The sequence below is a fragment of the Nicotiana sylvestris genome, chromosome 4, assembly GCF_000393655.2.
Source record: "Nicotiana sylvestris chromosome 4, ASM39365v2, whole genome shotgun sequence".
Classification (NCBI taxonomy): Eukaryota; Viridiplantae; Streptophyta; class Magnoliopsida; order Solanales; family Solanaceae; genus Nicotiana; species Nicotiana sylvestris.
Genome location: NC_091060.1, coordinates 13,896,630 through 13,968,023, shown reverse-complemented (window position 1 = coordinate 13,968,023; position 71,394 = coordinate 13,896,630). Strand labels below are relative to the sequence as shown.

General features: G+C 37.8%; 4 protein-coding genes across 8 annotated transcripts; 3 read left to right on the top strand and 1 right to left on the bottom strand.

The window, feature by feature from the left end:
- Positions 1 to 11,839: 11,839 nt before the first annotated feature.
- LOC104249870 (putative lysine-specific demethylase JMJ16) lies at positions 11,840 to 21,201 on the bottom strand. Of its 4 annotated transcripts, none has more exons than XM_009806381.2 (13): positions 21,076 to 21,201; positions 19,821 to 19,859; positions 18,709 to 19,007; positions 18,566 to 18,637; positions 18,150 to 18,227; positions 17,512 to 17,997; positions 17,188 to 17,409; positions 16,233 to 16,394; positions 15,487 to 15,855; positions 13,698 to 15,192; positions 13,508 to 13,611; positions 12,599 to 12,796; positions 11,840 to 12,386 (listed from the first exon to the last, which is right to left on the bottom strand). In XM_009806381.2, the coding sequence occupies exons 3-13, from the start codon at positions 18,997 to 18,999 to the stop codon at positions 12,099 to 12,101; spliced, it is 3,765 nt and encodes a 1,254-aa protein (XP_009804683.1). In that variant the 5' UTR covers positions 19,000 to 19,007; positions 19,821 to 19,859; positions 21,076 to 21,201; the 3' UTR covers positions 11,840 to 12,098. The 4 variants fall into 4 exon arrangements, with proteins under 4 accessions (XP_009804683.1, XP_070027862.1, XP_009804682.1 ...); XM_070171761.1 differs by lacking the exon at positions 21,076 to 21,201 and adding an exon at positions 20,554 to 20,572; XM_009806380.2 differs by lacking the exon at positions 21,076 to 21,201 and adding an exon at positions 20,466 to 20,555.
- A 6,725-nt stretch (positions 21,202 to 27,926) lies between these two features.
- LOC138889269 (uncharacterized) lies at positions 27,927 to 28,355 on the top strand. The gene has a single exon (XM_070172552.1). It carries the CDS (start codon positions 27,927 to 27,929, stop codon positions 28,353 to 28,355), a length of 429 nt encoding a protein of 142 aa, XP_070028653.1.
- Positions 28,356 to 53,325: 24,970 nt separating this feature from the next.
- LOC138889268 (uncharacterized) lies at positions 53,326 to 54,331 on the top strand. The gene is made up of 3 exons (XM_070172551.1): positions 53,326 to 53,352; positions 53,440 to 54,030; positions 54,134 to 54,331. The coding sequence occupies exons 1-3, from the start codon at positions 53,326 to 53,328 to the stop codon at positions 54,329 to 54,331; spliced, it is 816 nt and encodes a 271-aa protein (XP_070028652.1).
- A 2,049-nt stretch (positions 54,332 to 56,380) lies between these two features.
- LOC104213956 (uncharacterized) lies at positions 56,381 to 61,522 on the top strand. Of its 2 annotated transcripts, none has more exons than XM_009763530.2 (6): positions 56,381 to 56,743; positions 57,657 to 57,834; positions 58,990 to 59,087; positions 60,131 to 60,227; positions 60,864 to 60,949; positions 61,077 to 61,522. In XM_009763530.2, the coding sequence occupies exons 1-6, from the start codon at positions 56,522 to 56,524 to the stop codon at positions 61,128 to 61,130; spliced, it is 735 nt and encodes a 244-aa protein (XP_009761832.1). In that variant the 5' UTR covers positions 56,381 to 56,521; the 3' UTR covers positions 61,131 to 61,522. The 2 variants fall into 2 exon arrangements, with proteins under 2 accessions (XP_009761832.1, XP_009761834.1); XM_009763532.2 differs by lacking the exon at positions 61,077 to 61,522 and adding an exon at positions 60,345 to 60,386 and having other exon boundaries at positions 56,394 to 56,743.
- Positions 61,523 to 71,394: the final 9,872 nt, after the last annotated feature.

The window sequence follows — 71,394 nt, the reverse complement described above, 5'->3', positions numbered from 1 at the left end:
TGTTGGGGGGGTAAAATGTTATCAGCTGGGGATAACGCTGTCGAGGATAACACTGTTGGGGGATTCTGATTCTTTCAGAACTAGTGCTTCACTGAGCTCAAGTTTCATCCCTTTGCTGGGGAACAACTTCCTCCATAGAACTTATTATGTTGGGGGCAACACTGGTTCTAAGACCACTTCCCTTGAGACTGGCGTTATCTTTATTCTTTCCCGCATGGGTACCTGACTTCCAGAAAATTTTCTAAGCGGAAGGAAAATTTTCTGCCCCAGTTTGATAATATCCCTTGCGGCATGCATTTCTGGCATCAATGCCATTTCCTTTACCTGTTTCAAATCAAACAAAATTTGTTAGTTTAAAACATGGTGGTTGGTTGTGATACCCCTACTGGGATGGCTTTTCCCTTTCTCCTTCCTTGCTCTGCGTTCCACAGCTTGTTGGGGATGATATTATGTGCTGGGGATAATCCCTTCCTGCTGGGGATATCCGTCTTCTTTTGTGACATAGCTCGGAAGCTGGCATTTCCCCGACCTTTTAGTCCTAGTATGAATTTCCCAAATCATGCTCATTGCTCTCCTGCTTAATTAATACTTAATTGTGCGTTAATTGTTATTGGGAGTTAATTTGCACTTTTATAACTTAATTTAATTCTTAATAATAGTTTAAGTATTTTTATAATTTAGTTTTAGAGAAATAAAAGAAGAAAAGAAAGCAAAAATATAAAGAAAGTCGGAATTAGGCCTCTTCTTCAATTTCAAGCCACAGGCCCAAAAATTGGCCCAATCTTCCCTACGACCCAGTCCATTTCGAACTGGGTCGACCCAGTCCATAACCCAAAAGACTCAAACCCCATTTGTCTTTCATTTTTACAAAACAAAAACAAACAAAAAAAATAAGAGAAGAAAACCCTAAAAATCTAAACCATCCCCCCCCTCTCCTATCTTCTTCTTCTTCCTCAAGCTTACATCCCTTCCAACCATGGCTGCCCCTCTCCCATTCCCTTCATCCCCACATCACACTCACACACACACTCACCAAACACATCCAAGCTGACCTCCCATGAATGACCTAAAGAACCTAAGCGACCAAAGCTTCATCGAGCTGCTTCATCTTCCAGTCCAAACGTGTTGCGGACTGCTGCTGCCATGGTTGCCATTAACGCTGCTTCAAGCTCGAGTTTTCTGCTTGCTGCGTCGACCACCTTCCTTCTCCTCGACGAACAGCTGCTACTGCCCGTCGAACCCACGCGAACGCCACCCAAACTAGTCCGGCAGTCCCCCGAGCTACTACTGTCCGCCATAGCTTTCCTCCTCGTCGAGCAGCTGCTCGACGTCCAGTCGTCCCCAGCTGCGGACTGCTGCTCCTTCCTCTCCATCTTCTTCGTTTATTCGTCGTTGTTTCGAATCGGTTAGTTGGTTTATGTTTTCAAATTTCGTCCATATTTTTTTGTTGTTCGTTGTTTTTCGGATTCAAAATCGATAAATGATTCAATGTTTGTTTTGTTTGTCCGTAGTTGAAATAATTTTAGTTTGTTCATATGTTTCGTTAAATTAATTTTCAGATTTCAAAATAGAAGTTTAATTAGTTGTTTTCATGTTTATTTCATGTTTGTATTATTGTTTAAGTAAGTATTTGTTAGTTTGATGTTTGTTAGATTCAAATTGAAATTTAATCAACTATTTCTTCAATTTGTTTCATGTGTTTATGTATTGTTAGAAATTGTTAATATTGTTAAGTTCAAGTTTAAGTTCATAATTGTTTCTTCGTCGATCTTGTTATTTGTTTAAAGAATTTAGTTGTATTAAAGGAATATATTGTTTTAATCGTTTAATCCGTCATGTTTGTTGTCTTAAAATAGATTCATTCATGTTCATACTTTGTTTGGATGATCTTGAATCCGAATTTTGTATAGTTTGATTTCTTGTTTACCATTTATGATTATTGCTTGAATTGTTCTCATAATCTTGTTTAAAGTTTAATATAAGAATTGTTTGTTGTAATGTTGTTAGAGTTGATTTTAAGTTCAATATGATTGAATTTAGAAATCTTCATACTTTGTTTGTTGTTGTTGTTGAATCCGAAAATAGGATTGTTTGTTGCTAAAATATTGTTCAATCAAATTTTAGTTGTTCTTGGTTGTTCAATTTGTGTTCATGTGATTTGTTGTTGAAATGTTGTTAAAATCATATTCATGTGATATTGTTGTTATGATGTTCATCCGTGTTCATATTGTTGTTTGAACATTGTTAGAAATTGATCATATTGTCTATATTTTGGTTAAGTTTGATTAATTGATGTGTTATAGTTGATGGGTAGTTTGGTAAATTTGTAATACGTTCAGGGGTAGTTTGGTAATTTTCAGTAAGGTCGGAAGGGGTAGTTTAGGAATTGTACATTTTGTAATTGTTTATTTGAAGCATGGGGGACAAAATGAAATGGGGTGGGTTGTGATATGATTATTTAATATAAAGGGGGGACAAGATTTAATTTAAAGGGGAATCTTGCATTATTTTAAATAAAGCATGGGGGACAAAATGAAATGGGGTGGTGTGATATGTTATTTAATGTAATGGGAATGAGTGGGAAGATAATGGGTTTGGTAGAGAAAATGGGTTGATTTTAATTAATGGAAAGATTTTATGAGAGGGGTTATAAGAAGTCTTGAAATGAGAATAAAAAGGGAGGAGACAAGAGAAAAACACACAGAGACAGATACGAGAGGAGAAATACACAGACAGAAAAAAAACGGGAGAGAGAAACAAATCTGAAAATAAGAGAGAGAAAAGGGCTGAACATTTAAGAGATAGAAAATTCCGAAAAATATTTAAGCTTTCAAATATAAAAAAAAAACTAAAAAAAAATATTCTGTTTTCTTTTGTTGTTTGAAATCAGAATTAATTGTTGTTTCATGTTTTTTTTTGGATTACTACTCCACCGGTCTGTTACTGGGTTGTTACTGTTGCTGGGCTATTGTTGCTGTGTTGTACTGATTTTACTGCTGTTGCTGATTCTCATATTCATTTTCTTTTGCTTCCAATATCAGGTACACAACTGAAAAGCTGTTTATTGTAATCCGAAATATGAAGCGTGAATACATATGAAGAATGAAAATTTGAAGTTTTAATTTCGTTTTTATTTCTTTGTTCCTTTTGTTGATTGTATTTAAGCTATTTCATGAATTACTAAATAATAACTGGAATAAGAAAATAATATCATAAGTTAGTCTGTAATAAATCAGTTCGGCAAAATAGGTTAATTCACTAGTTATGAAGGCTTCAAGATTATAGGTTGATCATGAACAAGTAGCTAAATTTAGCTAAGACACGAATTTAAATTAAACATCGTAAATTAGGCATTAAGGCATGACTTGAGCTTAAGCAAGATTAAGAGAACGTTTAAGTCTAATAAACTTTCTAATAAGCTTTAGTAATTATGGTTAAATCTAGTTTCAAATGATTGTGAATAATTAATCTCAATAAATTTTTTTTTAAAAAAATAACAATGCTGAGTTTTAATCTAGCTATATTTGTTTATTTTGAATATTAGTTGTTGAATTTTTATTTTATTTATAATTTCGAAATTAAGAGTGAAATTCCTTTTTCATCAATATTTGTATTAATCAAGCAATTAGCATGTCATGTCTTCTTAAAATAATAAAAGCTAGTAATAAATTAGGATTTTCTTTCTTTATTTTAGAGACTCATTTTTATAGAAAAATGTAGTCGTTTTAAGATTTGTCCAAATAAATGAGATGAGCCTCGCTTAATGAAATGTATAGATTGCGGGGCCCTCAATAAATGTACATTTAATCGCTTAGAATTAGGGAGGAGCCGTTTTAGCAAATTTCACGGCCCTACCCAAAATAATGATACGCTAGACTCTTTAGGCGCGATTTAATTAATTTTACCTTCTTAAACTCGGATGCGCATTTCATGCGACCCAAATCTAAATCCTAAAACATTGAATAAAAATGTGTTCCGGATTGCGGGTGCATTTCATGTGACGTAATCCAAAGACATGTTTTAAACGATGTTCACAATTTTTTTTAAAAAAAATAATAATAATAATAAAGTGGTAAAGAGTTAAAATTGGCACATCGGTTCATAATTGTATTAAAATCAGATAAATAAGCCAAATATGACAATTGAGCGACCGTGCTAGAACCACGGAACTCGGGAATGCCTAACACCTTCTCCCGGGTTAACAGAATTCCTTATCCGGATTTCTGGTTCGCGGACTGTAATATGGAGTCATTCTTTTCCTCGATTCGGGATTAAACTGGTGACTTGGGACACCCTAAATCTCCCAAGTGGCGACTCTGAAATAAATAAACAAATCCCGTTTCGACTGTCCTTTAATTGGAAAAAACTCCTTGTACCCTCGCGGGGCGGAAAAAGGAGGTGTGACAGATACAGCTCGACTCTTCTTCTCGCACATTGTCAAACATTGGGGCCTGCCCAAAGACATTGTTAGTAGGCGCGACTCACGCTTCACTAGCAACTTTTGGACCCATCTCTTCAGGTGTTTTGGGTCAACATTAAGTCACAACTCAGACATCCATCCACCATCGGATGGCCAGACAAATCAGTTCGACGACATGCTGGAGGAATATCTCTGCAACTTTGCAACCGGATCACAGAAGCATTGGGTGAAGCTCTTGGATGCTGCTCAACTGTGTTTCAATTCTCAAAAGAGCCATCATACAAACAAAAGCCCTTTTGAAATTATTATCGGACAGCAACTGCTTCCCCCGCAAACGGTGAATGCCTCAACCATGCCGAAATCTCCTCGAGTTGACAACTTCTCGAGCGAATGGGAGCGCAACATGGTGATAGTGCGGAGCTATCTCGTCAAAGCCCAAGAGCGGGCAAAAAGGTTCACCGAACAAAATCTGTGCTTTGCCCAACATCAAGCAGGGGACAAAGTAATGCTATGCATCCCAAAGCGATACTTGTTTGCAGAGAGGACCCATGACCCTCGCCTGCAACAAAAATACATCGGGCTCCTACCCATCGAAAAATGCATTGGGAAGTTTACATACCAAGTGAAAACTCCATCCTAGTGGAAGATCCATCCAGTCTTCCATGTCAGCCGCATGAAATCATTGTGTCGCTACAACAGCAAGCTCACAGAACAGAGGGCAGCAGACCTCCCATCCAACAAAAGCCAGAAGCATCATCATCATTATCATCATCATCATAAGGCTCCAAGGACGGCGCCAACTCAAATGGGGGAGAATGACATGGGCCGCTTTCCAGACATGCCCCATGACCCCTTGGTCGCGCCCCATGGCGACCTAGCAAGCCTCACAATGCCTAGCGCCATGGTCGGCCCCGTGGTCTTGGCTGCGCCAACTGACAAGCGTGCATGCGCCTCTGTCACCCCCACCGATGCCTCTCGTCAGCGCCCAATGGCTGGCCAATGACAACAGCATCGCGCGCCCTGACAATGCCGCGTGTGCAGATCCTGATGCCTCGCCAGCGCCCAGCTGCAGGCCCATTCCAATAGCGCCTCGTGCACAGACCCTGATGCCAAGCACCAGCGCCTAGCCTCAGGTAAATACAACAAGTGTTGCGCGCGCCCACAGCATCATGCGCGCAGACCCTGACCCCCAAGACAAAGTTGCTGCCATCAGACTTAGTTCTACATTGTAATAAACTAAGTCCTTTTCATTGTAATTATAGGCTAGTTTACGTCATTTTCATTCAGTGTGCTTTTACAGCTTTATTAGGACTAGTCATGTAACTTTGGTTTATTTTTTTTAAGTATTATTAGGGGGGATCAAGCAATCAAACATTTTCAAGCAAGCAATTTTCTGTACTGGTGTCTCTCCCCCTCGACATCGCATCTTTTGTAATCAGCATTTCATTCATCAATAAAATCATCATCATCATTCAAAACTCAATTCTCTCTCAGCTTCCGCAATTGCTCGTGACATTGGTTTTCCCACACGGCACTGACAATCTAGTCTAGCGTGCGAAGGGGATCTCATTAGCGGACAGCAGCCGCACTGACATCGATTGCTTAGCCTTACGTTGCCCTTCCAAAGAACATCAGGAAAGCGTTGCGTAACAGTTCTAATGGTTTTTGGTATGTGCTAAAAAGCTTTTTGGTTTTCTAAACTTTGTGTTCAGTCAAATTCTATCATATGATATGAAATGAAATGGATGCAGTATTTTCTAAATATGATTCGTGTTTTACTTTTTGTTCTTCAAGGTTAGATTAAGTTTAATGTATAATGGTCCTATTTGCAGAGATGCAGTACTGATTTTTAACAGATGCGATCAATGCAATTCAGCAACTAATGGCATAAATCATAATTGCTAATTTTGGACAACTCATACGTACTACGTACAAATAATTGTAGTCCAAGTTATTGACCCTCATTTCCTAATGCTAGTTTTCTTAGCATTTTTATTTTCCTTAAGGAATAGAATGTAATTCTGTTTAATCCAAGAATGTCTTATTATTAATTTCTTATTATTCCTTCATTATGTATGCAATACTGTCTAAAGATTTCAGCCATCATTCAACAACTTAGTCCTCTAATGATTTTATGCATATAAATGCATGAAAACTTGAACATTGATCTTGCTTTTAGCTTGTTCACTTTAATTTTGTTTCTTTACTCTAGAGAATCGAATTAATGCATGAGCTTCGCATATTATGTTTAAGTATATGACCATCTCATCTAAAAGTTTGAACGATTAGAGAGAGCATACTTTTATTTACTTAATTATGTCTTTAACACACCACCACCTCATTTTTGGCGCAAGTAGAAGATCAAGTTCCACTACTAAAGAATAGCTCTTTCTAACCCAAAAAAAACAGACAGAAGCTGTCGATTTTGAATGATTACTGACCAAAAATCGACCGAAATAGGCCGATTTCCTGTATTATACAACAACCCAGTAAAATTCTATTAGTGGGGTCTGAGGAAGATAGTATGTACGCAGACCTTACCCCTACTCGAGGGAGTAGAGAGATTTCCTGTATTATGCCAAAAAAAACGATGGAATTCGATTGCTTTCATAAATTAAAAAAAGTTGTATATATATATATACACGTTCCAGATTGCGAAAGCTAGCTTACGTTATCAGTGGATGGCATAATATCTTAAGGCCTTGCCATATTTAGGAAAATGAGTTGTTCTTTTTCTAATTTTGTTTTCCGTTGAATCCATTTCATCACCTACGGAAAAATACTTGTAAATGGCAAAGGGAGTTTAAAAATTGCTACTCCGTCCGAGCCACAATAAGTGACCAATTTGCCTTAGGCACACCCATTAAGGAAATACTAAATTCTAGACAAAAATTGTTAGTATGACTAAATTATCCTTAATTAAATGTTGCAGTATAATTTAATGTGAGGAGTAAAAGACTTTTTAGGGATACGTACATAAGGGTAATTTTAGAAAAACAAATTGAATTTATTTTTATTACATAAATAGACATTTATTTTGGACCAAAATAAAAAGGCAAATTAGTCATTTATTATAGACCGGAGGGAGTATAGGTTATATGTTCGAATGTCAGAAGTGTAACATTAATCTAGTAATTTTATTGAATCTCCTTGTATAGTTTCCAACTACTTGTAGGAAATTGATTTAATCATGTCTGCTGTCCTGAATAATGTGATTATTGAGTTACAGAAATATATATATATATATATATGTTGAGTACCTTGCAGTTGCAGGATTTATAATTTTATATGCAGTCTTCTTACTTTTAATTAACTAGTGTTATATCAAGAAAAAATTGTTCTTTTTATCTTTCTTAATTATACATTATCAAGTCTAGCTACTTCGTTTATGTGAATGAATTTGGTAACTAGAATTTATGATCGATTTTTTCACTAGTCGTATCAATATAAAATAAGACAATATAACATTTTCTCAATTGTTATATAACCTTCATCATCCCTCAGAATCGAAACCGAAAGAGGGAAAAACAATGTCAAAATTGCAAGGGTTTAGGTTATTTGGTTTTGTAAAAGAAATCGATGTTAACGTATGTATATTGATAGTGCAAAGAAATACTACACTTTCATATTTGTAGCAGGTCTGCAGTATTTTCAGTATAAAATTACTTATAAATATCTTTCGGACGAACTAATAGCATAATTTATTTATTTTTGAAGGTCTATATAAATTAAACACGTTTCAATTTTCCAATAAAACATCATTGCCAAAGGTACTATAGGATTTTGATGCAATTTTCAAACCCTAAATTTGTCTGTTAAAGGGTGGCACGCTTAACCAAATTTCCCACAAATTTATCAACCTCCAATAAGGAAAATCCCTCAATATGCGGAAGTGTGACATGCCTTTCGAAGCTGACACGTGTCAACTGTGGGGCCCACCAATCAAAAATTTCCCACATTATGTACTGCTTGTCGGGTAACAACAGCTTCTTCCCCCCTCCTCGTACTTCGATCCTAAAATCAACGGTTCTTCTAATGCCACGTCATCACGTATAATGCATGTCGTCCGTCGGATTTTCCTACGTCCCTCGTTAACCCTTTTGTCCGTACAAACACTCGCATATTTCCTTCTTTGGCTTTATCGCATGTTTGCTATTTTAGGGTACTGATAATTATAAGCATGTTAGCAACTTACAAACGACATTTTTTTTTTCTTTTTTATACTCTATCCGTTTTAATTTAGATGAACTAGTTTGACTTGACACGGAATTTTAAAACTTATGGTCTTAAAAACTTATGGGGTAAAAGTTTTGTGGGATCATGACATGCATTTATGTAGTTATAAAAACTTCTCATTAGAGTCAAAAGGTAAAATGAAAAGCTTAAAGTTAAATTATTTCAAATTGTAGAATGTGTCATTCTTTTTAGAACGAATTAATAAGAAAAGTAGTCATCTAAATTGAAAAAGAGGGAGTATTATATTATCATAGGCAGAGCTAAAAGGCAACTTACGGATTCAGGTAAATTTAATGAGTTCGCCCTAAATTCTGGATTTATCTTATGAAATTTGTTAAATATATATAAATTTTAAATTTAAATCCAGTAATTTATAATAATTAGAATTATTGTTTAATTCAGAATCCGGCTTAGTATATTATACCATTACTACTTGGCGTTTTATAGTTATTATTTTAACTTTTTTGGTTTTTTTAGGGAACAACATGTAATGATCATGGCCATGCATGGTTTGGTGTGGGGAGAATGTGGTCCTCACATCATTGGAATTTGCTCAATAAAACAAAAAGAAGTGGCAAAGTATGAGTGCATGCTTTGGTTAGATTTAAGAATGCTCTTCTTATTTCGTTAAAAGTGGATATATATGGAAAACACAAAGAAATTAATGGGATGTGTTATATATTATATTTGGTTTAACCATGCACGTTAAACTAAAGTTTACTAATATAAGTACATACAGGGGCGGAGCTAGAGTGCTGAGAGCGGATTCGACCAAACTCAGTAGCTTTAGTTCGAATTCTATATTTGTCTTAAAAATTTCATTGAATATGTATAAATTATTAATATAGAATTAACCCAGTAACTTCAAATGATTAAAATTCCTTACACACAAGCTTGAAATTCTGGCTCCGCCTCTAAGTATATAATAGAATTTAGATTTTGAGCGAATGATTTTAGTTTGAAATTGTTAGTAGGCGTTTTAGAGTACAGTATTTGGCTGAAGTTCGAAAAAAGAAAGATTGAATATTTGAAATTAAAGTTGAAAATAATATTTGGAACTCGCATCTTTTTTGATATTATATGAGTAGCGCCGTAGTTGTACAATTAAAGGTTTACAAAAATCATTCAAGATGTTGCCAATGTTTATTTAATCAATGAAGATGAACCATCAAAAGAATAAATGGAAATGGTTGGTCATGTTATAATAGCAAAACAAGGGGAAAAAACTTACGCAGGTGCTTACACCAAAACGCATGTTAAAGGGTAGTCCGCTGCACGAAGCATTTCACATTCACACCGATTTCGGGGAAGGACCGCATCCCAAGAGGTATGATATAAGCAACCTACCCTAATGAAGCATTAGTGGATGATTCCACGGCACGATCTTTTGTAGTCGTTAATATAATTGTATGGTCGATCAGTTAATCCCAAATACTCCCACATTTGGTCTGCATATTTCTGGCAAGAGCAATGCAGTTCTTAGGGTGCTATATAGGGATTAGTCATTACTTATTTTATCATAAAAATCTGAACTAAAAATCTTAAAAAATTTATGATATTTGTGTCCCGAAAAATTGAATTGAAAAACTGAAATTCAAGACACATCGACTAATTCCTAAATAATATCCATTTAGAGTGGGTGCCTCGTGTCATTTCAAGATAATTTAGCAGTACAATTTAGGTCCAATTAGTTTCATGAAAATGAGTCAGCTAGGCCCTAATACTTGAATGAGGGATTAATCCTTCATCAAGTGCCTACGAAGCCACTGATTTGCTTGATAGCGTACAAAGATGTTGCGCTTAATCTTTTTTCAAGAAAACTTTCAGAAATGCCTATTGTTTGGAGGCTTATTGATAGGTGAGCTATAATTTAGCTAATTATATTTCGGTTACTAACTGCTTAACATGTGATATATGTCGTTGTATTCAATTCGATTCTATACATTGTATTTCTAATTTTCTTTGGAGACTTAATAGCAAAGAAGTGAAGAAATTTTACTGGAGATGGCGTCTTCCGGCCAAGCAAATATTGTATGCATTTTACTAAAACTAAAAATGGACACGAACAAAAGTCCAACCAGATCTGAAAATACACTATCACATTATATCTACCAAAATACTATCAGACGAATCACTCATACGTGAGATACAAAGAAGGAGAAAAAACCATAGATCCATATTGAAAAGTTTCAGATCTATTCTCTTCACCGAGCTACTAGAGCTAGATTTAAATTCATCCGTGCGGAAAGTTTCAGATCTATTCTCTCTGTCGAGGTAAGAGTTGGAGGTGCGACGGAGATGGCAGACTCCCGATGGTGGAAGCGAAGAGGAAGTAGGAGAACAGATCTGACCATGGCTATGAATTGAGCTTTTGAAAATCTGAAGCAGAATTGCTGGAGAAGACGGAAATCTGAAGCAGAGTCGCCGAAAATCTGAACATATCTGGCAATGGCGATGAGTCGCCGGAGAAGATGACGGTCGTGCCGAGGGTGAAGAGAGAAAATTGAGGGAGAAGAGAGGGTTGAAGGAAAAGTCGAGGGATAAGTTGGATATATTTTTACTTTGCTATAAAATATAAAAAGTGGCTATAAATAGTTTTTTGAAAAAAAATATTTTGATTTACAATAAATATGATGCATTATTTAGTTATAGCGTGTAAAATTTCCTTTTTCAAATGTTATGCTTTAATTGCTTACCAAACTAGCTTCTTGTTGTTGGTCATTGTTACATGATAATGAGACCTTTAAATCAAGCTTTGACAGTACGCGAGATGTTAAAAACTTAATTGCATATGATGTTTACGTAAAATCAATATATACATAATACGTGTTTGCACATAAAAAATTTATCACTTAACTTCTTCTTTTTTGAGAATGGTAACAATAAGAGAAAAAATATTACTTAACTAGGATTAATTAATATATATTTTAACCTCATTTAATCATTTAACTAGGATAAATTAATATGTTTTGGTGTAAGCACCAGGTACAAGTATTTACCAAAGGACTATATCGAAGATTCTTTTTTTTTGTGTGTGTGTGTGTGTTGGAGGGGGAGGGGGGGGGGGGGGCCTTTGCAGAGGGTGAATATAATTCACGGACAGTTCAACCATATGAGATTCACCATTCAAAAGCTTGCTATTATAAATTAATTTCGAACTCTTTCCAAGTATGAATTCTGGGATGATTAATGTTTACCAGCAACAATTACTATAGCAAGATTGGAAAAAGAATTTTCTATTTCAATCATCCTTCTCAAAGAATGGAAGAACCAAAGTCCAAAAGTAACTATATGACGGGCTTTTCTTGCTATTAGCCAGTGCAAAATTTCAAGAAATGGGGGTCAACCTAATGCCATCTAACCTAAAACTAGAATGTGGTTGAACATTTACAGGGTTAACTCCTTGTGAGAAGTCAAAGCCTCGACGAGGCTGTAAATCTAATCATCTTCCTCGCTTATCAATCTCTTCGTTAAGAAGCCGAGTCATTAAACCTTGATTAGGGGTCAAATTATTGGTTTTGAGAAGTGTGTACAATGCATGAAGTTCTTCAGAGTTTGCCTTCTTAATCAGGCCACTGAGTACTGTATCAGCTCCGGCAAGATCATTTGAGATCTCGGATTTTATATTGAGTTTCAAACCGTTAACAGATGCGGATGGTGCTCTCTGCATCATAGGTCGAGATTTCCAATATTCTGAACACACTTGATTTTGATCCATAGCTTGAATTACCTGCACGGATGAAATCAAATGAAAACATCAAGACGATATATCTTTTAGATTACATTTCATATTTTCTTTCAACCTTCATGTTGTTTCTCACATTTTTTTATCTAGGAGATAATCGGAAATGAAATCCCTTCAAAGATTAACATATTAGTATTGTGTCGTGCCAGAAAGTTACCAAGATCTAAAATCAAATTCAAGAACATAAGTGGAAGGACCTGTATAATTGCAGGTGAAGAAAAACCAAACATTTCCATGCCATCAAGACTTCCAGGTGGCTGCAAAGGAGGAAGCTTCAGTTTTCCCAACTTATGTTGCTTTGTTATTTCTTGATTCACTCTCTCCCGGACCATGTCCCAGCATCTGACAGCGGATAAATGAACAAAAACTTCATTCGAACAATGCTCTAACGAGACCTGCAAGGACCATTTTTCCACTTAAAGAGAGGACACCAGAATGGCAGGAATAACATTACAGTATGACGCAAGAATAGCATGAACACAGGAATAACATTACAGTATGACGCCAGAATAGCAGGAATAGTATTATAGTATGACAACACAATGGCGTGAATAACCAAGTAATACATAGCAACAAAGACACCAATAAGCTTGTCACAGCGAAGGTAAACAAAAAAGAAAGGGCAAACAGGGAAAAAGCTGTGAAGTAACCCTCAAAGATGTAGGCTGTGAATGTTTTCATGAGCTGATACAAGACTATCCATCTAGCTAATATTGTAGCAGTCAAATTGCCTAAAGGCAAACTACAACCTGAGCAGAAACTCACAAAGCTTTTGAAAGAAACAACAAATCTGACTTGTAGCCATTACTTGGTAATATGCTCGAGAAGTTGTTTACTAACATAATGCAGTTGAAGTGGAAAGATAATGAAGCTTCATGGAGAAACCTCGCCATGATAATTATTCAGTAAACATGTTATCAAGATATGGCAACTGGCAAGAAATGAAGTGCGGCTCAACTCTGCATGGAAAACTTAATGCAGAGGAAACAAGAACGAAACTGTGGCAATCTGAAGCGCACCACAATAGCCAAAAATAAGAATTCCGCTAACACAAGTACACAAATTGATTCGACAAATAGTTCCATTCAAACAGAATATCTAATTACCATAAACAATGGCCCATCTCGCCCTGCATCCAGAACTTCAGAAACGTAGTAGCACATATTTGCTGGATCTAAAACATCAATATATCTGACCCGGCTCCTGAATCCTGCATTTGACACACGAACAAATTTGTCTATTTTTACTTCCAAGAGTTGACTAAAGATAAATACGAGTAATTCACAGGCATCATACCCTTGGGGTAAATAGCCCGATTGTCGCACCATAGCTTGCCAGGCTGAACAACTCCATAATCTAGAGGTTCCACATTGCAATTGATTCTCCTCACGACTTTTGCAATACGAGGACCTTTCTGACGAAAATATCTGTCCAAATTGTTTTGAGAGACGGGAGAGTCACTTGATAAAGGTTGTGGACACTCCGTTTCCTTATTTTGGTTATCTTCTTTATTTGGTTTAGAGTCACATGGCTGTGGGGGCTTGGGACAAGCATCTGCATCTCTTAAAATGATACTACATCCAGAAGTCCCTTTTGTAGCCTGAGAACCTTGGGCATGTTTATCAAGATCCATAATTACAGAAGAACCTCCAAGGGAAGAATGTGTTTCTTGATCAAGTCTCTGATGTATTAAATCTTTTGCATTATCCTCAACTTTTATGCTCTCTGAACTAGATGAACCACTAATTCTGTCTCCGGTAACCTTCTCATCATTAATGGATGTTGTTGAGACAGGTTTAGCACTGCTACCCATGCTCATTGTACGTTTATCCACAGTATCTCCCAAAAGAACTGATCTGTTCATCTCCTCTCCCTCATCATCACTGAGAAGGATCACATCACCATCACCAAGACCTGAAGAGCCCTTCGCTTCATGCTTATCTGTCGGTAATTTCTTACTACATGACCCACCCTCCACAGAAAGTTGACAAACTGTATTTCTATAACCAGGAACCAACTTTATGGATTCTTCACTTTTCCTCTGGATGCCATTCTTCGGCCCCTTAATTCCATGAGAAGAATTGCCAGCGGTAGAGGATGCCTTGATTGATTCCAAAGCCAAAACTGGAGCTCTATTATCAGGAACCAACTTTACAGATTCTTCACTTTTGCTCTGGAAGCCATTCTTTGCTCCCTTAATTCCATGAGAAGAGTTGTCAGGCATAGAGGATGCCTTAATTGATTCCAAAGCTAATGGTTCCCTGGATTGTTTATTTTTATGCAATGATAAAGTAATATCGCTGGCCCTTGTCAAGAGATTTGCATTTCCATCATCCTTTTCCTTTTTTATGGAAGCTATAGGGGATCCTGTGATTGTCTCTTTTAGCACCGGTACCTCAGTTTTACAGGATAACTTACCAACAAGCCCTGCAACTTGCCTCTCTTTGTTTACGTAAGAACTCAAAGCCAATCCAAGATCTTGCCTGGCCCATCGATAAATTGCACTCAATTTCCCTTCTAAAGCGTCAACTAGTACATTTAACTCATTGATGTCATAACGGAAGAGGAAAAATTTGGCACCCCAGGAACAAGTGCACAGTTGTTTTGCATGGTTCAAGCATGCATATTTATCCGGCGAACAATGATGACAGCCGGCGGCGGACAGGTGTAGATCGAAAAAACATACACTACATTCCCTCTCATTAGTAGCATCAAAAGTGCTCTCCATCTTTAGTGCCTGTGAAGAATTGCAAAGAAACTCCCTCCTCACTCTCTCCATCTCAACACGGTTCTGCAAAAAAGATAATTCAGGAGTGAAGTTGAATTAAAAGGTACTAGGCTTAGTAGCATAACTTGTATGGAAATAGAACTAAAATGTGGTACCAGTATGACCAAATCTATATATATCAGTCAAATCCCCCAAACATGAAAGGATAAGAAAGGAAAATATACCCTCAATGCAACAAAAGAAAGATAAGAGAAAAATGGAAATGGAGATTAAGGACTATCCATCAATAGAATATTGGTGTTGCTATGTGCACATCTGCCAAAAGAATGCAACTATTTAATTCGAATAAATTTGTACCTTTAGTGCTTTTGACAAAATTCCATCTTTTCCACAAACATCTTTCCATCGTAAATTAGTTGAGGTATTCTTCCTCAGTAAATTAAGTTCCCAGTGTGCTTTGACTGCATCTCGAGCTGCCCCCAGTAACAGTTTATCATGGGATATGGAAGTTTTCCGGCCCTGCTCACGGTAAAGCTCAATCGCATTCTGCCCATGAGGTAACCAATCGACAGGAGCAACATTTACTGCTTCAGCACAATTGAAGCCACAATTGAAACCAGCATGATAAGCTCTTGGGAAGGTCAAAACAAACTCTCCAGGATTTTGGACACACCGATAAACTGGAACTCCCTCAGACTTCAATATTGAGGGAGATAGTTGTGTAACCTGCATAAAATAATAGGGTGTTGATAAAAGATAAAAACAATTTATAAGAGGTTAGAAGCCAACTCCTGTGGCAAATTCACTGTCACCTCTTTGTAAAGAATAACCTAGCAAATGACACAGCAGACAGATCTTCCATAAGAAGAGCAAAATTTACAGTAAAACAGTTTCTTGATTACATTTGAATTTGATGAGGACGCTACAGTATCCAACAATATAAATGGAAGCACATATCACCTCTGTTCCTCCCAACCCTAAAAAGACGATGGTAGTAGAACAGGACTTTTAGCAAAAGATGTCATTCTTGAATAGGGACTACCAACAAAGAGACATGTTAATAGGATTCAATTACTTTTCAATCAAATGAAGATTGGGCTCACCAGCTTGTGAAGCAGGTCGGGCTGCTCTTCAAAGAGATCAGGCAAGTTCTTCCTCATAGCAGCCTCCAATTTCAACGCATCTGCTCCAGGCACACCATACCACATTTTTGGAGCCCCAAAATGCATATAATTTAATGAGTACAAATGGTGATCTTCAACATGCTGTTGGTTGAGAATATATAGAAAAGAAAATTGTTAAGTAAATAAGACAGAAGCACGAATGACATTATGTTTTCAGGTTGTTAAAGAAAAGAATAAAAAGGGCAGCCCGGTGCACTAAGCTCCCGCTATGTCCGTTGTCCGGGGAAGGGCCGAACCACAAGGGTCTATTGTTAAAGAAAAGAATGATCATCCAAATTATATATTTCAAGCATACTAAATGGCACTGCTCATATATTTCAAGCAAACTAAATTACACTGCTGCCCAATTCAAAAGAAAAGATTGTGTTGTCAAGAACAGACCCAATAACAACTAGTACTTCTTATTTTCAAAAAATATGACCTCAACTCTGACTGACTTTAAATTAGCTCCTGCTCAATGCAAGAGAAAGGAATAATCTCAACCAAGGAATCACTAATAGAGAAAGGAATAATCTCAACCAAGGAATCACTAATACCGCCCATTTGTAGTTCGAATAAACACGATCTGGAGCTTACTCAAAACACCATTTGTGAATATTTCCATTCTTATTGAAGGTTTTACAAGTTCTTTTTTTAGAATTATTATTTACAAGATCTTTAATCAAAGAAGAAAATTTTGAAATACAGAAGCAATATGAAAAAGGTGTGCGCCAATTTTATTTCAACATGCGAGAGAAACCCAATTTGCGAAGAGAAATTGGCACCTACAGTAGCTACGCAGTCAATAAAAAAACTTGTTGAGGCAGTTGCACCCAACAAACTTCAGTGTACCACAGTACATTATAAAGCAACTGAGGAAAACTATATTCCTTACCCAACAGAATGATGAAAAGCACATTCCTATATAAAGCCAAGGCACCAAAACACCAGATATGTCGCTGCTCTCATATGTAAGAACAGAACCTGGAAGCCTAGGGAAGTTATTTAAGTTCCATCCTGCGTTTACATACTTCGGGTCAGAAGAGCCAACTTGATGGCCATGTTTAGGGAACCCACTGCCAAATACTCCAGTTTCCAAGTCAGCCCCATAAAGAACCTAGCAAATGATGACAAAGGAATGACAGAAAGGGAGAAAGTGTTATACATCATAACCTAGATGGTGCGCAAAACAAGAAAAAAAATCAGCAAAGAGTGTCACCTCGATCTCTTCAGTAGGTTTCTCGACCATCCGCCAAAATTCACCCTCAATGTTCTCCAATGAAGGCTCACACTGCCCTTCATTCTGCCTGAAGTACTGGGCCTTAAAATCATCAGCATATTTCTGAAATGCGTCCAGACTAAACTCTGGACCAGGTTCAAATCCAAACCTCTCCTCAAAAATAGCAGCTTCATCAGGGGTCCTAATGTCAACACTACCATTACCCAAGTCTACTCCGGTTTTTGAGCATCTTCTTCTTTTCTTCTTCTTATGATGATTAACTTTCCACATCTTTCTCATCGAATTTCGATTCTGAAGTTTGTCAATCCTCTGTATACGGGTAGCAAATTTGGAGTTCTCCCATATATATTTTTCCTTAAGAGGGCATGGAGGTTTCCATGAAGCAGGCGGTACTATGCGACAAATTCCATATGCCTCTGCTTTGGTGCGTATGCTAGCCATATATGTCAGGGTATCTTCAAATTCCTGGAGATTGAAAAAAGTTATTGAGAAAACCTGAGGCAAGACTCATAAGGCATCCTCCTGATGTAATGACTAGTGAGTAATGACAAAAAAGAAAGGGTGTCGTGTTTAAGTAGAGATACTGAAAGGGGTTCATTAGCCAAGTAAAATAGGACCTCTTCAGTTGGATAGAACACCGGAGCATCCTCGAGATCAGGCCTACAAGCTTCCTCTGGCCTCCATCTCGCAGTTACCTGTTCCAAGCTTGAAACTTTAAAACAGCAAATATACATGTAATAGACCCGCAACTCTGTGTTGGCTTGTATCTCATTTAACTTTATGTTTGTGCGCTCAACTCCATTGGAAGCTAAACACTTTCGGTGATCGGAGTGCTAAATGCTGCTCTAATCTTAATTACCATAACACTTAAATTATCCTAAATGGCTGCCATGAAGAGATGCATCTTTGTAAATATAATTGTTTATAGGTACTTTTCTACATGATATCATAATCCATAATAGGCTGAAAAATAAAGCAGCATACCAGCATTAAATATCTTATATTAAAAAAACAGTTAACTCTATATACTGACCCTTTGGCAATTGAGACACGCTTCACATCCACGGATGACTCCTTTTGGAAGTGACGGCCTTACAAAGGGATTCTGCACAAGAGGAAGAGAATAAGAGAGGTTCATAAGTAAACTTTTTGAAAATAATTGGCTAGCTACTCAACCTGTTCGGGTTCGGATTCATCTTCTGAGCTTTTCTCATACTTCCCGTAGTTTATCCCAGGTTTACGCCTAAGTGACTTAATCATCTTTCCATCTTCGGTACCTTCAATATATGCTTCTATCCGACTTCCATGCGATTTTGATTCGCTCACTGAGGATGGCTGATTAATCGTGAGTCTATTATTATCCACCTTTCTTAAGGTGAAGGGTGCAAGTGACTCAAAACCAGGCGGAATTGATGAAATGTCCATATCCTCCTCTTTGACACAATGTCTAACAAGTTCAGTCCCCATCCTCCAGACTGCCAAGCAACCAATATACAAGTGAGAAATAGAGGCAAGAAGAATGCACTCTCGAGTTCCCTTCATAAGATATGGAACAGAACCGAAAGTTTATACTGAGACTCAAAAAAGTACATATAGCTACTTGTGGCAAAAAATCAGTGGGCCCGAGCTGAATTCACAGATTGATAACTATGATTGTTCTCTAAGAACCAATTTCATATAGGAAATCTTCTACATAAAGCGTACAATCAACATTAAGACGACAAACAAACATATGATAATCTATCAAGACCAATTGTTGCTTGTGTACAAATACAACAACAATAATAATGCCTCAGTCCCAAACTGCTTGTGTACAAATATGCATACAAACTCTCAGAAGTACTCTTGAAAGAGTCCATCCATATTATTAGGCATAAATTCCCAAAATAGTATAGATCTACAGAAATTAGCAGAAAATTTCTTCTGTAAAACATTCATCTAAAGCAATTTACCCAGTTGATCAGCCATTGCATAAATTCATTACTCAGTAGTCAGTAATAGCTTTGCTTACATTGAAACAGTAAAACCCTAATCAAACTATGATCAATTTTAAGATGATCATCAAATCACCAAAAATCGTCCAGTTAGTCAAAACATGTACAACAACAACTACTACTACTACGCCTCAGTTTCAAACAAGTTAAGATCGGCCATATGAATCATCACTGACCATGTTAGACAACACAGAATTCCATATATAAAAACATACATTCACAGAAACAGGTAATTTTACCAAAATAACCTTTCTCAGAAATTGTGAGCTTCAGAACAGAAGCTTATGTACTTACAAATATTGATCCACTGATCTAAGCTTCAACTCTTCTTCACTACACCCAGACATTCAAAAAAGCAACAAACAGTTCAGTACCAGAATAAATCAAATCACAAAAGCAGCTTAAACCAATAAGTATATAAATTTGAAACACTAGAAAAAATCATAACCAAAAATTTATAATCAGATTCAACAGATCTAAACCTAACCTATGCATAAACTTATTTTAAGGAAAAAATTAAAATTAAAATAAAAAAAGCCTAACCCTAACCCAGTACTGAAATAGAGAGACGTTACCCACCATATCAGCTCCTGGTCACAACAAATTGGCCTTTGACCAGATGAAATACTAGTAATTTGCTTTGAATTTTTCACCCAGAATACAAATCCCTAATTTATTTGTAAAAGTGTAACAAATATTTGGTCATAGATTGTGAAAATTGCAACCTAATAAAGGTGAATCGATTATCTATCAATTAAACCCTAAATTATATAAAGTGTAACAGTATCTAAGTCACAGATTATGAAAATTTAAGAAATCCAATACAGATGAAACAATCCTTTTTTTAAATTTTGTTTTTTGTTTTTTTAATTTGGGTAGGCAAATCCAGATAAAGATCAGATAAGGGTACACACCGCTGAAAGAATTAATTTAATTTACCTTAGAGAAAGAAAAAAACAATTAATAAATGAAAGAACCCTAACACTATAGGAAAAAGGAAAAAAAAAGAAAAAAGGAAATTTGTTACTTGTAATATTATGGTCATTCTGTGTTCTAATAATCTATGGGCAAATTTCCACCTTGAAATCGACGCGTGTTTGACGTGCCCAATTTTTAACTCCTTAGTTATACGTTTTAAATTTTTAAGTCTACTTTATATTGTACTTAAATAAATCTTTTTAATATTATCAAAAAAAAAGTTTGGTGTTTCAAAAGATTATTCCTTTTATTCTTGAACCACGGTTAAAAAAAGGACAAACAATATGGGTTTGGTTGGGAATTGAGTAATAACTTACTTTATATTTTAATAAGGATAAAATTTAAATATTTCGAAATCCGTACGTATTTCTTATTATTAAAGAAAAATAAATTAATTAGTTAATATATTAAAAGCTATTTAGTAATAAGATTTTAAAGGATAAAAGGAACTTAGGTAGCGGGTGAGATTAATTTAAGTGCGCACAAACTGGTCAAACGTCATAGTTAAAATTAAAAGGAAAAAGAAAAAGAAAAAAAGAAGAAATTTAAGGGATAATTGAATTATTCTTACCGGTAGTTATCTGCTTTTGTTTCTAATGGCTTGACTTGTGAGGGAGAGGGACAGAGAGGAGTCGAGTAGTATCACGTATGCTTTATTGGAAGTTTGGCACCTTTGGTTCTATTAAAAGCATTGCATATTTTATGTGGATATATTCCTTATATTTGTAAATATCTCGTCATGAAGTGGGGCAATGTGATGAAAACTTGTAGGACAATTTACAAAGTCAAAACTTGGTTTTGGGCTAAGCCCAAGTGAATTGGGCTTGATAATGAGCTTGCTTTGGAATTGAAGATCCATGAAATAACAACAACAAACAACAATAACAATCCAATAAAATTTGAAATTTTTACCTCCTATAGCAAAGGTTAACACCTTATTTATTTTAAATAAATACCATTTAAAAAAATTATATTCTATAGATACCTTTTAAGGTTTATAGCAAAATATTTAATTTTGGTTTCCTCCTAGCCCTAAGCCACTAAATACACGAATCAGTTACTGTGAGCACGTGATTTTTGCCTCGCATGAATTACTCCTATAGAATCCCCAAAATTAAGATTTTTCTTTTGTTATTTGATTTTTAGGAATTAATTGCCCAATTTTCGTGTTTGTATACATTTTTGTGTGCATATTTAATTTAAATCATGAAAAATAGCAAAAAATATCACGCATTGCATTTAGGAATTAATTTTATATTTTTTGAGATTAATTTGTAAATTAATGTTTTACATAAATGGAAAAGTCACAAAAATAATTTATTTTTGCATTCATTATTGTTTAATTTCAAATTTTGGTAATTTTCTTTTAATTTGGGCACTTAATTAGTTGTGGTAATTATTATTTGGAGTTAATTAATTTAATTTGGTAAGATAATCTAGTTTTGAGATTTTAAATTAGGTTTTTATTTTTATTTGGAATTAATTAAAATAATTTGAAAATAAAAAGAAAATGAAAGGAAAAAAGGTGAAAAGAATCAGATTCTGGGCTATTTCAATTAAAATTACCAGGGTCAGACCCCTAAACCCGTCCAAACCACTCAAATACCCAGACCAGACCCATGTCCAACCCGGTCCAGCATCCCCCATAACCAAAATAACCTCGTTTTGTATGCATTTAATCGCGACCGTTGGATTTCCCTAATCCAACGGTCCGGAACTAGGGTATCCTATAATATATAATGGTCCAAACGCCCGTACCCCCCCCCCCAACTCATATTCTCTCATATTCCCCATCATTAGAGACCTTACCCCCCAAAAAACCCTAATGCCGCCCTAAAATCCCACCGCTTGAGGGTGGCGGCGCCACCTCTAATTGGCCCCAAATTAACACCCTAGGACTGTCTTCTCTCCCACGTTCCAAATCCTCACTTAGATTCCTTCGAACATCTCTGAAACTCCTCGAATATCAAATCGAAGAGTCGAGCCCTAAGAGCCTAAAGTCGGAATCATGCATGAAAGCCATTTTAGGAATTTTCCGTTTGTTTCAAGTTGGTTTTGACACAAAATAGTGACGCTCGTTTGTTCTTCACTAAGAACAAACATTTGCCACTATTTTGGATCGAATCAGTGCCTCAGTTTTGATTTCAAGTTTAGCTGGTAAGTCCCGTTCATTTTTTTTGTTTTCAAAATTATCTATGTGTCACCTATGTTCTTGTTCTCTCTTTTAATTTGTTTTCTGATTTGCCTAGTTTTATTAGTTGTCCTGTTAGAACTTTTGATTTGGTAACTTAGCTTAATTAGTTCCCTGCATGTTTATGATCATTAATTAGTCGATTTATTTGGTATTTAAGTTTTCTCAATTTGTTTGGGTTTCACCTTTGTTATTTGGGCTCTAAGGTCAGTCTAAGACCTCATTCTAAAGGAATTCTATTTGGTTTGAGTCTAAGCCCATACTTATTGAAACATTGAGCCTGGTTGGGGATTCATAGCCCATACTCGAAGTCTGGCTGGGTTTCAAGGTAAAAACAGGGCACTAAGAGGGTATTTTGGGTAAAGGGCATAGGGAATCTCTCAGTAACCACTTAGGAAGGTGCCTAGAAACTGCAAAAACAGACTAACTTGATCAGCAGGTCAGAAAATGAAGGAGTAAGTAGCAAAAAAGAAAATTTGAGAAGGACTAAAAATGAAATAACTAAACTCTTAAGGCTGCCCTAGTAATTTGCCTATAAAGGCATAGTTACTTGGGGTTCAATTCAGATTTTTTAGAGATTAAAAAAGGCTAAGAAACTCAGAAAAGATAACGGCTGAAATTTGAAGAAAATCACTGTTCCACTAAGTTCCATTTCTAGTTTTTGGAATTCCGACTTGCTAAGGCAATCTTTGGTTTAGTGGGTGTGTAAAATGGCTTGAACTTGTTCTTCTCTTAAAGTCTGGGGTTGAGTTTTGGGTCAAGGTCACTGTTTCATTGTTGGTTGAGTTGATTTCACTGGATATTTGTTAGAATCTGGGATTTTTCTTGCTGTTGAGTTTTACTGTTTTGGTTTCTACTGTTGCTGGACCTGTTACACTACTGTTGTGGCTGCTTGTTGCCCTCACATTTTTCCTTTTGTGTATTTTCCAGGTATTTCCCCAAACCATTGTCAACAAGTGACTAAGAACATGTATGTCGAGTTGAGGCCTGGTTGAATGCAAGCTGTTTTGAATTCCATTACATATGTTTCCCCTACTCCTTAAATGTTCTGTAATAAGTCTTGAATTACACATGTTGTCTTAGTTATCATGCCCTTAGTATGTTATACAAGTGAATGTGTGCTCTTTAAGAGTTTTGGGTGTTGATTAATTCTCTAGACTTTGTTACTTTTTGATATTGAAAAAGAGTTAGTTAGTTTAAAGTCTCGTGTTGTGTTTTTAAGTTTAGTTTAAGTATGAATATTCGTAAGTCTGAAGTCAAGCCTGTATCCTCGGTAGTATTCGAAGTTTTCCTGGTGTATTAGTCATTGGGTAGTGATGAGATTTAACAATTTGTGTTTGAGTGCAAAGGTTTATTTTGCCTTAGTATAGACTCGACGTCGAGTCTGGAATCCTCAGTTTTGTTCGTTGCAGTGTTTGGGCTCATTGAGCTTTGAATTCTGAAGTCATTTGCAAGGGAATATGGCCTTGTTGTTGTTATTTAGGCTCGTTTCTTGAGCCCAGCAGTGCATTCTTTTGGCTACTGGATTGTTCTGGTAGCAGATTTGACTCAAGGATGCATGAAAGATAAAATTAAAAATTTAGCTTAGTTAAATTGTGTTAATTATTTAAGATCAGAGTTTAAGTTTGTTAATCTGACTTCATGTTCCATAATTAACATCAGATTGGTTTGTATTATTTGATTTGGGAATGAATCATTTGAATCATGAGATCTTGGGCCTAGCGATGGCCTAGTTAATGAGGTCAGGGCCATTAATTCAAATAATCCTGATGTTCTACATGCATAGAGACTCGATCTGGAGTCTCGTATCTGTCGTCGTCCGTTCTCTACGGTTTGGGGCTTGTGTTGGGCCTTTATTAGGGCAGGCCGGTTTTTTTGGCAGTAGGGCCAGTAGTCCGAGCCCAATGTTCTTTAATTCCACCTGCTCATCTCCCTGATTGTTGGTCTTTTAGTTTTAAATTGATCCAAAATTTTAGTCTTAAAAGTGTTGATAATTCTGTCCTCTAATTAATTGAATTCTCACTAGATACATTACGAGGTAAGCCATATCCATTAGAATATAACTTATGGCCCTCTGAAGCCTTGTTTGAATGTCTCTTTAATTTAGAATTAAAGTGCGCCATGCCAAACAAAAATGACAACTGCATGGCCCTCATTTAATTAATCTTGTGTTGATCCTTAGAATTTGAGGCGCGTCATTTAGCCAATTTCCATGGCCCTCGCGAAATTAATCTCGTAGTTGCTTTAGGCACGTATTTTTAATAATATTACCTTCCTTAAACTCAGGTATGCATTTCATGTGACCCAACTATAAATCTCACAACGTTGAATAAGATGTGTTTCGTATTGCAGGTGCATTTCATGTGGCGCGATCCGAAGACATATTTTATACGACGTTAAATCTTCTTTAAAAATAATTAAAAGCGTTTTAATAAGTTAAAATGTACCAGAGGCTAAGACATGTATTAAAATCAGATAATAGGCCAATTATAATAGTTTGAGAGACCGTGCTAGAACCACGGAATCTGAGGTGCCTAACATCTTCCCTCGGGTTAATAGAACTCCTTACTTAGAATTTCTGGTTCGCAGACTTCAAAAGGAAAGTCGAATTTTCCTCGATTTGGGATTTAAAATAAACCGGTGACTTGGGACACCAGAAAACAAACCATCTCAAGTGGCGACTCTGAAAAAAAATGAATAATAATCTCATTTCAAATAATGTCACTTAAAGTGGAAAAACTCCCTTGTGCTACCTTCGGGCAGTAAAAAGGAGGTGTGACAGCTCTAGAGACTCTGCTGGGGATCGAACCCAGAATCTCTGGTTCAGGGTTCAAGAATTCGAGCTTAGAATAGCTGTTATGATTGGCTTTATCTGTTATCTGATTTTTTTTACATGTTTGAGCCTGATGTGCTAAATGCCGCTTTTTACCGCTTTGATTTTGTGTAAACTGTATATAAACTGCTACGAAACCCTTCCTCTCTTTGAGTTTTCTAAATCATGGAGAAGGGTGCACTTCGTGTGACTTCTCTTCTGTTTAAAATCTTATCCAATTTTAGAACGAGGTTCGGACAAGTTGCAAAGCCGGTGAAGCTTCTGTATTCCCGGTACGCTGCCCCCCCTCGGCTCGAATTATCCGCTCGGGTAAGCTAGGTCTAGAAAATAAACCCAGGTTTCAAACCTAGTATAACAAAGCCTCATGCCGGATTCCTAGTAGGAACGTTTGTTTGCATCACGTGCATTTGACTTAGGAGACTCAACACAGGGGTTGGGTCTGTCTAGGACAGGTGTACCCCAAATGGAAAGACCATCCTGATGCATCCAACTTGCTATTTGTGCATTTATTTGCTTCGGATTTGCATGTTGACCGGCTTATGAATAATAGGATAAAAGTTGGGAAAAAGAAAATCAATGTGAGGGCTCGGAGAGATAATCATTTGTTTTGAAAATCAGTGTCCAAAAATATGCTGAAACTCTGCCGAAATTTTGACAAAAATTTTCTGTTTGAAAAATAATTGGTTTATTTTCATCCAATCTGCCCAAACTACGCCAGTTTGATTCTCACCGGATGTAGGATACGTAGGCAACCCCCATCGGGTCCAACTTCCCTTTTTGCAAAAATAGCCCAAAAACAACAAAATTTTATTTTTGTCACAATAAGCAGGGTGATGTTGTTCTTGCTTAAAATAAGCCGAATGTCTTCAAAAAGGCGTCGGAAGGCTGTTTTTGCAAGAATAGCCCCTTTTGGTCATTTTTGTACGGTTAGCAGGCACAACCTTAAAATCTTCTTCCCCGAAGTGTTGAAAGATCGTATCTGCAAAACTGGGTTTTATCTTCAAAGTAAAATTTTGAAAAAAAAAATGGTATCACTTTTGGGTCAAAATGAGTGACTAAAACACCTTAATAAATGTGCAGGATGAGCACAAATCAAATTGGACCCTTCACAGTCCTTAAAGAGATCCCCTTACAGCTCCATATGTGGTGGAATGATCTAGGAAAAGGCAGTAGAGAAATAGTGGTAGGAGTTCTAGGAGGCCTCGTCGGACTATTGAACATCAAGCCAAGGTTGGACATAATTGAAGCTTTAATACCTTTTTGGGACCCGACTCGCAATGTGTTCCGCTTCTCTGACTTTGAGCTCACACCTACATTGGAGGAAGTTGCAGGTTATGCGGGCCTTAACAAAAACTTTAGAAGTCGATATCCATTGGCACCAAGACCGGTATCTCCCCACAGATTTCTGGATTTGCTAAGTATTAGTCGGGATATTCGGGACGGAAATTTATCTGAAGGGTATTGCACGCTCCAGTTCTTGTATCATCGATATGGTAACCCCCGGGGTTTTGAAGAGCAGAACACTGGTCTAACCCATGCCGGAAATAAAGACAAATGGAAGGCAAGACGGGGTTTAGCTTTTATGGTAGCCTTCTTGGGTGTTGTAGTTTGTCCGTGAAAAGATGGTAATATAGAGATAGGTCTCGTGGGAATGATCGATGTTGCAATCAAGAAAGCCAACAACACTGTGGTTCCTCTAATCTTATCTGAAATCTACTGAGCCTTGACTATCTGTCGGGAAGGAGGAAAGTTCTTCCAAGGTTGCAATCTATTACTACAATTATGGATGCAAGAACATCTCTGCCACCGGGTTGGGTATATGAATTACGGTTTGACCGGTTTGAGCTGCATTGAAGAATTTGAAAGTCGAGTGGCAGGTATTGAATTCCCCGAGGGTAATGAAGCTTGGCTTGCACATTTGAGATCCTTGACTGACAATAAAATTGAGTAGCCATTCGGATGGCTTCATGCCACCGAAGCGGTGTACATGTCAGCTGAAGTGTATTATCTCCTCTTGATGGGCATCTGGAGCATCCAGCCTTATACTCCATACAGAGTTTTGCGCCAATTAGGAAGATTTCAAACCATCCCCAATGATGAAGATTTGAGTAAATATGTCATTGAATTGGGCCCAAAAGCCGCATTTCTAGAAGGGAAAATTCGCCAAGTGTGGAATGAATGTAGATTTCTTGAACCTAAGACCATGGTGCGAAATCTAGCTAGAGGTGAAGTGGACCCTAAGTACATTGTCTGGTTCGGCAAAAGATTCCAGATTCCTGAAAGGCCCGCAAAGAGACCCCATGTCCAACAGTTCAGCGATGGGGCACAGGTGCAATGGGACTGGTTGACCAAAGAAAACGAGTACAGGGCCAAAATAAGCCAGTTGGAAAGGTGAGTCATGGAGCTTCAGTTTGAAAATGGTGTTCAAGCCGCCACAGACGAGGGAGAAAAGAAAAAACTAACTCAGGAAAATGAGGCCCTCAAAGCTCAGATCCGGAAGATGAAAATAGTTGCTAGAAACCCGGAAAGAAGCCGAGCTGATGAAAGACTTATAAGCGGTCTGAAAAAGAAAGTCCTTGAGTGTCAAGAAGACTTGGAAAAGTCTGAAGCCAGTCTAGCGAAAATCCGGGCACAATGGACAAATAAGGCAGAAGAGCGGGCACGGGTTGTGCACCAAATGAAGAGGAACTATGAAGGGACCATCACTAGCCTAAGAAGAAAGGTAACCACTCTCGAGAATGAGACATCCAAGCAGGCTAAAGATTTCAAAGCTGATAGGGAATACTGTTATGATTTAATGGCTCAAATGGAGGAAGGAATGCAGTAGTTGCAAGATCAACACCTTCATGACTCTCAAGTGTTAGAAGCCCGAAATCAGCAGATAGGGCGGTTACTTCAAAAAAAAGGCAGAATTAGAGAAAGGATTAGAACTATCGCTGATTACATTACCATGAAATGCCAAGAGTGCGAGGACATTACTCGTACCACCTTTTTCGCTGCAGTGATGACTTTTGCCACCAAGTTATGAGTGATTTGGAGCGACTGCAAGGGGATCTCGCATTTAGGCCCGCGGCAAGACCGAATGATGTCCTGCGGGCACCAGAAGTATTAATGTATTCTTGATTTTTACTTGAGTCTGTATCTTTCTTTTCTGTTGGAGTCTGTTAGTTTATTTTCGATTCTATTAGTCAGTTCTTGAGTTTGTATTGTCATCTTGTTGTTGGAGTCTGTTGTTTTCCTTTTAGTTTTGAATTGTTGTAATCCGGAGTATTTCCCTTTTATGAGAAAAATTTGAAAATCCCAAAATATTTTGTTATTTAGTTTTACATTTTATCGCCCCTAGAACTACGTTTGGTCTGATTCATGCGGGGTCATGATACGTAGGCAATCTACATAGGATTTGAGCATAATAAAAAATAAGAAGAAGAAGAGCAAAAGAGAGTGGAAATGGAAAGAAGAAAAGTGGGAAAGAACAAGTAAAAGCCGGGATGAAGCATGCAACCATTGCAAAACATGTAAAAACACATTTAACTGTATAGGTGCATCACACCCCAACGTGTGATTACCTATCTGTTATTTGTGTCAAACTAACCATTTGCTGCTATTATTCCAGTCCAGGGTGTTTATAGAACGATGGTTGGTTTTTGTGGTAACCTGGCTTCGCACCCGTACTTCACTAGATCGAAGGGGAGCATCGGAATGTCTTTAGAAATGACTCTGCCAACAATTCCCATCACGGATGATAGCCCAATCTCGGGCATCCCGACCTCAGAATCGGCAGCTGCCGAAGAAAACAGAATCATGCGTCTTCGGGTTATAGAAATGTGGGACGCTTGGGCAAATGGAAGAGAGCCACCAAGCACAATCCCGGGATTCGCTGAACTTTTTCCTAGATCAGGTGGTACTTCCAATGTTCCAATCAGTTACCCAAATACCCCACTAGGACATCCAACTATCTCAGCTTATTTCGTAGGAATACTTTCTGAGGTTCGCCCACAGGTGTTCATGTCCGGTGCAGCTTCAAATATCTTCACCACTCCCCCATGCTCAGCCACAGCACAACCTACACTACCTAGGCCCAGTTTTGACCCCTCAGCTTTCACCTTCCAAACATCTACCTTTCAGATAGAACGTCCTCAGTTTCCCACTTATACTTATCCTCAGCCACCTCAATTTGAGTTCACTGCGGGGCAAGAAAAGACTACTAAAACTCCTGAGCAAGAAGAGATTGCAAAGAAGATGAGGAGTATGGATCAAAGCCTCAAAAACATACAAGGCTTGAGTGGGCAGAAAAGTGTGTCCTATGTAGATTTATGTATGTTCCTTCATGTGCACTTACCATTGGGATTCAAAACCCCAAAATTTGTAAAGTACGATGGGCACGGTGATCCTATTTCTAATCTCAAGAAATATTACAATCAATTGCGAGGGGCCGATGGAAAGGAAGAACTACTCATGGCCTATTTCGGAGAAAGTCTAGTTGGCATCACCTCTGAGTGGTATATGGACCAGGATATATCCCGCTGGCACATCTGGGATGATCTTTCTAGAGACTTCGTCAGGCAGTTCCAATACAACATTGATATTACTCCAGATAGGAACTCGTTGACAAACTTGAAAAAGAAATCCTTGGAAAGCTTCCAGGAGTACGTAGTTAAATGGCGTAAGCAGGCGTCTAGGGTAAAGCCTCCAATGGATGAGGTCGAAATGGTGATAGTTTTCCTCCAAGCTCAGGAAGCCGACTACTTCCAAAATATGATGTCTGCTATGGGTAAACTGTTCGCTAAAGCCATCAAGATTGGCGAAATGGTTTAAAACGGGTTGAAAACGGGTCGAATTCTAAGCCAATCCGCTATCAAAGCTACTTCCCAAGCCATTCAGGGTGGGTCCGGAGGAATAGCGAAAGGCAAGAAAAAAGGAAGAAACATCCATGGTAGCGTCGGGTGCAAGAAAACACCGTACTCCCAGATCCCTTCTCCCATAAAGGACCCCACAACACTATTACCCCACCGAGACATGGCCTATGCTCCTCATCCATACACAGTCATGAATGCTCAACCTTATGTCCGGCCACAACAACAAGCCAACCGTAACCAAGCTCCATTTCCTAGAAACCAGCCTCTTTACCAAAACCACTACAATCCCCGTCCTCCAAAAAACAATTTTCCCCCTCGTGAACCACCTAGAAGGCCAAATTTTACACCAATCGACGAATCCTACTCCAGTCTGTTTCCAAAGCTTGTCCAAATGGGTCTGCTATAGCCGGTTCCTCAAACTAGGCAAAACCCAACATCACCCTCTTATAGAGTTGGCGCCCGATGCGCCTATCACTCAGGGGCAGAAGGGCACGACACTGATGATTGCTGGACGCTGAAGAGAGTAGTAGAGAATTTGATAAAACAAAGGAAGATAGTGCTAAGAGATGAGAATGTCCTCAATATGACTAATAACCCACTGGTAGTCCACAACAACGGGGCGATAATCGGAATGATTTGTGAGGATAAGGAATTTGACCCGACGTTGAAGGCCATCATTGCCATTGCTAACGTAGAAAAGAAACCAAAAGATGCCCCGAAGCAAGATAAAGGGGAGAAAAAAAACAAAACCACCCCTTCAAAATTATAGAAGAAAGTTGAAGTGGGGACTGGGGCAACGCCTCCCAAAGATGTTGTTCTCTATGTCCCTCGGGGCCGCAAAGAAAAGCAAATGACTTTGAGTCCTCCTAGGAGATTCGAGCTGAACAAGGCAGCCCAAATGTATGTGCCCAAGGGAGCTTATGTGATGCGGGGGCCAATTAATCCACCAAGGCTGAGTGAGCCCAAGGTTATTGGCCGCACACCGCAAAAGCCCATGACGGATCCTACCGTTGTGCCCTGGAACTACAAAAAATCAGTGGTAACTCACAAAGGCAAAGAAATCTCGGGAGAAGTACAAGAAAATAACCCGGCTGAAAAGTATGCCAATTTGGAATAGGTGAACAGTTCCACTAGAAAGCGCTTCCCATCTAAGAAGCCCGTGAGTGCCGAAGAAGCGGAGACCTTCTTTCAAAAGATGAAAATGGTGGATTGTGAAGTGATCGACCGGCTTCAAAAATTTCCCGAACAAGTCTCTTTATTGGCTTTGCTGATAAACTCCACCGAACATCAGAAGATATTGATCAAGACCCTTAACGAAGCATATGTGTCTATTGAGACTTCTGTAGAACAGTTGGAGAGGATGGCAGAAAGGTTTTTCGCAATTAACCAGATTTCCTTCATCAAAAATGACTTGCCTCTAGAAGGGGCCGCACATAATAAAGCCCTGCACCTGACAGTCAAATGCGAAGGGTACTACGTAAAAAGGGTTATGTTGGACGGAGGCTCTTGGTAGACATCTGCCCACTCTCAACTCTACAGTGCATGGAAATCGGGACCGAAAGAATTCGACCCAACAATGTCTGTGTACGGGCTTTTGATGGTATAAAAAGGGACACAATTGGAGAGATCGATCTGATTATGACCATTGGCCCAGTAGATTTTGAAGTAACCTTCCAAGTTCTGGATATGGACACATCCTACAATTTTCTTTTGGGGAGGCCATGGATTCATACAGCGGGGGCTATACCTTTTACCCTTCATCAGATGGTAAAATTTGAGCATGAAGATCAAGAGATTGTGGTCCACGGGGAAGACGAGCAATCAATTTATCGGGACCCATCAGTCCCATGTCTTGAAACAAGAGAGGGGAGTGAGCACATAGTTTATCAGGCCTTTGAAATTGTGGTCGTAGACCAGTACGAAGAGGGAAACCCTTGCCCCCAACCCTTTATTTCTAATGCATCAATCATGGTGGCCAAAGAAATGATCAGACATGGCTTCAAACCGAGGAAGGTGCTCAGGAAATCCTTGCAAGGGATAATTGAACCTGTCACCCTAACCGCCAATGAAAAGTTCTTTGGGATAGGCTTCTGACCCACTCCAGCTGATGTAAAATGGGCAAATGATAGAAATAATGATAATTGGGTCTTGCCTCAGCCGGTGCCATATCTGTATAGAACATTTGTCAAGCCAAAATACCATGAGGAAGAAGAATATGAGGCCTTCACGGCCGAAGAGATTGAAGAGATCTGTGGGGCAATGAAGAAGATACTATATGAAACCCACATGGTCCAGCCAGGGGAGGGCTCAAGCACCGCTGAGGTGCTGTATATGGGACATGACGCCAAGCTACAAAATTGGAAGGCTACGCTATTCCCAATCAGGCGGGAGTCCCGGTAGACCTATCCTGCCACCTTTTCTGCATCACGAGTTATTTCAGGGTGTAACTCGGATGTTTTCTTTAGTTTATTGTCTTTTAATTTTCCAATGTAAACCCTTTTATCTTCAAATTCCAAGAAGTGAAATCAATATTTCATCATTCATCTTTCTTTATTCTTTATGATTTTTGTTATTTTTCCCTTTTGTTTCTTCTTTCAGTTCTAACAATGCGGCTTTAAATAACATGACATGCTTGCGGACTTTATGCCCAGATCCGAACACATTGTTTAACTATGAAATAATGAACCAAGAACCGGAGTACGATAAAGAAGAGGCTTTTAGGGAAATAAATCGAGAATTAGAACAATTTGAGAATAAACCTAAGCCGAACTTAAATGACACTAAACCGGTTAATTTGGGTAGTTCTGAAGAAATCAGGGAAATTAAGATAAGCATCCACGTAGACGAAAAAACTCGAGACGCCTTAATCCAACTCTCGTTTGAGTTCAAAGATGTGTTTGCTTGGTCATATGACGACACGCCAGGATTGAGTGTTGATTTGGTAGTTCATAAGTTGCCTACTTACCTAGACTGTCTCCCAGTCCAGCAAAAGCAAAGAAAGATTAAAAGTGATATTAGTGACAAGATCAAAGAAGAGGTCATGAAGCAGCTGAAAGCGGGGGTGATCCGAGTGGTCCGGTACACCACATGGTTAGCTAATGTAGTCTCAGTGCTAAAGAAAGACGGGAAGACCCCGGGTATGTGTGTATTATAGAGATTTAAACAAGGCAAGTCCCAAAGATAACTTCCCTTTGCTAAACATCCACATCCTTGTTGATAACTGCGCCAAGCATGAGATACAGTCCTTCGTGGATTGTTACGCAGGATATCACCAGGTGTTGATGGATGAAGAAGATGCAGAGAAGACAACTTTTACCACACCTTGGGGTACATACTGTTATAGAGTCATGCCATTTGGTCTCAAGAATGTCGGGGCAACCTATATGAGGGCCATGACAGTCATTTTTCACGATATGATGCACCAAGAGATAGAGGTGTGTGTGGACGATGTAATCATCAAATCCAAAACCCAGGACAACCATGCTCGGGACTTGAGAAAGTTTTTTGAGCGGCTACGCAAATATGATTTGAAGCTGAACCCGGCCAAATGTGCATTTGGGGTGCCATCCGGCAAACTCTTGGGATTCATCATCAGTTGGAGGGGCATCGAGTTAGACCCAATAAAGATAAAGTCTATTCGAGATTTGCCTCCTCCGAAAACCAAAAAGGATGTTATGAGTTTGTTGGGTAGATTGAACTACATTAGTCGGTTCATTGCCCAGTTGACGTCCACATGTGAACCCATATTCAAATTGCTGAAGAAAGACGCGGCAGTCAAGTGGACAGATGAATGTCAAGAATCTTTTGATAAAATTAAGGAATATTTGTCAAATTCGTCAGTCTTGGTCCCACCTGAGCCAAGGAGGCCTTTGTTCTTGTACCTAACAGTCTTGGAAAATTCTTTCGGTTGTGTCCTCGGGCAACACGATGTGACCGGAAAGAGAGAGCAGGCTATTTACTATTTGAGCAAGAAATTCACCAGTTATGAGGCCAAGTACACTCTGTTGGAAAGGACCTGCTGCGCTTTGACTTGGGTCGCTCAGAAGTTGAGACATTATTTGCAAGCCTATACCACTTACCTCATAACCAGGTTGGATCATTTAAAATACATATTCTAGAAGCCCATGCCCACTAGGAGGCTAGCAAAGTGGCAGATACTGCTTACGGAATTCGATATAGTATATGTCACTCGCACGACAATGAAAGCCTAGGCGTTAGCAGATCACTTGGTTGAAAATCCGGTCAATGATGAATACCAACCTTTGAATACTTACTTCCCGAATGAAGAGGTAAACTCAGTTGAGGCAATATCCGAAGACATCGACGTTTGGAAATATTCTTTGATGGAGCCGTAAACGCAAAGGGTGTTGGAATTGGGGCAATCTTGATCTCGCCCACCGGTCAGCATTACCCGGCCACAACTAGGCTTCAGTTTTTCTGCACAAACAACACTGTCGAGTACAAAGCTTGCATTATGGGTATGAACATGGCAATCGACCAAGATGTCGAAAAACTGTTAATCATGGGAGACTCAGATTTGATTATCCGACAAGCTCAAGGAGAATGGAAACCCGAGACGTCAAGCTTATTCCTTATAGGCAACATGTGGAAGAAGTTGGTAAGCAATTCAAGTCAATAGAGTTCAGATACATTTCTCGTTGCCACAATGAACTAGCTGATGTGCTTGCCATTTTAGCCTCAATGCTACCATACCCGAGCAATGCCCATATTGACCCCTTGGAAATCTAGATCCGGGAAAGGCATGGTTATTGTAGTACGGTTGAAACAACACCAAATACCCAACCATGGTATCATGACATCAAAGGGTTTTTGAAAACTCAAGAATACCCCGAGCAAGCCAGTGGAGACCGGAAGAGAACCATTAGGCGGCACACAAGTGGTTTCTTTTTGAGTGGCGATGTCTTGTACAAAAGAACTCCGGGCCTCAACTTGTTAAGATGTGTTGACGCAGAAGAGGCTGGAAGGATCATGCATGAGGTACACGCTGGAGTATGCGGACCCCACATGAACGGGTATGTTTTAGCAAAGAAAATCCTTCGAGCGGGTTATTACTGGATAACCATGGACAAGGATTGTTTTAGCTTTGTCCGGAAGTGTCATCAGTATTAGGTGCACGGTGATTTGATTCATGCACCTCCCACAGAACTGCATCCCATGTCAACACCTTGGCCATTTGTTGATTGGGGTATGGACATCATTGGCCCAATCGTGCTAAAAGCCTCAAATGGGCATAGATTCATACTAGTTGCCATTGACTACTTCATGAAATGGGTTGAAGCCATCACTCTCAAATCCGTTACCAAGAAAGTTGTGGTAGATTTCGTGCACTCCAATCTTATCTACCATTTTGGCATTCCTGCAACTATTATCACAGACAATACTGCAAACTTGAATAGTCATTTGATGGGAGAGATATGTGAACAATTCAAGATAACGCACCGGAACTCTACTCCTTATCGGCCCAAAGCCAATGGGGCTGTCAAAGCAGCAAACAAAAACATCAAAAAGATTTTGAGAAAGATGATTCAAAGTTCCAAGTAGTGGCACGAAAAGTTACCGTTTGCATTATTGGGATATCGCACTACTGTGCGCACGTCAATTGGAGCCACCCCGTATCTTTTAGCTTATGGCACTAAAGCCGTAATACCCGCAGAGGTTGAAATCCCCTCTCTCCGGATCATTGTCGAAGCTGAAATTAAAGACAGTGAGTGGGTGAAAACCCAGTTAGAACAGTTAACCTTGATCGATGAAAAGAGAATGGCCACGGTCTGCCACGGGCAGTTGTACCAACAAAGAATGGCCCATGCCTATAACAAGAAAATGCGGCCTAGAAATTTCGAAGTGGGGCAACTTGTTTTAAGGCGTATCCTTCCCCATCACCAGGAAGCGAAAGGAAAATTTGCTCCTAATTGGAAGGGCCCATACATCATCAGAAAGATATTGCCAAAAGGGGCATTGTATCTAGGCGATATCGAAAGGAATGATCCCGAAGCAGTTGTAAATGCGGATGCAGTCAAAAAGTATTATGTTTAGCTTTTTTGCAGCGACAACCTTGTCCGATTGGGATGACAAAGGCTTTCATTCTCGCTACCCAAACACTATCCACCCTTTGCAAACCCATTTGAGCCGGTTGTTTTTCTTTGATTACCCTCTTGGGAACCGTGAAGTGTTTTAAAAAAAGCGCAAAAACAACAAAACAAAATATTTCCTTGAACTATGTTCGACTTGATTTCGAAAGGATACGTAGGCAGCCTCTCTTTGGGGTTCAGTCACACCAAAACAAAAAGCCAAATTCCCCCAAAAGTGAAACTGGGGCAGATGACATAGTGGTTCGGCGATAAGCCCACCAGAACGGTTCCGAAGATGTAATTCCATCCAGATTCTTTTTACCCAAACCTTGTCCAAGTCCTTCTGATCAATTGGCAAAGGCGTCATGATTAGAAAGCATTGTTGTTTGGATCTGATACAATCCAACTGAGAGAAATAAAATGAGAGAGTCTTATCGGTGAAAACCTACGGGCACCATAAGACGGCGATGAGCAAAGAAATTGGAAATGAGAGAGCCCGCTTAGTGAAAACTTGTAAAAGCATTATCAGGCGACAATGAGAAGAGAAATGAGAGAGGTCGATTGGCAAAAACCCGCAAAGGGCGCCGTCGGTCGAAAAGAACACACCTCCCACCAATGAAAGAGTCATGGCAAGATTCCCTGGTTTCGAAGCATGGGTCACAATGAGTTTATAGGAACTTGGAAAGTTTGTGCGGCTCGGGCATCCAATCCAAGAAGCATGTCATGTCTATTTGAAGCCTGCATGCACCCCAGATAAGTCCTTCCCTCCTTCCCGAAAGGGACACTTCTCTCTAAATTCATTTTTCTTACCTTTTGTTTACTTTTTCCTGGAATCCCTTTCGGTCTAACCCTGTTTCCGAAACTAATACAAAGAAAAGGTGGCAAGATTGGATTTACAGGGCTCTGCCTAACAAAAGCTAAAGAAAAGTACCCAGCCTCAGCGGGTGCATCAAGTCAATTATTGAAAAGGAAAAGGAAGTCAAAGTTATTGAAAAAAAGGAAAGAAAGTCAAAGTTAAAGGTCCTAAAGGCGGAATAAAGCAAAAGGGTCGAAGCCTCACACGGGCGAGTCGTCATGAAATCTTAAAAGTTGAGTCCCTCGGTTTGGAAGAGAGATCAATCTTCAGAAAACCAGCAAGCAACAGAGGTTTTCACCAAAAGTTGGGCCGAGATCGAGTGATCAAAACCATCAAGGCCACAAGACCAACCACCGTTTCAAAACTAACAATTGTTCTTTGTTTGAAAAGATTGAAACAGGTGCAGCACAGGGCAACCATGCAAAATCAGGTGCAGACAAAGGAGAAGCTGCGCAAAAGCTAGAAACAGCTTCGAAGTAACAATCAACCCAAAAGGGAAGTTTTTCTCCAAAATTCTTTCCTGCATTTTATTGAAATAAAATGAAATGAAAAACGGAAAATGAAAAAAAAAAAAAAAGAAGAAAATTCAAACAAAAATGATAGCTTCGGATTCCCAACCTCAATCTTTTACTATTTTTGCCAACATTTTCAATCCCTGAGTTGAGCCTTTTTAGACATAGGGCCTCCATTCCCTAGTCGCCTTTTGCCAACATTATGGCTCCAATTCCTGAGTTGAGCCTTTTTAGACATAGAGCCTACATTCCCTAGTCGCCTTTTGCCAATATTAGGGCTCCAATCCGTGAGTTGAGCCTTTTTAGACATAAGGCCTCCATTCCCTAATCACCTTTTGCCAATATCAGGGCTCAAATCCCTGAGTTGAGCCTTTTTAGACATAGGGCCTCCATTCCCTAGTCGCCTTTGGCCAACATTAGGGCTCCAATCCCTGAGTTGAGCCTTTTTAGACATAGGGTCTCCATTCCCTAGTCGTCTTTTGCCAACATTAGGGCTCCAATCCCTGAGTTGAGCCTTTTAGACATAGGGCCTCCATTCCCTAGTCGCCTTTTTTACCAACATTAGGGCTCCAATCCTTGAGTTGAACCTTTTAGACATAGGGCCTCCATTCCCTAATTGCCTTTTGCCAACATTAGGGCTCAAATCCCTGAGTTTAGCCTTTTAGACATAGGGCCTCCATTCCCTAGTCGCCTTTTGCCAATATTAGGGCTCCAATCCCTGAGTTGAACTTTTTAGACACAGGGCCTCCATCCCCTAGTCGCCTTTTTGCCAACATTAGGGCTCCAATACCTGGGTTGACATTTTAGATATAGGGCTCCATCCCCTGATCTTTTCCTTTCTGGATAGATGCAATCCTTATTTCATTTTATATATAAAAAAAGAGGAATAGTTTAGGTTTTGTTACAATAACTCATGAAATTTTCCTAGTGAAAACTGGGCAGAAAAATTTCTTTCGTTTGTTGTTTTGGTGTCTGAACAGGTTTGACCTCGAAGCACAGGGTTCGAGACGACAAAAAGAATGAGTCTCAATCCAAAATAAAGAAAAGAAGAGAAAAGAGCCAAAGGAAGTGAATTCAAAGTGCTGAGGCAAACAAAGATGCGGACTGCTCAAAACTTGATTGAGGGCACAAGCTTTGCCTGTCCCGCCTTGATCCAGTGAACCAGCACTTACAGCTTGCAAGCATCAAGATTCGGATCGGGGTTCACAGCAAAATCAGCTAAGACTCAAGATCAAGTTTCAAAAGATTTATAGATAGGAATCTTGTAACTCGTAGTTGATAGGCCTAGCTAGCTTAACTTTTGATTTTCCTTTTTGGTGTAATAAGGAGGTCAGCAAGCAGTAGCAGCAGTGAAATCACAGCTTCCTGGTAGTCCCGGCTACCAAAACTTTCAGAACTACACTGACCTGATTCCTTTATAGCCAAAGATATGTAGGCAACCTTTGAAGCAAGGTTCGGTCAGACTCTTTTCAATATGCTTCTCATGAAGTGTCAAACGGGCAAAAATCCCTCATAATTGCTCATTTGTCTTTGCCCGAAAACCCTTCGTGTCTCCGAGCAAAGAGGGGCAGCTGTCAGCACGTGATTTTTTCCTTGCATGAATTACTCCTATAGAATCCCCAAAATTAGGATTTTTCTTTTGTTATTTGATTTTTAGGAATTAATTTCCCAATTTTCGTGTTTGTTTACATTTTTGTGTGCATATTTAATTTAAATCATGAAAAATGGCAAAAAATATCACGCATTGCATTTAGGAATTAATTTTACATTTTTTGAGATTAATTAGTAAATTAATGTTTTACAAAAATGGAAAAATCACAAAAATAACTTATTTTTGCATTAATTATTGTTTAATTTCGAATTTTGGTAGTTTTCTTTTAATTTGGGCACTTAATTAGTTGTGGTAATTATTATTTGGAGTTAATTAATTTAATTTGGTAAGATAATCTAGTTTTGAGATTTTAATTTAGGTTTTTATTTTTATTTGGAATTAATTAAAAGAATTTGAAAATAAAAAGAAAATGAAAGGAAAAGAAGTGAAAAGAATCAGATTCTGGGCCATTTCAATTAAAATTACCAGGCCCAGACCCCTAAACCCGTCCAAACCACTCAAATACCCAGCCCAGACCCGTGTCCAACCCGGTCCAGCATCCCCCATAACCAAAACGACCCCGTTTTGTATGCATTTAATCGCGACCGTTGGATCTCCCTAATCCAACGGTCCGGAACTGGGGTATCCTATAATATATAATGGTCCAAACGCTCGTACCCCCCCTCTAACTCATCGTCTCTCATCTTCCCCATAATCAGAGACCTTACCCCCAAAAAACCCTAATGCCGCCCTGAAATCCCACCGCTTGAGGGTGGCGGCACCACCTCTAATTGGCCCCAAATTAACACCCTAGGACCGTCTTCTCTCCCACATTCCAAATCCTCACTTAGATTCCTTCGAACATATCTGGAACTCCTCGGATATCAAATCGAAGAGTCGAGCCCTAAGAGCCTAAAGTCGGAATCATGCATGCAAGCCATTTTAGGAATTTTCCGTTTGTTTCAAGTTGGTTTTGGCACAAAATAGTGACGCTCGTTTGTTCTTCACCAAGAACAAACATTTGCTACTGTTTTGGATCGAATCAGTGCCTCGGTTTTGTTTTCAAGTTTAGTTGGTAAGTCCCGTTCATTTTTTTTTCAAAATTGTCTATGTGTCACCTCTGTTCTTGTTCTCTCTTTTAATTTATTTTCTGATTTGCCTAGTTTTATTAATTGTCCTGTTAGAACATTTGATTTGGTTACTTAGCTTAATTTATTAGCTTAATTAGTTCCCTGCCTGTTTGTGATCATTAATTAGTCGATTTGTTTGGTTTTTAAGTTTTCTGAATTTGTTTGGGTTTCACCTTTGTTATTTGGGCTCTGAGGTCAGTATAAGACCTCATTCTATTTGGTTTGAGTATGAGCCCATGTTTATTGAAACACTGAGCCTGTTTGGGGATTCATAGCCCATACTCGAAGTCTGGCTGGGTTTCAAGGTAAAAACAGGGCACTAAGGGGGTATTTTTGGGTACAGGGCATAGGAAATCTCTTAGTAACCACTTAGAAAGGTGCCTAGAAGCTGCAAAAATAGACTAACTTGATTAGCAGATTAGAAAATGAAGGACTAAGTAGCAAAAAGGAAAATTTAAAAAGGACTAAAAATGAAATAACTAAACTCTTAAGGCTGCCCTAGTAACTTGCCTATAAAGGCATAGTTACTTGGGGTTCAATTCAGATTTTTTAGAGATTAAAAAAGGCTAAGAAACTCAGAAAAGATAACGGCTAAAATTTGAAGAAAATCACTGTTCCATTGAGTTCCATTTCTGGTTTAATTTAAATCATGAAAAATGGCAAAAAATATCACGCATTGCATTTAGGAATTAATTTTACATTTTTTGAGATTAATTAGTAAATTAATGTTTTACAAAAATGGAAAATCACAAAAATAACTTATTTTTGCATTGATTATTGTTTAATTTCGAATTTTGGTAGTTTTCTTTTAATTTGGGCACTTAATTAGTTGTGGTAATTATTATTTGGAGTTAATTAATTTAATTTGGTAAGATAATCTAGTTTTGAGATTTTAATTTAGGTTTTTATTTTTATTTGGAATTAATTAAAAGAATTTGAAAATAAAAAGAAAATGAAAGGAAAAGAAGTGAAAAGAATCAGATTCTGGGCCATTTCAATTAAAATTACCAGGCCCAGACCCCTAAACCCGTCCAAACCACTCAAATACCCAGCCCAGACCCGTGTCCAACCCGGTCCAGCATCCCCCATAACCAAAACGACCCCGTTTTGTATGCATTTAATCGCGACCGTTGGATCTCCCTAATCCAACGGTCCGGAACTGGGGTATCCCATAATATATAATGGTCCAAACGCTCGTACCCCCCCTAACTCATCGTCTCTCATCTTTCCCATAATCAGAGACCTTACCCCCAAAAAACCCTAATGCCGCCCTGAAATCCCACCGCTTGAGGGTGGCGGCACCACCTCTAATTGGCCCCAAATTAACACCCTAGGACCGTCTTCTCTCCCACATTCCAAATCCTCACTTAGATTCCTTCGAACATATCTGGAACTCCTCGGATATCAAATCGAAGAGTCGAGCCCTAAGAGCCTAAAGTCGGAATCATGCATGCAAGCCATTTTAGGAATTTTCCGTTTGTTTCAAGTTGGTTTTGGCACAAAATAGTGACGCTCGTTTGTTCTTCACCAAGAACAAACATTTGCTACTGTTTTGGATCGAATCAGTGCCTCAGTTTTGTTTTCAAGTTTAGTTGGTAAGTCCCGTTCATTTTTTTTTTCAAAATTGTCTATGTGTCACCTCTGTTCTTGTTCTCTCTTTTAATTTATTTTCTGATTTGCCTAGTTTTATTAATTGTCCTGTTAGAACATTTGATTTGGTTACTTAGCTTAATTTATTAGCTTAATTAGTTCCCTGCCTGTTTGTGATCATTAATTAGTCGATTTGTTTGGTTTTTAAGTTTTCTGAATTTGTTTGGGTTTCACCTTTGTTATTTGGGCTCTGAGGTCAGTCTAAGACCTCATTCTATTTGCTTTGAGTCTGAGCTCATGTTTATTGAAACATTGAGCCTGTTTGGGGATTTATAGCCCATACTCGAAGTCTGGCTGGGTTTCAAGGTAAAAACAGGGCACTAAGGGGGTATTTTTGGGTACAGGGCGTAGGAAATCTCTCAGTAACCACTTAGAAAGGTGCCTAGAAGCTGCAAAAATAGACTAACTTGATCAGCAGATTAGAAAATGAAGGACTAAGTAGCAAAAAGGAAAATTTAAAAAGGACTAAAAATGAAATAACTAAACTCTTAAGGCTGCCCTAGTAACTTGCCTATAAAGGCATAGTTACTTGGGGTTCAATTCAGATTTTTTAGAGATTAAAAAAGGCTAAGAAACTCAGAAAAGATAACGGCTAAAATTTGAAGAAAATCACTGTTCCATTGAGTTCCATTTCTGGTTTTTGGAATTTCGACTTGCTAAGGCAATATTTGATTTAGTGGGTGTATAAAATGGCTTGAACTTGTTCTTCTCTTAAAGTCTGGGGTTGAGTTTTGGGTCAAGGTCACTGTTTCATTGTTGGTTGAGTTGATTTCACTGGATATTTGTTAGAATCTGGGACTTTTCTTGCTGTTGAGTTTTACTGTTTTGGTTTCTGCTGTTGCTAGACCTGTTACACTGCTGTTGTGGCTGCTTTTTGCCCTCACATTTTTCCTTTTGTGTATTTTCCAGGTATTTCCGCAAACCATTGTCAACAAGTGACTAAGAACATGTATGTCGAGTTGAGGCTTGACTGAATGCAAGCTGTTTTGAATTCCATTACATCTGTTTCCCCTACTCCTTAAATGTTCTGTAATAAGTCTTGAATTACACATGTTGTCTTAGTTATCATGCCCTTAGTATGTTATACAAGTGAATGTGTGCTCTTTAAGAGTTTTGGGTGTTGATTAATTCTCTAGACTTTGTTACTTTTTGATATTGAAAAAGAGTTAGTTAGTTTAAAGTCTCGTGCTGTGTTTTTAAGTTTAGTTTAAGTATGAATATTCATAAGTCTGAAGTCAAGCCTGTATCCTCGGTAGTATTCGAAGTTTTCCTGGTGTATTTGTCATTAGGTAGTGATGAGATTTAACAATTTGTGTTTGAGTGCAAAGATTTATTTTGCCTTAGTATAGACTGGACGTCGAGTCTGAAATCCTCAGTTTTGTTCGTTACAGAGTTTGGGCTCATTGAGCTTTGAATTCTGAAGTCATTTGCAAGGGAATATGGCCTTGCTGTTGTTATTTGGGCTCGTTTCTTGAGCCCAGCAGTGCATTCTTTTGGCTACTAGATTGTTCTGGTAGCAGATTTGACTCAAGGATGCATGAAAGATAAAATGAAAAATTTAGCTTAGTTAAATTGTATTAATTATTTAAGATCAAAGTTTAAATTTGTTAATCTGACTTCATGTTCCATAATTAACATCAGATTGGTTTGTATTATTTGATTTGGGAAGGAATCACTTGAATCATGAGAACTTGGGCCTAGCGATGGCCCAGTTAATGAGGTCAGTGCCATTAATTCAAATAATCCTGATGTTCTGCATGCATAGAGACTCGATCTGGAGTCTCGCATCTGTAAGCACGTGATTTTTGCCCTATATGAGAATTACTCCCAAAAAATTCAAAATAAAATGATTTTCCTTGGTGTGCAATTTTGAGAATTTTTGTGACATTTTTTGGATAATTATTTGTATTTGTCTGTGCATGTTTATTTGTTAAATTAATAAAAATATGTCGCATTTTGCATGTAGGATTTAATTCTACAATTGTTAGTAATTAAGTTTGTTTTACAAAATTAAAAATTACAAAAATAGGCATCTTTTGCATTTTTAGCATTTTAATGTCCAAATATATAATTTTATGCTTAATTATTACTTAATTGTGCGTTAATTGTTATTGGGAGTTAATTTGCGCTTTTATAACTTAATTTATTTCTTAATACTAATTTAAATATTTTTATAACTTATTTTTAGAAAAATAAAAGAAGAAAAGAGAGCAAAAATACAAAGAAAAATCGGAATTGGGCATCTTCTTCAATTGTAAGCCACAAGCCCAAAAAATTGTCCAACCTTCCCCACGACTCGGTCCATTTCAAATCGGGTCAACCCAATCCATAACCCAAATACCCAACACCCCCTATCTTGCATTTCAAAACAAAACAAAACAAAACAAAACAAACCTAAAAAACCCTAAAAAGTTCCACCCACCCCCTCTCTTTCTTCTTCCTCTCCAAAAGCTTCCCCAAGCTCCCCTCCCTAGCATCCATGGCAGCCTTTCCACCTCCTCACGCCCAGAACAAGCTCGAACACCATCGTCGAACGAGCTCCAAACGACCATCGTTGCTGCGTCTTCTTCTCAACCCCGTCGTCGCTGCTTCATCTTCAGCTGCCTCGTCGAGCTCGAGCATAAGCTCGCATGGTTGTTGGTCGCCATGTCTTCAGCTTCACCTGCTGCTCGACGACCATGCTGCCCCTAGCTCCGACCAACATCCATCGCTGCTGCGTCGTTCTTCTTCTTCTTCGTCGAAGACAACACCTCGCCATGAACGACCCCTCAAGCTCTAGCTTCAAACGACGACTGCCCCTTCCAGCTCCTTCATTGCTGCTGCTTTACTTTCTCAAACAACAGCCATGAACGACCCCAAGCAACAATGGTTGTTGCTTCTGCGCTCCTGCTATGCCCGTCTTTGCAGCTGCCTTCTGTTTCATTTTTCAAAAGACACCAAACGACCATCTTCTTCGATGGTCCGTTCGTGGTCGTCTTCGGCGCCAAGTTATTTTGGTGCGATGTTTGTTTCCGGGCAGATTTGTTTTAGTTCGAGTTCGTCGTTTCGATCCGGTTAGTGGGTTTTGAGTTTCATTTTTGTCCGTAATTTGTTTTTGATATTTTCAAAATCTAAAATCGGCAAATGTTTGTTTTGTTTCGTAATTTTTCAGTTTGTTCATGTGAAATTATTAGTTTAATGTTTGTTAGATTCAAATTGAAGTTTAATTAATTATTCAGTTTGTTTCATGTTTTATGTATTTTTCAGAAATTGTTAATGTTGTTAGATTCAAGTTTAAATTCATAATTGTTTCTTCTTAGGTTTTGTTTTGTTATTTGCCTAAAAGAATTTAGTTGTAATAGGGAAATATGTTGGTTTAATCATTTGAATCCGTCATGTTTTGTCGTTTAAAATAGATTTAATTCATGTTCATCTTTGTTTGAAGTTCGTTTTTAATCCAGTGATTTTATGCGAGTTTGTTTTGTTTTTTTGATTTGTTGATTTATTTTGAATCATGTTGTTAATATTGTTGTCTCTTTTGCTCATTCATTTTTGGTTTAAGTTAACCAGGATTGGTTCCCAATATGGTTAATTCATTCACATTAATTTGATGTTGTTCATCTGTGTTCATATGAGTTGTTGTTGAATGTGTTTAGAAACTGGTCATATTGGCTATATTTTGGTTAAGATTGATTAGTTGAATTGGTTATAGCTGATGGGGTAGTTTGGTAAAATGCAGTACGTTCAGGGGTAAAATGGTAATTGCAATAAGGTCGGAGGGGTAGTTTTGGAATTGAACATTTTGAATAATTCTTTATGTTAGGCATGTGGGACAAAATGTAATGGGGTGTGAGTGATATAATTGTTTAATATAATGGGGGACAAGACATAATGTAGTGGAGGGGAATATGGTAATTGTTTATGTTAGGCATGGGGGACAAGATGTAATGGGGTGGGGTTGATATATTTGTTTAATGTAGTGGGGGATGAGTGGGAAGGTAGTGGGTTTGGTAGGAGAAAGTGGTTGATTTATTAATTGATTAAAGGGTTTTGGGATGGGATATAAATAAAAGAACTTGATCAGATTTTTGAGGAGAGATAGAACGGAGAATAGAGAGACAAATAGAGAATACAAAAAAAAAGAATAAGAGGAGAGCCAGAGAGGGAAATACAAAAAAAAAAGAATACAGAAGAAAATTTTAAGAGAGAAAAAATTCCGAAAAATACTAAGACTTCAGAAAATAAAAAGAAAAACATTCTGGAAATTCAAAAGAAGAATAGTATACACCTGATTACAATCCAAATATTCTAATATACGGATTCAGAAATTAAGAGTTAGACACTAACTAGTCTTTCAAAATCTGAAAAGATTCCCTTTGCTTCTGTCCGTTGATTGTTGTTGGTGTTTCTGGATTTTTGTCTTGATTTTAAAATCTGTCACTAAGTTTTCTCGTTGCTGGTTGTTACTGGTTGTTGGGGTTGTTGTTGTTGTATGCTACTGAATTTCTGCTGATCTCTCTTTTCTTTTGCTTCCAATATCAGGTACACAACTGACACGCTGGTTATTGTAAACCGAAATATGAAGCATGAATACGAAAAATGAAGAGTTGAAATTCTAAATTTAATTTAATTATATTCTGAATTTTATTTGTATGTATAAATTATTTAGCTTGCAAAAAAATCAGAATCATGTAGCTATTTAATATATATAGTGGAACATCCGACGATAGCTTAACGGATGAACTATCTATATATTGCCTAAAAATAAATAAATGGTGTAGTAACTCCGTCTAGTCAAAAAATTCAAACGAATAGGCCATTTAGGAACTTGGTAGGAATATTGTTTAGTTAAATAATATTGGTTAATTTCAGCATGTAAATGGTCTAGGATTAAAATTAGATTGTTAAGTTTTTTTTTTAATTTAACAAACTGAGAACATGCCTAGTTTAATGTAACTAGGTAGTAACATGTGAAAAAGACGACTCAGGTCTAGTTTTATGTCATACACGTTGGGCCTGGGCCCGCAGTGGCAACGGGCTGTCATGTTTGCATCATTTTCAGATTTTATGAATCATATTCGAAACCCATCTATTACAACTCAAGCATGTAAATAAATTTAAACATTTTCTCTTTTATTTTGTAGAGACAAATTTAATAAGAGAAAAATGTAGGCATTTTAGGATTGTCCTTTAAAAATAAAATGAGATGAGCCTCGCCCAATAAAATGCACCAATTGCGGGTCCCTCAATAAATGTTTAATTGAATATTTAGAATTCGGGATGGACTGTTTAGTGAATTCCACGCTCTTACCCAGAAATAATAATACGCTAATCGCTTTAGGCACGATTTTAATAATAATACATTCCTAAACACGGGTGCGCATTTATGCGACCCAAATTCAAATCCCAAAATATTGAATAAAAATACGTTCCGGATCGCGGGTGCATTTTATGTGATGCAATCCAAAGACATGTTTTTAAACGATGTTCACATTCTTTTAAAAATATAATAATAAAAGCGGTAAAGAGTTAAAAATTTGCACATGAGCTCATAATTGTATAAAAATCAGATATTTAAGCCAAATATGACAGTTGAGCGACCGTGCTAGAACCACGGAACTCGGGAATGCCTAACACCTTCTCTCGGGTTAACAGAATTCCTTATCCGGATTTCTGGTTCGCGGACTGTAATACAGAGTCATTCTTTTCCTCGATTCATGGATTAAATTGGTGACTTGGGACACTCTAAATCTCCCAAGTGGCGACTCTGAAATAAATAAATAAATCCCGTTTCGATTGTCCTTTAATTGGAAAAAACTCCTACGTCCCTCGCGGGGGACGGAAAAAGGAGGTGTGACAGCTCTGGCATCGTCCGTTCTCTACGGCTTGGGGCTTGTGTTGGGCCTGTATTAGGGCAGGCCGATTTCTTTTGCAGTAGGGCCATTCGTCCAAGCCCAATGTTCTTTAATTCCACCCGCTCATCTCCCTGATTGTTGGTCTTTTAGTTTTAAATTGATCCAAAATTTTAGTCTTAAAAGTGTTGATAATTCTGTCCTCTAATTAATTGAATTCTCACTAGATACATTACGAGGTAAGCCATATCCATTAGAATATAACTTATGGCCCTCTGAAGCCTAGTTTGAATGTCTCTTTAATTTAGAATTAAAGTGCGCCATGCCAAACAAAAATGACAATTGCATGGCCCTCATTTAATTAATCTTGTATTGATCCTTAGAATTTGAGGCGCGTCATTTAGCCAATTTCCATGGCCCTCGCGAAATTAATCTCGTAGTTGCTTTAGGCGCGTATTTTTAATAATATTACCTTCCTTAAACTCAGGTGTGCATTTCATGTGACTCAACTCTAAATCTCACAACATTGAATAAGATGTGTTTCGGATTGCAAGTGCATTTCATGTGGCGCGATCCGAAGACATGTTTTATACGACGTTAAATCTTCTTTAAAAAATAATTAAAAGCGTTTTAATAAGTTAAAATGTACCATAGGCTAATACATGTATTAAAATCAAATAATAGGCCACTTATACTAGTTTGAGCGACTGTGCTAGAACCACGGAATCCGGGGGTGCCTAACACCTTCCCTCGGGTTAACAGAACTCTTTACTCAGAATTTTTGGTTCGCAGACTTCAAAAGGAAAGTCGAATTTTCCTCGATTTGGGATTTAAAATAAACCGGTGACTTGGGACACCAGAAAACAAACCATCTCAACTGGCGACTCTGAAAAAAAAAATGAATAATAATCTCATTTCGAATAATGTCACTTAAAATGGAAAAACTCCCTTGTGCTACCTTCGGGCAGTAAAAAGGAGGTGTGATAGTTACAATATTTTCTTTCTTTCTCTCTACTTTGATACATCCCATTCTCTTCCCCCATCCCATTAAAATTTCCAATTCTCTTCCTCTTCTCTGTCTAGTTCGCTTGCGATTTCTCCTCCGTCGATACAACATTATGAATTTCCCCCGACTTGTACAAAATATATTTGTATGATGTAGTTTCCCCATTTGCTGAAAATGGTTAGCTTCCCGGAGTTGTACCGTACAAAATCCATGAAGTGCTCATCTTGTCTTCACCAACCATGGAAATATGCACCTGAAAGAGTGAGATGACTAAATTTGTAATACTAGCCATATGGTCTAAAAGCTTAAACACTCATCGATCTAATCGACCTCAACCGGATTCTCCGATGTATCTTCATCGTTCAGCAATTCCTCTGGAAATTCACCCCCGAGGATTATAACCATAAAGAAGATATGCAGATGCTCATCATGAATTTGAAGTATTTCAAACGCAAGACTCATCCCCTCCACCAGATTGTTATCTAAAAAATTTCATTTCTTATTCATCAATTTCTTTCTTCTACTATTCAAGCTCATGCTCTAAGATTTTTTTTCATTGTAATTCAGTGTATTTCGTTGTATTCCATGTATTTCATTGTATTCACTGTCTTTTTTCTCATTGTATTTCAATATATCCCGTTGTATTCTATGTATTTCATTGTATTCATTGTCTCGCTATATGCTATGAATGTATTCATAAGTTTTTTTTAATTAATATAATTTATGTATTTAGATGTATTATATAATTTCTATGAAGATTGCTATATTTTTTGGGTATTTTTCGGTTGAGAATCTTTTTTATAACTGAAAATGCAAAATGTGTGTGTTATAAGTGAGTTTGTTGAGTTATATTAAGAGTCTATTATGTTAATTAATTCACTTTCCCTTTTAAAAATAGTGTAGTCCCCTATTTCATGTCGTGAATATAGTCGAATACAATAATCTGTCCAGTTGTAATCACATGTTTCACTCATAGGCGGACCCAGGATTTGAGCACGGCAGGGGCACCACTGTATGCTAATCACTAGCGATAAAATTTGGCGTGCAACTCTTTAAAAACTTAATGATTATAATGACTTATCATCCAAGTATAAACAAAAAGTTCTAAAGAAAGAAAGCATCGAACAAAGAGAGATCTTTGCAAAGTGGGTGTTATGGGAAGGAAGGAAAATGTTTGATTAAGCATGTTTCACACTTTAAAATTTTTAGTTTATTTTTAATAAAAAAAGGAGTCACGATCAAAAGGACATTCAAACTTTGAAGAAATCAAGATTAAGAGTATGTTAATAGTAAAAAAACTAAAGAAGAGTCTTAAACTCGTAGTTTTTATTGCTAAGTCGGAGTCAAAGTAATTGATGAAGAAAGTTGTGGTATAAGGATTTGTATTTTTCTATTTGTAGAGTAATAAGTTTCAATTTGAAGCCTTTAATTTTAAGACATGAATTTAAAAAATAATAATAATTAACTATTATGTATTAGAAGTTAGAACTAAACTTTAATTGAATTCAAAAGAAAAAGAATAAATTAAAACAATTTGTTATTAAGTACATAAAGCTACGTTGTATTCATTCAATGAGCTAAAAACACTTAAGGAGGGACTCGAACCCGGATCATTCAGCAAACAAGGGACTTTAAGCCGCCCAACAAAACCACTTCTTTCGTCCACCTTTTTGTTTCAAGGGGCACCACTAAAATATTTAAGGGATCCTATATATATGTACATATATATATATATATATATGTACATATATATATATATATAATATACAAGGTTTTTGCCGAGATTAACGGGGTCCCATGACCCCTCTACATGCAACGTAGGTCCGCCTCTGGTTTCACTCCATGAATACAGTCGAATACAACAACTAATTAGCTAGACTTCCCTAATTCACGCCTATTTTTGCTATTGTATTCATGAATACAATAGCTTAAATACATCAAATACATCTTATAACCACGTAAAAGGTATCTATAATCCGTAATATAGCAAATGATATCTATAGATGACTAATTACTACTTAAAGATAGTGCTTTATGAAAATTTCCCATAAATTTTCACAAGTGAGTGGTCTGAGAAGAGTAGCGTGTATGAAGATCTTACCCTCCTAGCAGCAGTAGCCAATGGATTTGGAAGCGCGCCCGGACATCCCCGACTGTGATCCAGGTTCCATCTTTCTTGTATTGTATCCGCTCATATCTATTTACTGTTGCCTTGACGACAATTTTGATTGGATTAATTGCTTTTTCTATTTTTTCTATTAGTGTTTTAAGCTTAAAATTTCCTCTATTCATTTTACTTCTGTGTTTGCATAGGGGTAGTTTTGTAGACGTGGTAGATCCATTGTTCTAGTGCCTACTCGTGTTTCTCTTCTCGTAGTCATTCCTTTGAGTTGTTTTTAGCTCTTGGGTTCGTAGCTTGTTGTCCTTCATTCCTAATACCTTTTGCTTATAGTGGCGGTAGTGAACGATGAGAGAGCAAGGTCATGTCCTCTGGCGGGGGCTAGGGGTGGGGTCCAAGGGTAGGTAATAACTAGGGATTATGGTTCATTTTACACTCCTTCTTACTTGAGTTTTGATTAAAGATGTGTACAAAATAATCCCAAAGCTTACATGGTGTACTTGTTTGCAGGGTTTGGTAAAAAAGGTAACAATCATGCAAAACCAACTCAAAAAAGAGTGAAACATGCACAAGTACCAAGAACAAGTCCAGGCACAGTGCAACAGGTCCACTGCGGCCGCACTCCATTTAGTGCGGTCCGCAGTGAGGAGGTTCAGAGAGGTGATATTTCGGAGACTCAAGTATTGCGGCCACAAAGTATTTAATGCGGACTGCAATGGACTCACCGCGGCCGCACTCGATATTGTGCAGTCCGCAAAGAAGGAGTTCAGAGAATTGAAGTTTTGGAGATTAATGCCAATGCGGTCCGCGGTACTTTTAGTGCGGACCGCAACAGAAGCCACCGCTGCCGCGGTGCATTTTGTGCGGCCCGCGGTGGCCAAGTTTAGAGAGCAGAGTTTAAAGCCAAGAAGCCTCACTGCGGTCACACTCGATTTTGTGCGGACCGCACTACCCCCCGTAGGGGTATTTTTGTTCAGAAAATTCGACCTAGTATAAATAGTTTTTTCCCCCCTTTTTAGGTCATCAGTTGTATTTTGACTTTGAGTTGCGCTCGTGAACAGGGTTTCTTAACCATTTTGAGTAATTTTAGAGTAGTTTTATCATTGAATCTTCAAGTATTAGCTTGTAATTAAATATTATGAGTTTTTCTTCATCTATTTCTCAGTTTTCTTCTATTATCATGAGTAGCTAGACCCATTAGCTAGGGTTGTGGCTCAACCCTAGTGTGAGTATTTGACGGGTCTTGTGTTTTAAGGCTTGAATGTCTCTGGGTGTTTGATATTTGGACTAATTTATGGTTTTAATGTTGAATTAGTAGTTGCAAACACTAATTTGTGCCTATTTGACTTGGGTTCTTCTTGAGAAAGAGAACTTGAGTCTAGGAAAATTAGTCCAACAAGGAATTGGGACGTATTCAAGAGATTGATAGCCCCAATTAAATGGTTAAACCTAGAGATAGTAATACCCGACTTGAACCTAAATTGCTTGCACAAATTATCATACCTAATTGGTCTTGAGAAAGTCAATTAGGGCAAAATCACTCAAACTACCGAGAGGTATAGAGTGAGAAGTTTAGTGCATTGGTTATATTGTAATCCCCAACATGACAACCTCGCCTTAGACTCGAGAACCCGTCAAACATCCACCTAGGAGAAAGTCACTTCTCTAGTGCCTCCGTAATTATTTAGACAACCTTTAAGTATTTCACTCTTAGCTTAATTTAGCATCTTATTAGCATTAAATTAGAAGTAATCAAAAGACCAACTATGATTAGAAGTGCAATTAAGAGCAATTACGCATCCCTAATTTAGATAGGAACCCAATTCCCATTTCTAGCTTCCTGTGGAAATCGATCCCAACCATCTCGGGTAAAAGCTGTTTCGACCACTCTCGCTACTTTGTAGTGGTGCAGGGTTGACACCGATCAGTAAGAAGGGGGGGTAAGAAAGCCTCTAGATTGAGAACTAGGTCTTGGAACATTGGGGCGTTGACGGGAAGTCTATAGAGTTAGCTAAGATTCTTCAGAAAAGGAAGATCAACATAGCGTGTATTCAGGAGACTAGATGGAAGGGTACCAGGGCACGAGATGTAGACAGGTTTAAACTATGGTACTCATGGAGCGCATGGGGCAAGAATGGGGTATGTATTCTAGTAAACATGGACCTCAGGGAGCTCGTGGTTGAGGTTAGGAGGGTAAATGATAGGTTGATGAGTATTAAGTTGGTAGTTGGTGGGTTTACTGTAAACGTGATTAGTGCATACGCTCCTTAGGTAGGTTTGAACCAGGAGGTTGATAAGCAATTTTGGGATGATTTGGACGAGATGGTGCTTAGTATCCCGCACACAGAGAAGTTGTTCATTGGCAAAGATTTCAATGGTCATATTGGGGCTAGTTCTAGGTGTTATGATGATGTGCATGGCGGGTATGATTTTGGGGATAAGAATGAGAGAGGTAATTTACTGTTGGATTTTGCTAGAGCTTTTGATTTGGTTATAGCTAACTTGAGTTTCCCGAAGAGAGAAGAGCACCTGGTCACTTTTCGAAATTCAATAGGTAAGACTCCGATTGATTACCTTATTTGCAGGAAATGCGATAATGGTCTGTGCACTGACTGCAAGGTCATCCGGAGTGAGCACCTAACGACTTTGCATAGGCTCATAGTTATGGACCTGGAGATCAAGAGGAGCAAGAGGAAGAGGGCGTGGTGTATGCAACCTGAGATCAAGTGGGGTAACTTGACCAAGGACAAAGCTCAGGAGTTAGGGGAGAAGTTGTTGGCTATGAGGGTCTGGATGAGTGTAGGGGGCGCGTCTAGTATGTGGTCCATGACTGCAGATTGCATTAGGGTAGCTGCTAGAGAGGTCTTAGGGGTCACAAAGGGTTCTCCTAGGTCATAAAGGGAACTGGTGGTGGAATGGAGATGTTTAAGGTAAAGTGGAAGCTAAGAAAACTGCTTATTCGAAGCTAGTAGAGAGTACAAACGAGGAGGAAAAAAGGACTTATCAGGAGTGTTACATAAAGGCAAAGAAAGAGGCAAAGTTAGCAATTACGACGACTAAGAACGCAACATTTGCTCATTTATACGAGGAGCTCGAGGGCAAAGGTGGGGACAAGAGGTTGTACCGGTTGGCCAAGGCGAGGGAAAGGAAGCCCGTGACTTAGACCAAGTCAAGTGCATCAAGGATGAGGATGGTAAAATGTTGATGGACGAGGCACTCATTAGGAGAAGATGGCAGACACACTTACATAAACTGTTGAATGAGGAGGGGATAGATGCATTGTGCTGGGTGAGTTGGAGCACTTCGAGAGTCGGCGGGATTTTGGGTACTGTAGACGGATTACGGTATAGGAGGTGGAAGGATCGATGCATAAGGTGTGCAGGGGCAGAGCAGTGGGGTCAGACGAAATCCCGGTGGAATTCTGGAAGAGCGCGGGGGTGGGCAGGTTTGGAGTGGCTCACTAGGCTGTTTAATGTTATTTTAAGGCAAAAAAGATGCCTGAAGAGTGGAGGTGGAGTACAATGGTTACGCTTTACAAGAACAAGGGTGATATCCAAAATTGCAACAATTATAGAGGTATCAAGTTATTGAGTCACACTATGAAGGTTTGGGAGAGAATGGTGGAGGCCAGGGTGAGGAGGTGCGTGTTTATTTTCGAGAATCAGTTTGGATTTATGCCGGGGTGTTCGACTACAAAAATGATTCATCTGGTAAGGAGATTAGTGGAGCAGTACAGGGAAAGGAATAAGGATTTACATATGGTGTTTATTGACATTGAGAAGGCATACGATAAAGTTCTGAGGGAGATCCTATAGAGGTATTTGGAGTTTAACAACTTTCTAGTAGAGTACATTAGAGTGATTAAGGATATGTATGATGATGATAAGACTCGGGTGAGGACTGTGGGTGGTGACTCAGACCATTTTCCTGTGGTGATAGGGTTGCACCAGGGATCGGCTCTTAGCCCATTTTTGTTTGCCTTGGCGATGGATGTACTGTCGCGTCACATCCAAGGGGAGGTGCCTTGGTGCATGCTATTTACTGATGACATAGTGTTGATAGACGAGACGCGTATCGGAGTTAACGCGAGGTTGGAGCTTTGGAGACAGACCTTGGAGTCTAAAGGTTTCAAATTGAGTAGAACCAAGACGGAATACTTGGAGTGCAAATTCAGTGAGACCCATGATGCATACGTAGAAGTTAAGCTTGATGCTCAAGTTATCTCCAAGAGAGTGAGTTTTAAGTATCTCGGGTCTATTATCCAGGGTAACAAGGAGATTGATGAAGATGTCACACATCGCATCGGAGCAGGGTGGATGAAGTGGAGGCTCGCTTCCGGTGTTCTATGTGATAAGAATGTGCCGTTAAGACTTAAAGGGTAAGTTTTATCGAGTGGTGGTTCGACCTGTTATGCTGTATGTGGCTGAGTGTTGGCTAGTCAAGAACTCCCACGTGCAGAAGATAAGAGTAGCAGAGATGAGGATATTGAGATGGATGTGTGGGTGTACCAGGCGAGATAGAATTAGGAATGAAGCTATCCGGGATAGAGTGGGAGTAGCCTCCGTGGAGGACAAGATGCGGGAGTCGCGACTGAGATGGTTCGGACATGTTAGGAGAAGAAGTATTAATGCCCCTGTCATGAGGTGTGAGAGGTTGGCCATGAAGAGTTTGAGGAGAGGTCGAGGTAGGCCTAAGAAGTACTAGGGAGAAGTGATTAGGCATGACATGGCGATGCTTCAGCTCACTGAGGACATGACACTTGATAGGAGGGTGTGGAGTTCGAGGATTAAGGTAGAAGGTTAGTAGGTAGTTTATAGTGTTCACCGATAGACTTAGTAGCATGCATTTCCCTTCATATTCTTTGATTTTATTACAGTATGTGATTTTTTCGCCTCAGGTATTGTATTCCGTGTTGCTATTATTGGATATTGTTTTCCTTCCTTGGTTCCCTCTTCTTCTTCTTGCCCTTACTGAGCCGAGGGTCTAATGGAAATAATCTCTCTACCTGCATTAAGTAGGGTAAGATCTGCGTACAGACTACTCTCCCTAGACCCCACATATTAAGATCAAACTGGGTTTGTTGTTGTACTTATAAATCATTCGGCCCATTAATCAGAACGCTCTTTTTTCCACTGGGCTTTAGCCCATTTCTCTAATGCACCGTTTCGTATTTTCTAGTTGTTTCAACCAATACGTATATATTTCTTGATTTTTTTTTTCACATCGCTTTTGCGAAAAATAAAATAAAATCACATCAAAATAATTCCCCCGACTTCTGTCCCCCCCTCCCCCCCCCCGCCCACACAAAATCCCTAATTCTGCGATCGGAAATCCCTAATTTACCGGCGTTGCAATGTCGACGGTGCGTTCAACGTCCGCGGCAGCTAATTCATCGTCGTCGCAGTACACTTACTCAAACGGCACATACTTTCCGACGCCGTTTCATCTCCAACAACAACCTCCTCCTCAGCCCTACATCGGCGCTGCTCCTCCCCCCGTACAACTTCCTGGTCCTTCCGTCTATCCTGCTCCTTCTCCTATTCCGGGCGTTTACACTTTGCCTCAGTTTCAACAAGTAAGTGCTCCAAATATCAGCAAATGTTAATTGCAAAAAAAGGAAGAAATATGAAAATTATGAACTTTTATTTCTGAATTTCGGTCTTTGTACGTAACGACGGGCGAAATTGCAATTGGTTGTTAATTCTTACATTTTGATTTCGTTGGAGTCACGCTAATGTCCATAGAAAGTTTAATTGATTAATAACTTGTGGAGTAAGTAATTATGTAAGTCATTTGTTTTTCATTTTTGCTCCCTTTTCTAGTTATTTTTGACAAATGTTTGAGAATTTGGCGGGTATTTTGTAAAATCTTTCCTGGGAAGTTGTTGAGAGTTTTTTTTTATAGAGTTTAATAAGATATACACTACACTATCAGGTCACCTAAAGTATATCTACAAGTAAGCCTCCATAAAATAGGGCAGGTTAGCTGCTGCCACAATAGGTAAATGTGACTTGACAGTATAAATTTTTGTTACACTGACAGTATATAGAGCTTAAAATCTTTTTTATAAGGGTAATGGAGCTTTTGATTCTTTTTGTTAGCTCCTGGGCAGGTTTTTGTTATATTGTAATGGAGCTAACATTGATCCTTCTTGTAACTTTTGCATCTTCTTGATGCTTGCAATGAAGCAACTTATCTCATCAAAAAAAAAAAAAAATCTTTTTTATAAGGGTGGTGCCTGGGCCAGCTTGCTTGCTTGCTGAGAATATCTGCGCCTATGTTTGTGTGTATGTGCATGGTAGAATATCTTGACGCCAATTAGAAGCTTGTTAGTTTCGTTTTAGGAGGAGAACAGAAGAAAATCTCAATAGAAGTATTTGCATCAGGCCTTTGTACATATGTTACTTTGTATGTTAAGCTAGTGGCTTGTATTGAAAAAAGAAGGTATGTTTTGTCATGTTTGTAATGTACATAATACTTGCGGACAGGCTCAGCAGTTATTCCAAAGAGATGCTCAGACAATCACACCTGAGGCACTTGAAAATGTGAAAGCTGCACTTGCAAGCAGCGAAATTGAGCACAAAGCTGAGGCCAAGAAGAAAGCTGTACCTCGTAAGGCAGCAGGACTAAGTTGGGAAGATCCTACTCTAGCAGAGTGGCCAGAGAGTAAGCATAATTTCCTATTTCTTTATTTTTTCCTTGACTCGATGTGCCTCATGGTACTAAAATCTGTTTATTTATTCTTCTGTTTTTTTTTTGGGTGGGTGGGGGTGGGGGTGGGGTTACTCTAGTTCTCTCTCCTCATAGTCTTTGCTAGTTTTAACATCAGTTGAACTGGATTCTATCTTGAACTGAATTTCCACTAAAAAGTAAGTAAAAGTAATCAGTTATATTTCTTATTATAATCAAAAGTTAACAGTTATATTTGATTTTCAAAATGGATTCAGCTTTTCCTTCGAAACGTCTCCTATTAGAGTATGTTACCATATATACAAGGTTCAACTATAAAATATGATATTGTGTATAAGGTAATGTAGCTTGTCAGAGTAGGCGAACAATGCGTATATAAGGAACTAATTAAGTATCAAGGAAGTAATTTTATCTCCTCTTTTCTCTCTGCTTATTGTTTTTAGGTCGAGTACTATTCTTGAATTTTCTTGATGCACTCTCGTTTTAACATAGGAACTTTGTTGCAGAGTATGAGGAGACTCACAGAGCGAATAGGTGAATAACAGATTGGAAGGGACAAGAAATGGTGGTGAATACTGACATGATTAAGTTGAAATCCCAGGGTTAATTGTAGTTAACATGGTTATGACAGATAATTGAAAAGTTTAGGATGAATTAGCCTATCTTGACTGCATAACCAATTACTAGATGCCTATAATGAGTGTTTATAAAAGGTTTTAACTTTCTGAATAAACCAGTGCGGATGAAAGAAGCATGAATAGAAAGTAAATATACTATATGAATTCGTCTTACTTAAGTTATGGGGCGTTTTGTGTCTTGTCTATCTAAATGCACTTCTTTTTCTGGAGGTGTTTAGAGAAGAGAATGTGCAGGAGAAAACCTGCAAGGTAATCTATCTGATCTTACATGTTTGAATATTATGCTTTACTGGTCCACTTTCATGGATTGTGGTCTTGCAAGTGATATCATTTTTTAACCCAATTATCTTTTGCTGTTGGTTTTCTGGTCGCTTCCTTCCATGATGGCTGTTTGCACTTGTTTTCCTGTGGTTATTGTGTCTTTTGCTGTTACGATTGGTGCAAATCCTAGTACAGTGGAATAACTAAGTTTCCTTTTCGTATGGTGTCACAGATGATTATCGTCTATTCTGTGGTGATCTTGGGAATGAGGTGAATGATGATGTCCTATCAAAAGCCTTTTCAAGGTTTCCAACCTTTAACATGGCTAAGGTAAGCTCTATTAGATCATTCACTTTCTTTCAATAATCTTACATTTTTATGTATACATGAGCACTGGTATTTCTGGTCATGAAGGGAGAGATTTTGGTCCCCTAGAAGTTTAATTATTTTCTTCTTTTTTAATATCATATATCTGCTTCCTGAATCTTAAAAAAGCTAGAAATGTTTATAAATGCATCGACTATTGATAGTTTGCATATGTCTATAGTGTATGCGTGCATCGAGTTTTGAGATAGACTTCTCCTTACTTTTGACTGCTTTCAAATTGGAGTTCAATAATTTTCAATGATTGAAAATTGAAGAGAATATATTAGTAGTGTCACTGTAGGACCAATATTCCTCAAGTTGTATGTTTTTTTTGTGTGTGTTCTTATCTGGTTATCCGTTTTTTGGTGGGGTACACCGAATACATGGATGATGACTTAGTTCTGTATGTGCTTACGTGTATTTGCATAAAATGAAGAACATAAGGAGCATCTAAATGAGAAGACTCTAGAGTGGTGGCATCTAATTGGGAAGATTGTAATGGTGGTGAACTGGTGATACCTTACCTCGAAGTCTAATTGTAATTTGTTTATTGCCCAAAACTGCAGTAGTTAATGCGTTATAAAAAAGTGTAGCTTAGTTATATTTCAAGATCCATCATGCTGATGTTATTATAATTCCTTTCTTTCTGCCTTGATCTGAAAAGATTAAAAAAATGAAGTATTTTATATTCGCCTTGGACAAGGTGGGTTGCTCTGATGGTAAGCACCCTCCACTTCCAACCAAGAGGTTGTGAGTTCGAGTCACCCCAAGAGCAAGGTGGGGAGTTCTTGAAGGGAAGGATACCGAGGGTCTATTGGAAACAAACTCTCTATCCTAGGACAGGGGTAAGGTCTGCATACACACTAACCTCCCCAGACCCCACTTGTGGGATTATACTGGGTTAATTTATTTATTTTATATTCGCCTTGCTCTCTTCGAATTTTGTTGTATAATTGTAAGTTGTAGCTTGTAAGGTTCAGTAACAAAGGGATTATGCATGTTGACAGGTTGTGAGAGACAAGCGGACTGGTAAAACCAAGGGATATGGATTTGTGAGTTTTTCCAACCCATTAGACCTTGCGGCAGCACTTAAAGAAATGAACGGTAAGCTATCTGTTAATCAAGATATGGATGTGTAGTTTCTTATTGTGCTTAAGGTACACTGGCATAATCAATATATTAAATGACACAACTTGATAAAATTGGGTCTGTCACTGCTAGGTGATCTGCTTTTACCTTCTTGAAGACCACTGCTTATAAATGGTATGGATGGTAGCTTTCAGTTGGATCTAACATTTTCCTAGACCATTTGGTTGATGCCATGTGTGGGTTTCTTTGGTCCCCCTTTTTTGATGTCTTCATGTCAAATGATAGTGTTGATAGAGTGTCCTCTACAGGCCCCTGGTTTTTTATTTGAATTTATAATTGCCCTCCCCTAGTCCCCTCTCCTCTCTAAATAAATAAAAAAAAGGAATGGTCAAGGAAACAAGGAACAGAACTTTACTGGAAACAAGATTTAGTACTGCTTCTGAAGTCGGTTTAGGCAAAGAAAAAAAGGGTTAAGAAAAGACAACATCAACCAAGCCTGTATGAGAGAATTTCAGAAGTCTGGTTTCTTGTGGAGTTCGCAAAATGGGGATACATGAATGTGTGATGTGGCAGTTGTTTTAGTTATTGCATTGGTAATGATAATATTACACCCAGATGCCTAATAAGGTGGTAATTCATGTTTGATTTCAGGGAAGTATGTTGGAAACCGGCCGATCAAACTTCGCAAGAGTAAGTGGCAAGAGAGGATTGACTACGAAGCTCTGGAAAGTTCGAAGGTGAGGGTTTTTGCGTGGCGATTGGCCTACTTATAATATACATCTTGATAGTTGGCACTATCTAACTTCTACTTATCAAAATGGCATTAACTGACTACTTTTTTGTGGATGTTGGATCTCGTGGCAGAACCGATCACATAAGAAACCAAAGCTAACAAAGAAGAGTATATTGCACAAGTGAGTGCCAACCATGATAATGGGTCAAGCGTCAAGATACTTGAGACATATTTTAAATGTGTGTTAATCAATTTCTTCACCATTGTTGCTGTCCGAGAAAGCAGGGACAGATGACAGTCCTAGGACACATAAATACTATTTGAACCTCTGCAATTTGTTATTCACAATGCTGTATCCATCAGTTGCTGGTTAATGTATTTCTTCCTCCTTTTAAGAGCTCTAGGAGAGTTCTGAATGATTGAATCCTTTTGGCAACCATAGATTTGTGGATGGGGAAACTGTTGTAGTTTGGAAACTTTGGTTCGTTCACAAGATAAATTGCAGTTTCATACTTTCATTAATGTATCAGTTGAATTGAAGGATGATGAATGTATGGTCCGATGTTTGTGCAATTAATCAACTGAAAACAACTCTTGCTAGATATAATGCCTAATATAGATGTCAATGGATATTTAAAAATTATTTTTAGGTTTATTTTAATAAAATCGTAAGTTTTTATATAAGTTTATAATTGCACCGTTAATTAGGGTAGACCGAAAAAATATCGAACCATACCGAATAAATTTACATGTGAGAAACATATTTATATATTAAGTTTAAAAAAGCATTAAATTTCTCTTGGGCCTTGGAATTATGAAAAAAAGTTACAAGCCAACAAGTAATTAAACTCAAAATCCTAATTTCTAAATTTATTATGTCACTCCTACTTAAACTAAATTATTTTCAGCATATTCACTAGCAAGACAAAGTATTCTAGCGATTATTAGTAGCAAATTACAATGTATTGAATATGTTTCCTTTCGTATGATTTAGATTTTTTTGTTTTGAATATTTAATCTTCTTTAGACTTTATTCTTGAGTCCCAACTTGGTTAATATTTTTCCACTCGTGTGATTTATATTTTTTTTAATCTTTGTTTAGTTTTTTTTTACGTTGATGTAAAATAGTTAAGAATCTATGCTCTCTGGTCATCTTTCATGTTTTCTTAATTCATCACCCTTTAAACAATAAAAATGCCTAGAGAGTTTTGTTAAGTCTTATAAAAGTATGTATGTTATTGCATTCTACTTGTACTAGTGACTTTTACATGAAATTTACAATATTACTGAAAATTGAGCAAACCGTACGGATAACGAAGAGAAACTGACATTTGAAAAGTCTAATTTTGGTTATACATAATAGAATAACCGAAAAATTAGTATGGTACAAATTTTGTAAAATAACCGGCCGAACCGAACCGTTGACACCCTGCAGACGATGACTAAGTTTTAATCCCAATTTCCTTTGCCTCCGTTTTGTTTTGTTTAAACTCCCGTAGATTTTGAAAGATGGTGGCTTTTTGATACAATTTTCATTTATGCGATTGTAGGTCTACCTCATCATGTTTCTGTTAAGGATGTAGTAGATATGTCCTAGATCCAATATCATATTTGATAATTTGAACATATTTTTGTGAACGTTATTTGATATAAAAATATATGGCATCTGATATTCTTTTATCATAGTTATTATTAATTGTTTGATTAACTTGATAAGGTCCTTGATTAACTTTTGAGACTTGTCATCATGATGGAGATCATGATAATGAGAGTAAAGTTTCTTATAATTTAATCTAAATTTGTTCTTGATCGTAGGATTATTAATTTGGACATTAGTAATCCGGTTAGATCAATATTTATGTGATTGTCTTTATGGAATAAAGATTAGTTGATCTCATTAATTAAATCACATAGATAGATGATGCATATAGAGATATGATCATTGAACCGACTCATTGAGTAATTCCTAATGGTTAGAATTATCATAAACTGTCAATAGGATATTCTCTTGAAAAATGTAATGTAAGAGTTTCCTTTGACCCGAGATCATCATAGTAATTGACAAGTTATTTACTGTGCTTTGATACTAGATACCTATGGCTCTAGGGAGATAGTTGAAAGGATATTGGGTACGATTAAATACTTATAGAATTAGTGATTGATCAAGATGGAATCTGTCAACTCTTGGTAATGAGTTTAAGCTCCATGTTGTCATGAATTATAAACGACCAAACTAAGACTTTGGCCAGGACAATTGAATGAAAGAAGAAAATAGTTTCTTAGGTCATTCAATGGTCGATTATATTTGACATGAACACATAGTTGGTCGCCTATTAGGATTTGACAGTTAAACCATATTCTAAGGTGACTCAGAGCTATAAGGACAGAAGGAATTACTACACTATTCTTTTACTGGTTCTTGAGAGTAAATTGTATACTTCATGCTATCCGGTCGTTAAGGAGTGTTGCTAGACGCCACCCTTGATTAGTATATTGATGTGATCAATTTACTACCGGCTTAGTATTGAACCTATGGGGTCGCACACTAACGAGTGTTCTGATCTTTGCTAAAGGATTAATTACTTTATTATTTGATAATTAAATTAAAGAATTTAATTAGTCAAATATATTTAGTTATTAGTCCAAATAAAATATTATTATATTCTTTGCTAGCACAGAGGATATAATTAATATTGTGAACAAATTAAAGTTTTCTATCTGGAATAGAAAATTAAATTATATTTCTTGGTTTATATATATATGTGTGTGTGGTATATATAATTAGTACTTACTTTATATAAGATATGTTATATAAAATGTTAATAAAAAAGTTGATGGAAACTTATTAGTGAAATCCAATGTGAAATTGGATTCACGTATTAAGGTCCATAAAGGACTAAGATAAAAAAATTCCAATGGAAAACTTTACGTAAGTCTATTTTTGGAACTAGACTTGTACCCAAGGTAATTAACTACCTTGACCAATAGAAAAAGGTTTAGGTAATAATATAAAAGGGGCCATGGAAAAGTGGCGTAGGTGGTCTATTGAAAATACACTTTCACATTAAAAAGTTCTTTGAAGAAACTAAAAACTATAAGAGATATATTCTTGACAAGAAAATCAATTTCCTTTGTTGCATTTTTCATTCAATTTGTTCACCGGTTTCGTTGATCAAAGAGTTGATAGCAAGAATCAATCTCAGTGTGGATACTTATAGAGTCTTCGCACTATCGAAGAATTTTTGAAACTAGACTCTCTTCACCAAGTACGTCTTAGATATGATCTTTGACATGTAAGATCTAATCTTTGACATGTAATTAGATTTTAAACACGAAAAGATTTTGTCATTATCTTCCGATGCGTGTTACGAAAACCTATACGCAATCCTCGGTTTCGACACAATCAACCATCATAGTCTCACCTGACCGCTGCTTTGGTTTGCATTGAACATAGCTAGATGAACCTCCTTAGACGTCCTCTCAACTGTCTTCATGAGGTGCTACTTGCACTTGATGACTAATTTGATTATTTTAATTTGATTATTTTAATTTTCTATGGTTACTTCCTGATGATAGGCTATAATTACGTGTTTTAGTTGATTATTACACTCTAATTTACTGCACTTTAGTTGAGTTTGCGCTTTAATCGCTAGTGTTTTGCACTAATTATGTGTTTTATGCCTTGTAGGTGTGATTCCGAGATATATAGATGTTATGGAATGAATTTAAATGATTTGAAGCTTTGAAGTCTGAGTAAAAGCTCAAGGAATTAAGCTGGGATCGTGTTCGGGGGTCAAATTTGATAGTTGAGAACAAACGAAGACTCGATGAGGCATATTGCGCACTGTCTAGTACAATACACATAACTCTTTACTCAGAACTCCATTTTGGCTCCATAATATATGGTTGGAAATATAACTCAAAGGTCTACAACTTTCATGTTTTGCGTTTTTTCAAATTCCAAACGGAACAGAATGAAAAACTGCGGTTTCACCGCGACCGCGGCAGAACCGCGGCAGAGTGCAAACGCAGAAAATTGAAGAATCAGAGGCCATGTTTGGCCGCGGTTTGACCGCGACCGCGGTAGAACCGCGGCAGGAGGCGGAAATTTCAGGGATTAAAGTGCAAAACACGAGATTTTTAGCCCAAAACCCTATTTTAAACACTAGACTCCGCCCAAGAGAGGCATGTATTGTTTTGGAGAGTATTTTTGGAAGAAGAACAAGTGTGAGAGATCACCCAAAACATCTTGGTTTCTTCTTCTCTTTATTTTTCTTGCAAGTTTTATGATGAATATTGTTTTAGTTTATTTACCCAATGTTTATGAGTAGCTAAATCTTTTGTTCTAAGGTTTTGATGGAACCTATTTGGGGATGAACTTCTTGTTTATGTGAATACAAATTGCTAGTCTCAATCTTTATTTGTTCAACTTTGTGTATGTTGTAGTTAATTGACAGGATCCTCAATTAACTGTGCCTATTTAGTGTGCATAACTTGGGAGAGAGTGCAAATTTAGGTTATTGTTGAACAACACCACTCCCAAAGTATAAGAGGGATCTATAACTGCGGGTTTAAAGGCGTGATTAGGGATAACGAAGTCTTGGGTGCAATCTTAAGTGAACAGTGTTAATTAAAGCTAGCTAGTGTATCTTGGGAGAGTGCAATAGTATATTACTGTGATTATTCGGGAGAGATTTATGGTAAGAAAAATGTTCATGATTGATAGAGGTGTGTTAGGAAATTTGTATGAAGCATAAACACAAGGGATTCCATCAATAGGGGAAGTCATTACCTTAGCGTCTTCTCATTATTGTTTACAACATTAGCATCCTTAGTTTACAGCTGTTTATTTACGTGCAATTTTAGTTATTGAAGACACCATCAACTGTGATTCAAACGTTTGGGGAAATTGGTTCTCAAGAGTTTAGTAGTTCTAAAGATAGTGATTGATAGGTTAATTCTCTGTGGATTCGACTCTGGGCAGAATACTCAGGTTATATTTGCAACGTCTGCATTGTCCTTTTTATAAGGCATAGTTGGGCGTGATCAAATTTTGGCGCCGTTGCCGGGGACTTAACAGAATTATCAATTACCATGGATAAAAATACAAAAATTCTTAGTGTGGTCAGTTTTCTCTATACCCAACTTGTGAATATTTGTGTAATTAATTTTTCTTACCTTAGTCTATTTTTATTGTTTGGGTCTTGTTTATTTTTTTAGTTTTGAAAAATGGCATCATATAATAAAAATTGGTGGGATGGTAGTTGTCCATACTGTGATGACCCTTGTCTTTATTGTGGAGGACCACACTCGTGGCAAAATTGTTTAAATTTTCCCGGGGGTGGATTGTACGCACAATCTCAAACCCATGAGTGGAGTATTCGTGATAAGTGTGGTTTTCAAAATGGTCATTGGGATGATTGTGTTGATTGGTCATTCCCTTCCCCACAATAGAATCAGCTATGATGATTCTATTGTTTTTGATGAAAATGATAGGGTTAACGAATTGGAAGAAGTTGAGCATGGCCGAAAGGGAGAGTTCAAGCTCATGTTGGAGTGCTTACTTGAAGGAGGACACAAAGAACAAAGTGCTTTGAAGGAGCTTTTGGAAAATAATCTCCAAAATTCCTTGGCACTTAATCAAAACCAAGAACTCTCAAATGCCCAAAATGAGAAAATAATGCTCATATTGGAAACCATTATTGAAAATGAGGAAGAATGTGAGCTAAAATTTGAAGAGTCAAGAATTGAACCTCCGCCAACCGACCCCATGAGTACCAATGATGCCGAGAAAAACATGGACTTAGAATCAACCGGTGTAAATAAAAATCTGGTTGAGAATGACTCTAGTCCGGGGGAAGAAGAGGATGTCAGAATAGAAAAATTGCAAAATGAAGGTTTGAAGTCACATTCCAAGCATTTTTCAACATTAGAATTGTGTAGTGATAGAAAAATTGAACTACATGAGTCCGTGAGGGACTGCGGGGAGGAAAGGAAACAACCATACATTTTACATTTTGAGGAAACAAAAAACCAAAATGACATTCCTCACATGAGAGCCAAGAAGTGCAAAATGAAGAATTTAAGGCTCGGCTCGATAATCAACTTACCACCCCCTATCGCTCGTGGTCACAAGCTTGATTCCAAGCTAGGTGCACAGTTCATATCGTCCAAGTGGCGAGAAAAGTGGTAAAATTGTTTGCGTCGTGCGGCGACTTTAAATCAAGCGCTTGTTGGGAGGCAACCCTATTTTATTTTATTTTATTTTATTTTTATTTATTATTGTATTATTCTTGTAGTGTAGATTTTTTATTTTAGGAACATGAAACACAAAGCCATTGGAAGGATGTAACAACAAACCATTGGTTGGAACTAAGTGTGAGATACCCGCACGAAGGACCAAGATTGGGAGAAGTCTGAGTACCCCATGAGCTGCTAGTGTGTCGGCCTTTGGCCTACCAGGGAGTTTCTTTTACCCTCTTATTAGTATGGTGTGCATTGGGGACAATGCACAATTTTAAGTGTGGGGTGAGAGACTTGCCTTGATACTGTATTGTAGTGTACATAGACATGGAACATGTTGTAATATTGTATATGTGTTGTTGCGTATAGTTGACTGTACTCACATTAGGAGTAACTGACTTGGCCCAACGACGGACGCTTGTCGACGGGTCTCTTGAGGGTCAAAGTCGGATCTAAAAATAAAAAAATAAAAAAACAAACAAACAAAGGTACATGACTCTTCTTGAGGAAACCACTTGGACAATACTCTTGAGGGAAGTAGTCCATGTAGCTTCTTTTTATTTTATTTTATTATTCTTTTCTAGGTAGTGTAGTAATTCCCTATTGGTTTTTCTTTAAACCATGGTTCTTTTCCAAGGGTCTTATTTGAACCGGGTGTAGTTAGTTTTTTTTTGGAGTAGGAGCCATTATGTTGTGTTTTGAAGTGAAGCAGTATCTCTTGACTTTGTTATGCCTTGAGAATAGTGAGTACTTTGGTTGTGACGCTTAGGCTCAGTTTTTGACTCTTGTAGAAGTACCTTAAATTGTATTATCTTAACTTTGCTCAACTGCTTTGACTAGAGTGTCTTGATGAATCCAATCCTGAGTGAGTTATGTGCCATGCGTGTGTGAGGTTTGTTGTATTTTGTGCATTGCATTTGATGTCTAGAACTTGCCCTGTGTGTTTGCAAAGCGAAATAGTAGTTTTGTTCAGTCTTGGAAGTGATATAGGCATTTCTTTGTTGAGCCAGATATGTATATTTTACCCGCCTAATTGTTATGTATCGTAGTTAACCCCTTTGAGCATGTAATCTAGTTTCTTTGTAAACCACATTACAAGCCTTAACCATTTGTTTGAATTAACCATCTATTTGAACCATTGTAATCTCTCATGCGCACTTGAATTGTTATGAACTTTCTAAAAGTTAAAGTGTGGGGTGGTTGGTTTGGCTTTTGAGTGAAACCAATGAAATAATGAGAAAGGTGCACTGATTTGAAAAAGCAAGAGCCACTTGAATTAAAGAAAAAAGGAAAAAAAATATTCTTTGATAGTGGCGACTCTTGATATAATTGTGCTTAAATAATTTGGGAGTTGATGTATATTGATGTGAAGGTGGAGTTTGGTTTGACATAAGTATGGGGTTTGAATGTTAAATTATATGTATTAAAGTGCTTAGGGAGGTGTAGTCACTCTTATATCTAAATGTATCTTACCTGTCCCGTAGCCTACATTACAACCAAATAAAGTCCTAATTGATCCTAGATTGAATGAGCTCGATTAGTGGAGTAGTACACTACGGGCAAGCTTATGGTGCATCTTTTGTGGCATATGAATATTATTTCTGAGAGTGAGTAAATTCTTTCTATCTTGAGTTCCTAAGTGTTCTTAAATTTTATTGTGTGGAACCACTTTCTTTTTGTTGTGTAAGGGCACTTGATTCATGAAGGAAAGGTAATGTCAGTGACCTCTATATTAGAGTAAGTGGGTGAGTTGTGAATAATGCGTGGTACTTGTGAGTCAAATCTTGAGGTGAAGATGTTACACTTTTGTGCTTAGTCTATTTTAAATATTCTTCGTGTGATGAGTTAGGAAAATTGCTTTAAAAAGGTCGTGTCTATATAAAGTGTAGTTTGATTACTCGAGGATGAGTAATGGTTTAAGTGTGGGGTGTTGATGATCGGCTATAATTATGTGTTTTAGTTGATTATTACACTCTAATTTACTGTACTTTAGTTGAGTTTGCGCTTTAATCGCTAGTGTTTTGCACTAATTATGTATTTTATGCCTTGTAGGTGTGATTCCGAGATATATAGATGTTATGGAATGAATTTAAGTGATTTGAAGCTTTGAAGTCTGAGTAAAAGCTCAAGGAATTAAGCCGGGATCGTGTTCGGGGGTCAAATTTGATAGTTGAGAACAAACGAAGACTCGATGAGGCATATTGCGCACTGTCTAGTAAAATGCACATAACTCTTTACTCAGAACTCCATTTTAGCTCCATAATATATGGTTGGAAATATAACTCAAAGGGATACAACTTTCATGTTTTGCGTTTTTCCAAATTCCAAACGGAACAGGATGAAAAATCGCAGTTTCACCGCGACCACGGCAGAGTGCAAACGCAGACAATTGAAGAATCAGAGGCCATGTTTGGCCGCGGTTTGACCGCGACCGCGGTAGAACCGCGGCAGGAGGCGGAAATTTCAGGGACTAAAGTGTAAAACACGAGATTTTTAGCCCAAAACCCTATTTTAAACACTAGACTCCGCCCAAGAGAGGCATGTATTGTTTTGGAAAGTATTTTTGGAAGAAGAACAAGTGTGAGAGATCACCCAAAACATCTTGATTTCTTCTTCTCTTTATTTTTCTTGCAAGTTTTATGATGAATATTGTTTTAGTTTATTTACCCAATGTTTATGAGTAGCTAAATCTTTTGTCTAAGGTTTTGATGGAACCTATTTGGGGATGAACTTCTTGTTTATGTGAATACAAATTGCTAGTCTCAATCTTTATTTGTTCAACTTTGTGTATGTTGTAGTTAATTGACAAGATCCTCAATTAACTGTGCCTATTTAGTGTGCATAACTCGGGAGAGAGTGCATATTTAGGTTATTGTTGAACAACACCACTCCCAAAGTATAAGAGGGATCTATAACTGCGGGTTTAAAGGCGGGATTAGGGATAACGAAGCCTTGGGTGCAATCTTAAGTGAACTGTGTTAATTAAAGCTAGCTAGTGTATCTCGGGAGAGTGCAATAGTATATTACTGTGATTACTCGGGAGAGATTTACGGTAAGAAAAGTGTTCATGATTGATAGAGGTGTGTTGGGAAATTTGTATGAAGCATAAACAGAAGGGATTCCATCAATAGGGGAAGTCATTACCTTAGCGTCTTCTCATTATTGTTTACAACATTAGCATCCTTAGTTTACAGCTGTTTATTTACATGCAATTTTAGTTATTGAAGACACCATCAACTGTGATTCAAACGTTTGGGGAAATTGGTTCTCAAGAGTTTAGTAGTTCTAAAGATAGTGATTGATAGGTTAATTCTCTGTGGATTCGACTCTGGGCAGAATACTCAGGTTATATTTGCAACGTCCGCATTGTCCTTTTTATAAGGCATAGTTGGGCGTGATCACTTCCACATTAACATTACCTTTTATGATCTCATCTTGTAGAATACTGTACATTCACTTTTACATGACGTTATCAATTTCATCACAATTATGTTAGTATGATCAAGAGGTTATAAGTTCAAGCCATTGAAACAACCTTTTATAGAAATGTAAAGTAAGACTGCACACATAAAACTTAATGCGATCTTACCTTTTTCTTTACCTAGCATGAAACTTAGTGTGTCGGATTGCCCTTTATATTATCATAATTTTTTCCTTTACATTATCAAAATATTTTACCAATTTAACTTGGTTATATAGCTAGAAGGAAAGAATAATATGTGAATTTTATACTCAATTTTTCATGTCCTTCGAGGCAAATAATAACTCGGAAAGAGGAGTCATATGCTATTCATTGAATCTCATTTGAGACATTATCGAAATATAAAAAAATAACAAATTTTAAACAAAAAATAGTAAAAGGTTAGGACAATATAACCTGATTAGATAATTCAATTGATGAATTGATACCAAAATAACTTTCGCTGTTTCTGTGCTTAACTTGAAGAAAATGAAAAAAATTCACTAATTTAGAAAATTGGAAAAATTATGACCTTACCACCTTTCGCATTTTGTTCCACAAAGAACAATAACAAAAGTCTTATGTGTTCTTTTGATAGAAGGGAGTAATTTTTTTTTATCATAATTCCCAAAACTTGATGAAGTTGTAAGAATAAATATGGAAAAAAAAAATTAATCCCAAAAAAGTTCACCATTACCCAAATAACGTTCCATATACCCGAAGTGAAAAAGGATTTATATCCCCTA

What these genes read in the sequence shown, in the direction of transcription:
- LOC104249870 (XM_009806381.2), bottom strand. Translation starts at nt 18,999, where the DNA reads ATGGGGACTGAACTTGTTAGACATTGTGTCAAAGAGGAGGATATGGAC. An exon ending in CGTGTCTCAATTGCCAAAGG is followed by an intron (nt 18,228 to 18,565) that starts GTCAGTATATAG and finishes AGCTTGGAACAG; the next exon opens with GTAACTGCGAGATGGAGGCC. An exon ending in AACCTACTGAAGAGATCGAG is followed by an intron (nt 17,410 to 17,511) that starts GTGACACTCTTT and finishes ATCATTTGCTAG; the next exon opens with GTTCTTTATGGGGCTGACTT.
- LOC138889269 (XM_070172552.1), top strand. Translation starts at nt 27,927, where the DNA reads ATGGAGCTTCAGTTTGAAAATGGTGTTCAAGCCGCCACAGACGAGGGA.
- LOC138889268 (XM_070172551.1), top strand. Translation starts at nt 53,326, where the DNA reads ATGGACCTCAGGGAGCTCGTGGTTGAG. An exon ending in TCAGGGAGCTCGTGGTTGAG is followed by an intron (nt 53,353 to 53,439) that starts GTTAGGAGGGTA and finishes TACGCTCCTTAG; the next exon opens with GTAGGTTTGAACCAGGAGGT. An exon ending in TTAGGGTAGCTGCTAGAGAG is followed by an intron (nt 54,031 to 54,133) that starts GTCTTAGGGGTC and finishes GCTTATTCGAAG; the next exon opens with CTAGTAGAGAGTACAAACGA.
- LOC104213956 (XM_009763530.2), top strand. Translation starts at nt 56,522, where the DNA reads ATGTCGACGGTGCGTTCAACGTCCGCGGCAGCTAATTCATCGTCGTCG. An exon ending in CTTTGCCTCAGTTTCAACAA is followed by an intron (nt 56,744 to 57,656) that starts GTAAGTGCTCCA and finishes ACTTGCGGACAG; the next exon opens with GCTCAGCAGTTATTCCAAAG. An exon ending in AAGCTCTGGAAAGTTCGAAG is followed by an intron (nt 60,950 to 61,076) that starts GTGAGGGTTTTT and finishes ATCTCGTGGCAG; the next exon opens with AACCGATCACATAAGAAACC.